The sequence below is a fragment of the Phoenix dactylifera genome, chromosome 14 (assembly GCF_051530095.1).
Source record: "Phoenix dactylifera cultivar Ajwa chromosome 14, Ajwa_hap1_PhDact_Kaust_v1.1, whole genome shotgun sequence".
In the NCBI taxonomy this organism is placed as follows: domain Eukaryota; kingdom Viridiplantae; phylum Streptophyta; class Magnoliopsida; order Arecales; family Arecaceae; genus Phoenix; species Phoenix dactylifera.
In genome coordinates this window covers 16,031,245-16,092,192 of record NC_143203.1, presented here as the reverse complement: position 1 = coordinate 16,092,192, position 60,948 = coordinate 16,031,245, and the positions used below count along the sequence as shown (strand labels likewise).

Sequence of the window (60,948 nt, the reverse complement as noted above, 5' to 3'; positions counted from 1 at the left end):
TACAATCACTGATAGCACCTCTAATCTCCTACTAACTTGAGACTTTATTAGTAGTCGTCCCAAGCGATTACTTTGCTCCCACTTATGGTATTTATCAATGACTTCTTGCATATCTTTATCCATGGGAACGGGTGGTTCGTCTCCACGGAGCGCAAGATCAATGTCTATGTACCCTAAGGTAAATTCAATAGCATCTTTCTAGTCAAAAAAATTGTGACCATCAAGCATTGGAATATATTCAGCACTTTCAAGAAACGATTTTGAACCACCTGTAGTAATCAAAATAAAACTTTATTGCTATGATATAAATCAAAGTAAATTCTAACCTACCTATGGGCAAAGGTTGCAACAAGCATAAATTTAATTTACTTTAGTAATAGGATAAGTACTAACAAATAAAAATTATCCACACATGTAGATAAGAGGTCAACTTTAATGTTAACTTTCTTTTCTATTCTAATTAATTCACAAATTTAACAATTTACCTGTGGGGTAAAATTATTAAAATTTATAATTTAATTAAAACATAGATACCAAATCCTTATGAAGTTCAACTAGATGTGATTTTCAAATTTAATTAGGATGTTGTGGCTAATCCAAAAGAAATCTGAAAAAATCACTACTGCATGATATCTAAACACTTTAACGTTCAAGAGAAATTGAACAGACATGAAGTATAAAAATAATTGTTGTGGCTAAGCGGTCATCTCGATGGACATAAGCTGCTGTGTGCCTAAAAGCCAGTTCTTGGATTCAAGTCCCAAGTAGGCGCCCCTTGTCTCATTTTTTTTTATAATAAATACAGCAATAGATTTTAATAAGAAACAAAACAAGGATGATAATGGGTATTCTACAGATTCAATGAGTATTCTATCAACGTAGATCTTTAATACATACAACTTTTTACAAACAAACAAGCAATTAAAAAATCTATAGAAACTATGAACAGATTTGAAATTTTCATAACTTTTGTAAACATCAAACAGCGACATAGAGGATAGGCTCTGATACCACATGAAAGAAATGTTAGCCATACACTATATGTATAAATCCATAGAAACAGTGGAAACGATTTATTTACCTCCTGCCATGATGTCTGACTGATTTCAAATCTGCCCACAAGAAGATAAGGTAGTGAAAGAAAAAGCTTTTTGACTAAGAGAGGGACTTCTAGTATTTTTGCCCTTTTCTGGATTGAGATGTCCAATAGAAATACACAAGCTCTTGTATATATAGGCAAGACTAGTGACCCTTCACTTTCTTGAATAATCCTTACATATTCCATCCATCAAGAAATATGAAATGTTTCTGTACAGAATTAAATATATACTTAAATCCACATTAACTCCATAAAGAAATATTTACCAAATCAATAATAGCCTAATAAGAATTTCTTAAATGGCTAAAATGAAATGTGATAATATAGATCACTTTAAAGAAATTATCTTTATGAAAATAAATAATTTCTTACATATTAAACATCCCAAACTAGTTGGACAATTTTAAGAACAAGTTGTACCTATCTCTAATCCATATCTCCAATCCATCGAACTCTTTTTAAAATTTAAAAATAAGAAAAATCTCTCTTTTATTTCTCAATCCCTTGAATTATTATTAATATTTTTTAAATGTACATTGCATATATTTGGTTGCTAGTATTCTTTAATATAAGGTGCAAGATTCTGTACCCTATACAATATAAAAAAGTTAGGAAAATCAGTAATATTTTCCGTAAATTGAACTTAAATGGTTATTTTCCTCTCCCATCATATAAGTTCTTTCCTTTTTATTTTCTAATGATTTCTCCCAACAGTTTTAATGTTGACATAGCTCCCTGTTGAATAAAATCGAGAAATCACTTGCATGATTATTTGAGATATTGGAAAAAAAAATAAATATTATTATTATGCCTTTAAATCTTAAAATAAAATATTATGCCTCTAAATCCTAAAATAGAAACAAATAAGATATTGGAGTAATAAATTAAGCCACAAGCATATCAATATCTAATATGAGGTGGCTGGTTACCCTTTTTATTTTTGAGTTGTTCATATATTCTTATGTGAATAGTTTTTTACTTAATTAATTTTCTCCTAGAATATAATATTGGTACTTCCCTTCTTTCGAAATATCTTTGGGTTGCATGCATTAATTTCATTTTTTAAAAAAACTTGAACATGATTATATTAGGGATTATAGTATTTGCTGAATTTTCTTGTTTGGAATGATTCAGTGGTAAGGTATTTAAATTCTGGAACACACTAATTAACGAATATGCCTACCATTTTTTTACAATTAATTCATTGGCTATATTTTTATTATTGTTTTACTAGCTATAACTTCTATTATTATTCACTTTCTTTAATTATCTTGCTAGTATAATCTGTCAGCTCTATGTTTTTTTTTTTATTTCACTATTTAACAAACCTTGAAAAACCCAACATGAGAATTTCTACTATTTCTTTACTAGAAGGAACAAGACTTTGAGAGGAGGTGGCATAAATCACAGAGTTTTGCGATGGGCCCAATGAATGGAGATATAGTAAATGGAGGTTGTGAATTGGCAAGCTTACACCAACCAAAATTCAATGCAAGTTTGCTAATCTGATTTTTCTAAATATTGTTAATTATTTTTGATTTTTTTGATTTTTTATTTTTAGTCAATCACAATGCTAGTGGTGGATCTAGTGAATGAATATATAGCAAATGAAGGTTTATCATATTATAGGAACTGTGCAACCTCTTCTTTTAGTGCAACTAGTTTTGCACAAGGGTAGACAATGGCTGGCCCATTCAAAGGAACAAGCTCTTAATCATTACAAGTTGAAGTGGAAATTGGCTCAAACATTGGGGACTGACCTGATGATGCCACCACCAACGGGTTCATTTAGAAAACCTGTCCTAGTTGTCAATGATATTGAAGTTCGAAATTAAACTCCTTGTAACTTGGCCTAGACTATTTGAACCATTTTTTTTCTTTATATGTAAGCATCTCTTATACAAAATTGAACACTAGTTTTGTGGTGTCTATTTCATTCAAGCCCATCAAATTTCAATTTGACCAATTATAGACCAACATATAAATTATAGTCTATAAAACATTAAAAATAAAATTGAGAGTATATGCAACTCATTTAAAAATATATAAAAGAAAGGAGAAGAAGAGGAGGAGAAGAAAAGGAAGAAATTTGGGAAGGTGAGAGGAAAAGAAGGGAAGAAGGAGGAGGGGAAAAAAAAAGGATGATCAGATGTGTCCAAATCTAGATGTGCTTGAAGGAAAAGAGGAGAAGAGGACTTGTCCCAACGTAGTTATGTGAGAGGCAAAGAAGGGGAGGAGAAGAGGAATACAGAAGAGGAGGACAAGAAAATACCTACGACAGCTCGAGATCCTATTCAAAAAGATTGGTCAGAATATATTATTTGAATTTTTTAGCCCTGTATAAGTATCCAAGATCTATCCTATGCATAACCAATGTAGGAATAAACATCTTGCATAGACCTTTACCCGCTCTTCCTGTTTAGGCTCTGGCATCCTTATCAAGCTAAGAATCTAAGGGCTCGTTTGGTTCGCGGGAAGCATTTTCCTTCCTAGGAATATGATTCCTGGGAAACAAATTCCTAGGAAGAGGATGCCTAGGAAAGTACTTTTGGCATGTTTGGTTGACCATGGGAAAGTGACAAATTTCCAAGGTGCTTATGTTTGGTTGGCCATCCACTTTCCTAGGAAAGTTATATATAATTCCTATTATGCCCTTAATAAAAATTAGGTTTTTAATGCCTCTTTAATGCTTCTTTAATGCTGAAGGGACTTTTTGGAAAAAAGTAAAAATGGAGTGATTCCCGCCTCATGGGAAAGTAACTTTCCCATGTTTCTCATGGGAAAGACTTTCCCATGAAATGTGGGAACCACATTCCCATGGGAATACAACTTTCCCTTCTCTCTCCTTTGAAAACTCCAACCAAACAAGAGGCATCTTATTACTTTCCCGTTGACCACACTTTCCCCCCTCCTTTTCCTGCGAACCAAACGAGCCCTAAATTCAATCATAAATACCATGATCAGTTTGTGGTCAATTTAAATGAGCTCGTGTTGCAGTATCTTCTATTCCACATGAGCTATAGGTCGAATCCGCTATGAAACTAATTATAAAACCCATTACCTCACCCAAGAAGACTAGCCTGAAGGTATTATCTGAGTTCCTTGTCCCCATACAAGTATTCAAGATCTATTCAGTACATAACTAATGTGGGGCTAAATACATGCTCGTACGAATCTTCACATACTCTCCCATTTTAAGCCTTTACATACTTTTTTATTTTAAGCCTTCGCATCCTTGCTAGGATAAGGATCCAAATTCATGCAAATTCATTCATGAGTACCACAAATCTAATCACAAATACTACGATCAACTCGTTGTCAGCCAAAATGGACCCGTGTTGCAATATTCTTTAGTCTACATGAGTTATGGATCGGATTTGCTCTAATGCCATTTTGTAACAGCCCAAGACGTCACCCAACAAGATTAACCAAAATGTATTTTTTTGGATTTCTTAGCTTTATATAAACACCCAAAATCTATCTAGTACGTAATTGATGTAGGAGTAAACGCATACTCACACAGGCCTTCACAATACATAAGTAAAAGAATTCACTGCAGCTCACCATAATCTTCCATAGAGATTATTAAGAAAGCATACCCTCAAAGTGGAAATAAGAGATACATCACAAGGTCGCAATCCAAGAAGTAAAAGGTAAATAAAATTTATTTCTCTTTTCAAAAAAAGTGAGCCATTTTAATGGTTTCCATTTTTTTAATACATTAGATTAGGGTTTTCTTTTTTTTTTTTTGCTAAAGATTAGGGTTTTCTTTAGAACAAGAAAAAAACTATTCTGCCAAACACTTTTTTTCTTCTTGATTTTCGTGTTTTAGCCCTTACAAAATTGAAAAATGCAATGATGCCTCTAAATTTTCCTCAGTTAATAAGCATAAATAGGTTAGGAAGACAAAATTAGAGCAATTATTATGTACTATTCTTTTTTGAAATGCCCTTTTTATCTTTTTAAGAAAGTGATTTGATCTGGATGCTCAAATGAGCCTTAGGTGGAGAAAGAGTGGAAGTAAGTTAAATGACCATTCAAACATAATTTAAATGTTTAATCTAACTTGTTATTTTACTTATATATCTCCATCATGTTGTGCATAATTCACAATTTTATGTTTAAAAGGAGAATAACAAAAGTGCTTATATATGAAGTAGAGGATGAGATCATGACCATCCTCTCCACAAGCATCACATGTGGAAAAATTAATTATTCTTAGAGCCAAAGTCTTAGAACTAGTCACATATGGCAACACTAAAGCCTTAATTTTTTCAAGTTTTCCTAACTAGTGTATTTTCAAAATTTAAAAATCAACACAAATTTGCATGAATACCCTTCTTAAAAACTCAAATTTGCGTGAACACTCTCTTAAACTTTATATTTATTTCTGTATCCTCATAAAATACTATTTTTGCACAAATATCCATAATATAATAGTTCTTCTAACACCATTAATAAAAATCATATTTATTTTAATTAAAAATAAAATAAAATTTTGAAATTACTTTTTTGTCCTCCATTACGATCGTCTTAAAATGTTTCTTATTGCACATCTACCCACTAGGAATATTTTAGTCATTTTAATTTGGAACTATTAATTTTTTATTGGTGTTAGATGGTATGGGTACATATGCAAAAATAAGGATAAAAAAGAGTAGAATTGTAAAATAAGTATTTTATGAGGGTATATATGTAAATATTAATTTTGGGAGGGTATTTATGTAAAATTTGATATTTAGGAGGATATTCATGTAAAAATAGCCTATTCTTTAAAATTTTTCTAACTAATGTATTTTCAAAATTTAAAAATCAACACATTTCCACGTGTCAATTATTTCTTTATGTTTTCTTTTTTTGAGTAGGTTGCTGTGCTTTTGGTCAAATCTCATTTCCACCGCCCCCCTTATTTTTTTATAATAATATTATGTTAAATAAATGGCATAAGTCTCTCGTGCTTGACGGCCGAGAAGCCTAACCCTAACCCAGAACCCAAAACCTAAAACCTGCACCGTATAAAACTAGGGTTTTTCCGGCCTCTCCTTTTATCCCGCCGTTTTCCTCCGTCTCTCTCTCTCTCTCTCTCTCTCCCTTTTTAGGTCCTTCTCCTTCGTTCGATCATGGCGGAACAGGTATTATCTCTCTCCCTTTCTCTCCATGGCTTCTCTTTTCTCTTCTGTTTTCTGGCCTGGTTGGTCGAAGCGCTACGGCTCGATCCATAGGCCTCTATAGCGGGTTGATTTCTCACGGAAATGGTTAAACATAAGCAATTGTAGTCTTTTTATAGGGGATTTGTGCATCAAATTTAAGATCTTAGAGGGAATGAAGTGGCTTTCTGAATCGGATATTGGCTCCCCAAGAGTGGGGTAGAAATGGGCTCCAATTCGTCATAAAGGAAGTAGGTCACCTTTAAGATTTCTTGAGTGTGGGGATGCGCCTGGTGTAGCTTTTAGATATAGTTTGGATTGAATAGCCCGTCTCTGAAGTTGTTTTCATTCAGGAAAATAATCCTAGTTCTTGCTTGCATGCGTGTTTAGAAGCTCTTTGTAGTTTTTCATCAAGATTGTTGATTTGGGGCTACGTGCAAAGAATAATTAGCAATCTCAATCTAGACAGTAGATGATATTTGATTGATTCAGTGTAAAGGAGAGGTGATAATACATTTCTGACAAGCATCCAATGTTAGAATTTAACAAAGAAAATGGTACATCTTGGTTGGAAATCTTTGATGTTGAATCTAGACAAGGGAAAGAAACGGATTTTTCAGTTGGTATAAAATTTGAATTTTTGACCATAATAGCTTCTTTAGACCGATGCTTTGAAAGAACGCCACCTATACATATGTCTTAATGTTTTGCTTCATCTTTGAGTATGGAAGATGAATCCCTTTATGAACTAGTATCAGACATTACCAAGGTGGTACTCTCCATTGACTTACTACGTAATAGCTTTTTCAGTTTGCTATTTTTGGGTTGCCTTGACCTCTTGGCTCCTGCCTATCAGTTTTAGATGGTCCCAGCCACTCATCCTACCACCTACAGTCTTTCAAACGTTGGTTTTATCACAATTGATGTATAACTGTTTCCTAGAGGAAATTTTAGCTGATGTAATTTAACAACCTTACTAGCTGAGATGCTCTCCAATATTATATTAAAGTTTATAAATGTAACATCTAAATGTCTAATGCGTTGGCTGTAGTGGCTATGTGGCATGTAACAAAGTTCCCTACTAAAACCTTAAGTCTATTTGCCCCTCACCTTGTTTTTAAATCTATTTGCCCTGAGTACATTATATATTCTATCTTTCTAGAGGTAATGAAGATTTTTATTTTTTTATAGGACATCTCTTTTCTTTTCAATGGTTTAACTTTATCTACTTGCTATAGAGAAGATCATTCTTCTATTTGTTTCATATCTTATTCTTTTCATTTAATGTGTGGGCAAATCCTGCATATGGATCCAAGAAAGTAATTAGGATTTTATAATATTTTCTGATTTTTGATGCTTTGCATTCATGGATTTTAAATGCAGACTGAGAGGGCATTCCTTAAGCAGCCAAAGGTTTTCCTTAGGTAAGAAACCTTTCTTCCCTGTTGCTCACTTTTTACAATTTTATATGTAAACATGTTCCTTTGACAAGTGCTACGGATGTTGCAGCTCGAAGAAACCTAGTAAGGGGAAGAGACCTGGTAAGGGTGGGAACCGCTTCTGGAAGAGTATTGGTCTTGGATTCAAGACTCCTAGGGAAGCTATTGAAGGTCTGACTCCCTAACCTTTCTTATATAAATTTCTCAGTTTACTTGCTGAACTTGCATTTTAGTGAATGCCATTTGCATTTGGGAACTGGTAAGTGCCAAACTCTTTGTTTTATATCTCAGTATAAGATATTTTTCAATTTTTTCTTTTAACTGGAAGATCTCATCTGCAACAAATTTTGATGGTAAAGATACAAAATTGAAGTATAGTCCTGCATAAGGAAATGAAAATGAGGTTTTATACCACAAGGAACAAACTGAGAATGTGCACAGAGTGGTACTTTTGTTTCACCTTTAAGCCTGTCACATATCTCAACCATTATTCTTTCTTTTTTTTTTAAAAAAAAAAAGTTTAAGATTCACAAGGTGCTACATCATGGAGAACCTTCTCATATTATTCTTGGTTTAAAGGTTAAGCTAGCATTTTCCTTTTCTCAGTTATCCCAATTTACTGTTTATGCTCACAATTTTTCAGTGGTTTGATTATCTTTCTGTTTTGGTTTCTTTTGAAAATCTTTGAAGAGATGAGACAAGTTGATCCAATGGACGTTAATGGACCTTAATGCCAAGTGATGCTTGACTATTTGCCAGTTATTAGTTGTCATCTCCAACCACACCAAGCAAGGATGTTTCTGCATTTGCTTGATACCAATATCATTGCAAAGCAGCATACTACATAAATACAACCTTAGATCAATCCAGATAGGCTACATATGCATCTAGCTGGTCCTTGGATATTAAGTAGCACTTGTTATCTACAGTTAATAAGCAAGATCCTCACCTCTCTATAAACTATAAACGTAACTATCGATTTTTCTATCCTAACATGCATCCACCTTAGCAAGTTTTGTTCTTTTCCTGATAGTGGCCATAACCTTTTCTGTATGGTGATCTGACGTAAACTAGAGAACATATAACTTTAGGTTTTGATCATGTACTATGTAATATCTTATTACACTATAGCATGACACGTGCAATGCATGTGGTTTTAAAAGAAATGATAAAAAAATAAATAATAAATGTGAGCTATGATGGTTTGAACCCTTGACATTATTGTTAAGAACCACATGCTCCGTGCTACCACAACAGGTGAGAGGTGATGCTGGGAAACATATGAATATATAACAGGGTATTTTGGGAACTGAAATTTGGAGACACACAAATGGAGCCACATGAGCAAAGGCATTGCGGGAGTTTCCTTGTAATAGTAGGATAGATAAGGGTAAATATGCGTCTTTTTCATTTTATTTTGTTTTCTTAACATTTTACCTTACGTACAACATCTATCTTTTAGTCATTCAGTATTTATCTGCGGAAGTATGCAGTGATGCAGGACGGCTACAGGGAAGAGAGGAAAGGAAGAAGAATAAGAGAAGTGGAGGAGGAAGGAGTGGAGAAAGAAGAAAAAGAGAAACGAGGCTTTTCATTCAATCATTCATTAACTCTAATCAAGTGCATGGATCGTATATATAGGGTCACAAAATAACAAAAAGACTCCTATAAAGAAAACAATCCCATAAAAGCCCTAAAATGACAATATGCAAACAAGCCTAATCAACATAAAATAAAATAACATAAAATCAAATCAATCTAGCCACAACGAAAGTGGCTGGACTATCCTCCTGCGACGATTGTGGCCCCGCGTAACAGGCGGTTCGGTACTGGTGTCCGCACCAACTTCCCCCGGGTGGGAAGAAGTCAACCTCGATGAACGTGGCTCGGTGTAGCTTTGGTAATACTCCAATAGGTCCGGATCAATATGCTGGAATTCCTCCCGTGTGATCCAAGTCGAATCGGATTCCGGTCGGCCTCTCCAATGAACCAAGAAGCGCTGAATGCTCCCATCATTGGATAAAATGGTTTGCTCGTCTAAAATGGCATCAATGAGTTCTTTTTGTGCTGGTGGGAGAGGCAAAGGAAGTGGAGATCGTATGGAATCAGGGATAGGAGAATCAGCGGGCTCAAGAGAGGGCTCAGCAAAAGGGTCATCAGGGATGAATGGTGGACCCTTGTAAGCAACCAGATCTTCAATATTAAAAGTAGAGCTGATACCAAAATTAGATGGGAGGTCAATAACATATGCATTCGTGCCTACCCGTTGCAATAGCTGAAATGCCCCCGCACTACAAGCCTGTAGTTTCTTAACGGTTCCATGCGGAAATCGCTTAGGCCGAATACATACCATAACATAATCCCTTAGTTGGAATATCTTATCTCGCCTATAGGAATCAGTTTGTAGTTTATATTGAGCATATACTTGCATGGATGCGCTTTTGGATTTCTTGATGTAACTCATGAATGTGTTGTGTTGTGCAAATGCATGTGCAGACTCGAAAATCCTAACATATGGTGACATGGGTAAAAGATCTAAAGGTTTTCTAGCTTTGTAACCATGCACGATCTCAAATGGACTCATGCCTATGGACCTATTGACTGAATTATTGTATGCAAACTGTGCTACAGGAAGAACTGAATCCCAATTACGATTATGTTTGCCCACAAGGCACCGTAAGAGGTTACCAACACTTTGGTTCACTACTTCTGTTTGGTTGTCAGTTTGTGGATGATGAGCAGTGAAAAATTTGAGTTTCGTACCAACTGAGTACGACAAAGTTTTCTAGAAGTAACTCATGAAACATACATCCTGGTCGGACACGATGGTTTTTGGAAGGCAATAGAGTTTGATAATCTCATCAAAGAAGAGTTTGGCCACTTTGGAGGCATCTGAGGTTTTCGAACAAGGGATAAAGTGGGCCATTTTGGAAAAACTGTCCACGACTACAAGAATGGAATCATGTTTCCTGACGATACGGGGAAGACCAAGCACGAAGTCCAAACTAATGTCATGCCAAGGACGATCTGGGACCGGTAAAGGGGTATATAGGCCAGTGTTCTATTTTCGGTGTTTGGCTAATTGGCAAGTTCGACATTGGCTAATGATTTTAGCAACGTTCCTTTTTAGGCTAGGCCAGAGGAATTGATGTTCCACCTCTTTGATGGTCTTATCCCGTCCGAAATGCCTGAAAAGCCACCTGCATGAACTTCCCACACCAAGAAATTTCTTACTGATGTCCGTGGGATACAGAGCTTTGCTGCTTTAAACAAATAACCATCTTGAAAATGAAACCTATCGATCGAGGATCCTCGTCCATCAGCGAGGGTTTATAGAGTTTCCCAAAATCAGGGCAACGTAAGTAGTCCTCTATAAGCTGTCAAAGCCCGTAACAATCACAGACATGGTCAAGAGTAGGGTCACTCAATGGCTCAGTGCGTCAGCAACTGTGTTGGAGGCACCTGAGATGTGTTTGAGGACAAAAGTATATTCCTGGAGAAACTTAACCCATTTGGCATGCCTAGAGTTCAGTTTCTTTTGATACCAAAGTTGATGCAGGACGGCTACAGAGGAGAGAGGAAAGGAAGAAGAAGAAAAGTGGAGGAGGAAGGAGGAGAAAGAAGAAGAAGAGAAAGGAGGCTTTTCATTCAATCATTCATTAACCCTAATCAAGTGCATGGACTCATATATATATATATAGGGTCATAAAATAACAAAAAGATCCCTACAAAGAAAACAATCCTATAAAAGCCCTAAAATGACAATATGCAAATAAGCCTAATCAACATAAAATAAAATAATATAAAATCAAATCAATCCAGCTACAACGAAAGTGGCTGGACCATCCTCCTGCGACGACCGTGGCCCCGCGTAACAGGCGGTCCGGTACTGGTGTCCGCACCATGCAGTTTCCATTTTTTTGTTATCATGAGAATAAAGGTGTGTTTTTATTTTGTTTTATTGGTTATATAAATCATCGTTGGAGCCTATGGTACCAAATTACCAATCACCTGTTTGGCTTCTAATGAGGAAGCGTTATCTTACCCATGGAGTCATGCTGTTTCTATATGAGTTGTTAGCTTTTCCCTCTACTTGGTTTTCCATATTTTTTATTTTTATTTTTCTATTCATTATATTTCTTAAATAAGGAGCAAGAAAGGTTGGGTAGAGCTACTAGTCTGGCGATGGCATTTTAACAGATGTATGATAAAAGATGAGGTAGAGTTTTCATGTCTGATCTATGTTCTATAGGTTACATGGCAGCTTCACAAATTAGAAACAGATGCTATATTAGTCCAGAAACATCAGAAATGCTGACTTAGGTGCCTTTTCTGGTCAATAACTTTTTTCTTGGATCTTTGGGCTAGATAGGCCCACAAAAGGATTGCCTACGATCTCCAAGTGTTGACCACTCTTACTATTGTGTAATAAGCTGTGCGGTACACCAATTTATCTTTGCCTATGGAACATCATGCACAATACAGATCCTTAATCTAACATATATATATATATATATTTTTGTGTAGGAACATACATTGACAAGAAATGCCCATTCACTGGCAATGTTTCTATTAGGGGCCGCATTTTAGCTGGCACATGCCATAGTGCCAAGATGAACAGAACTATCATCGTCCGTAGAAATTACCTCCACTATGTGAAGAAGTATCAGAGGTAGGCCAACTTGTGGTGGGTTTGTTGTGTTTTCCCTGCTACTTAGTTCACGGTATTATAATTAAATGACTATTTTGTCTTCCAGGTATGAGAAGAGGCATTCAAATATCGCAGCACATGTATCCCCATGCTTCCGTGTGAAGGAAGGAGACCATGTTATCATTGGCCAGTGCAGGTAAGCCCTATGATCTACCGATCATAATGCTTTTACGGTTTTAAATGAGCTCACTGCATTTACTTTAGTTCAGCTACACTAGTACAGGAATCTATTTTGTTCTACTAATCTGTCATAGGGCTGGTTTAGTGAAAATGTCTATAACATGGCTCTTATAAAGTTCACCTTTACACATATGTCAACTGTTTCGAATGTCATGCAAATAACTTTTTTTGTTCAGGCCATTGTCCAAGACTGTGAGGTTCAATGTTCTAAAAGTCATTCCGGCTGGATCAAAAGGTGGTGGGAAGAAGGCGTTCACCGCAATCTGAAGTTTTTAGCATTGTGTTCTTACATATTGCAGTTGGATGAAGTAGGTCCAGGTTTGAATTGAGCTCTTTGAATGAATTAAATGCTACTTGAACAGAGTTAGCCCGTTTATTGCTTTTAGAAACTCTCAACTAGTGCTGTTTAAACAGAACTCAACACTTTTCTCTCGCAAAAAAATTATCTTTTTGGATTTCGACTAAATACCAGATTTACGTATGAAATTACATGGGCAAGCCTTTCTAGGACTGTTGCATGGTTTAAAATGCTGACTGCTTGCAGACTACCAGTACGAGGCAATACTGTTCAATATTGCATGGTGACAGTGTTGGGACATTGTTTGGCCTTGGAGGCCATAGTGAGTGTATCAAATAGCCATGTTGGCCATCCTGCTCAGCTATCTTATGATCAATTCTGGTTAGGGTTATCATCCTGCTCATCGGTTGTGATATCAACATTGCTCATATGGTATTCTCTTTGAAAGTTTCGTCCATCGTTATTTTTCTTTGGCATTCTATCTCATTATGTTCTGCTGAACATGCCAAAAAAATGTTTTCTGAGAAATTATTTTGTGGTTAATAATCTTGCTGGCATGTTAGATCGGTCAAATTGATCACAAGAACTAGGTTGTTATAGGACGAGGATTGTATAGCCTTAATCGAAAGACTTAAGAATTTCTAACAATATGAGAATATTGCAAAGAAAAAATAGATAAGAAAGTAATAACTCTCATGTAGAAAACAACAAAGATTTGATTGCATGAAAGTTTACTTAGTGGTTCCCAAACAACTATTCTCTAGGGTGGAATGGTTGTTGGAGATCAAAAACTAGACAAAGTTCAGGGTTCTCCTAGTGGTCCGCTCGAGATTATGAAGCTATAGGTTGTTGCTTGTCTTTCCTTTTAAATTGATAACCGTAGAACCAAACCAACTTGGAGCTCTCCTATGCCCATGTTTTCAATAGCTGATTTCTATTTCTATGTTTTCACAGACTCTCATGTGCTAATCGCATGCTCAAAACTGGTGCTTGATGGGTTTTTTTTCGCTTGCATTCAAGTTAATGGGTTTGGTTGGGTCCACTAGAGGAACCAAGAATGAAACAAGGAGAATGGCGTAGGGTTCTTAAAACTAACCAAAAGAAAACTCATATATTGGCAGGATAATTAGAATGGCATGGCTTCTAAGTTCTTAAAAAAATGAGCTAGAACAACCTTCACATATCGCTAAAAACAATTTCCTCTTGCCGACTCCTATGGATCGCATATTAAACTGATAAGATTAGATACTGCAATTGATCTTAGCCAAAAGGCTTAGAAAGGTATGCCAAGATATTCTTCTTTATGTTGAATTCATGTGACATGCTAATATTAAGACAGAGTCGCAAGCTTGATGTGATCTAAGAAGATTATCAAATATGATGCGGATCATTTGTGATCTAAGAAGATTATCAAATATGATGCGGATCATTTTGGACACTACGGACTCAAAACAAGATTCACCATATTGGAAAATTGAAATGCGTGCTAAATTTTGAAGGCTATAACTTGTCCAAACGATGCCCGATTGAGGTGCTCTTTTTTGTTGTCGAGCCCTATGACATTGCTCCACCTCTCAAGAGTTTGGTGTATTAAGCAATCAAGACTAAATTCTATTATTTGAATCCTATAATAGATTAGTTAAAATATTTTTTTTCGAAAAAGACTTTGATTAGACATATCTTCTGATTCGAAAGAATTAGGAGTGATTGAAAATAAAATCAATGTATGGGGCAAGATCTGCCTCCTATAGAATTTTAGATTTTCATAATTATTTTTACTAGTCTTGTCTGTTTAGAGAAAGTTACATCTTTTTTCAACTAAAATAGGAATTCAGTTTGAATTATGTAACGATGAAACTCACTAGCATAGATAGAGACTATATGTTTGTTATTCATTAATGAAAGAAAAAAAGAACCTAAAGTTTACTTTCCTAATTTTTTTCTACTTTTTCTAAATTTTTTAAAGAAATTCTAGTTAAGTGAGTTAAGATATTTACTTCTTTCACCGTGATCAGATTATCCAATAAAGAATTCAACATCTTTTCGCTTGATTCCTTTCTTATATACTGTAGACAATCAAACTCTATGGATATTTTATTATATTTGTTAATGTTTTTCGAGAACAATTATATTATGTTATGTTGATCCTTTCCGTTGGGCACATCTAACTTATGAACCTCTAAGCTCAGGATTTATGACTATTCCAACAAAGTTCTATAGAACACCATTTGAATCTTCAAAAACCACATAAACTTAATTTAGACAAAACATCTATTTCATGTAGGCGAGTAAAATCGAACATTCTCTAGGATCCTAAGATTGGGGTTCCAAGAAAAATCTCGAGAGTTTTCTTCTTGGCAAAATGGAAATGCACTAGAGGGAAATTCCCAAAACAAGAATCATGGATAAGTTTTTTTTTAGGGAAAACAAGATCGAGAAGACAAGAATGATAAATCACAATACGAACCCAGAATTCTCTCTCTCTCTCTCTCTCTCTCTCTCTCTCTCTCTCTTTGGGACAAGATTGGACCTGAACCCAATCAAATGGCATTGGACTGCACTTCAACTCAGACTTGACGCGGACTGACAAGCCTATTCGTGCCATTATGTTATTGTATAAATGGAATCCATTCAAAGAAGATGTTTGAACTGGTGATCTCATGGCTTGAAAGGAAGAACGCTCCGCCAATTCAACAAACGCTAATTTATGGACATTTGTGGGACTTTCGGAGTGAGCTGCGATGGTAACCACCTCACCTTCACTTTTTTGAACACATGCTTTGACCAATATACCCCGTTGAATGCCGGCCATTGGAAAACTTGCTCATGGCTCTCTTTACGGGGTAAATTTCTGCTGCTCCCAAGCAGGCAAATTTGCATGGTCACAGATCCCTGCAGTGCATGGATTACACTTGTTATTCAAAGATAGATGGCTATCAAATAAAACGATCTTATATATCATATATGATGGGGCACTATCGGTAGCCATCCATCCTTTGATAGCGGTTATCAAAGTGCTACATAGCATTGCGAATCTGGATAAATTACATAACTAAAAAGTCCAAAACATGTGTTGGGACAAATGTGACTCCAATATTTTTTTAAGCCATTTAAAAAGCTATATGTAACTAGTCTACTACAAATACAGTACGCCCTCATCCAAAAAGACTAATTAGAAAATATTATTTATATTTCTAAATTTTGTAAAAGTACATAGAATCTACCAATCGTATATCTGATGTAGGTCTAAACATATTCTTGCATGGGTCCACTTATACCTTCTATTTAAACTAGAACATCTTCTCCAGATTCATATTTATTCAAGTCTTCTAATCTATATTGATTATGAGCTAAACGTGTACCAATATTTGGGTTCCTAGAAGATGACAAATTCGGTGCATGACTTTAAACTTTAAAGAGGGTTCCTATCTCTTTACGGAAAAGAAAAACAACAATTTGTCTCATCAAATCCAAGGACTAATTCAAACGAAGCATTAACCAGCGTGCAAGTTGACCGTAGCATCGGGAGTGCCACCCAGGTGGACTCCACCAAAGTCTCCATCCATGTCCCCTTCTCCACTCCATCCCGGCAAGCACGTTTTGGAAGGACAAATGTTTGGCCCCTTTGGAAACAACTCTACGACAGTGAGGTCTCCTTCCAACAATTTGAAAAAACACATCCCAGAAAGACTCCATTTACCGCAAGAGATATAATATTATATCATAATAATATTTACATGGGTCAATATGCTTCTCTCTCTCCCTCCCTCCCCCTCCTCCTCCTCTCCTCTCTTACAAAAGCAAAAGGTAACCTCTCCCAAGTAACTTTTCCTCATGAAAAGAATCCATGGGTCCTGCTGTCAGTGGAGGCTGGCCTTGGCATCATTTGGCTGGAAATAGTCTCCAAGAAAAAGCCATCCGTCACCTCCAAGTTAGCCCTTGGGTTGCTCAACCCTTGAAGAAAAACACCATCATTCCTTTCATGATTGCCTACCGTAAACATACTACCATCGTATATTTGCTGTTGCTGTTGCTGTTGCTGGCCCTGCGGTTGGTGCTGCAAAGCTTGCCCTTGGAATTGATGCTGGAGGTGTCCAAAAGGCATCACGGTGGCTGCCTGACGAATAGGATCGTTGAAACCAAGCCCAAAACTTGTCATCGGTCCGTTGCCGGGTTGATAGTTTGAGGAATACGTTGCTGAGGGGATGCCGGTGAATTGCTGCACCATTGCCCGGAAATTGGTGGTGTCGGTGTTGAGAAGGGTGGTGGGAGCCCTTCTGGAGGCCCTGGATCGCCGGCGGGCAGACTTCCCCACCCGGCCCTCGATGGCCGGGTGCGAAGCCGGGCTGCTGCTCGATCCGGTGATAGCCGGGCTCGATGTCGTGGTGACCACCGTCGAGTCGGCTCCGACCGACACGCCGCCGGAAACGGCCGGCGTGGCCGCCGGGTGCGGTCCGAGGCCGTGCTGGTAGAGCTGAGCCCACTCGGCCAGGCTTGAGCTCGTGTCGCTGACGTCCATGGATGGGTGGAATGGTGGAGGGGGAGAAGAAGCAGAGGCCGGCCGGGTATATATATAGAGAGAGGATGACCATGGGCTGCTGTCAAAGATGATGATCCTAGATGAAATCTTGGCCGTCGGGCTTTTAGAGGGTTCGGATCAAGGGGCTGCGGGGATGCCGCGTGGGATTTTGAGATTCCCCATGCGTGGGCTTGGCGTGACCTTCTCGTAGGAGCTTAGGTTCGAGGAAGCTTCGTTGATCAATTTCTGTGACGTGGCGGTTTCTGAGTGGTTATGTCATGGGTTGGTGACTGACCTGTGTGAATGGGGATGTGGTGTTGGCTTGGCTTAACTAATAGTCTAAATTCTAACCCTCTCTCTCTATCCAACTTCTTTAATGGTACAAAATGTTATTCCATGCTGCTGATCTACACTTCAACAGCATCAGAGATGGAAGCATTTTTTTTGACTTGGATTCAACAATTAGATATCAGTCATGATTTACTTTCTACCTTTTTAAGAGAAAATGGCCACTTAGCCATGTTTTATTTAACTTTGCTTTAATTTCACATATACTTGTATTTTGTTTCTATACACAAAAGAAAGACTACTGAAAATTCTATTGTTAGCAAAACAAGGAATTGAGGGTTAAATTTTTGTTCGGCAGATCTCCATCATCAAATCACCGCCAACCGGAGGATCGGAAGTTGAGTTGCCTGAGTTTTCATTTGGTGAATCATGGAGGGTTGGACTTCGGAGCTCAAGTCTTATATGTGTGAGTAGAAGATAGAGTTCAATTTCTGTTTGGCTAGGATGACAAGCAGAGGAAAAAATTGTAGGATGGATTAAAGAGGTTGATAGGCCTCCAATCTCTAGGATTTTTGAGATTACCACAATTTACCTTTCAAATAAATTGTGATATTCTGGGCATAAGGTGTAGTTGGAAAATCCAATTCATCTGATGAAGCAAAGGTTCTCTTATCCACATATTTGATTTTTTTTTTTCTCCAAAGAAAAACCTCATACGAGATGTTGTAAACCATAGGACGTCTAAAGATCCTTGCTAAGATTACAGTATATCATGAGAAAAACAAATGAGTTTATCTAACAAAGAGGCTAAGAGATATGTAGGATTTCCACGTCTTTTTTATTAGCGTAAATGAAGCATGGTAGATATAATTCATTTGTGACTAATAAGTTTTTCTTTTTACTCGGTGTTTTTTCTTCTCTACTTCATTTGATATGATATAACTCAAAGTACTTACCCCCTTTGGAACCAAATATAACTGGCAATATAGGAATCTTTATATCCCTTTCATTATACCAGTTTATGCAAAATCTTCTATGAATTTTGTTATGCTAATGTGAATTTTGTTATACTGAAGGATCTTCTTATCCTCGTATATATTGAAGTAGATGCCTATCATATAAATCATTATCAACAATTTCAAACTATCGAACAATTTGTTAAGTATGTCTTAAGTTTACAAGTTTTGAAAGATTGAGTCTACATCACTTTTAGAAAGTTAACTTTGGATATCAGTTCAAGTCCACATCGACTTAAAACACCAGTTTATATTAGCCTAACCCGATTATTCTAGGAATACCCGTTCGAGTCTAAATCGAGTTACTCTCTCTCTATATATCTCTTGTAACCTCAAGAAAAGAGTGCAATTGATTGTCTAAGAGATCGGGTTATTAGGGGCTAGACTTTGTGAAATAATTTTGTGCTCTGTAGTCTCTATTTCTTTTTTTTTATTTTATGGTGAAGCTTTTGTATTGTCTCTGCCCGTGGATGTAGGTTAATAAACTGAAGCACAAAAGTATTGCATGATCTTGTTCTTCTCTTGTTCTTCTCTTTTTTTCTTCTTGTTTCTTTATTCTCTCTACCTATTGCAACATAATTAATATAAATTGAAGCCAACCTCTTTTTTATCCTAAACTTACCTTCTCCCTTCTTCACTTCTCTCTTGTTATGCAATAATATAAACCATCAAAAATTACTTTTTCAATAGATTCTTTCTCCTTTAAAATTCACTTTTCATGGAAAAACATTGAGGAAGCACCATGAAATGTCCTTCTTCATGTTTCATAACTTATGCATACATAGGCTACACACACTTGTTTTGAATTGGGATAGAAACTAAGATGCATTTCAATGAGCTAAATGATTCTCTTCTTAATTATTGGGATGGCTTGTTATCTAGTTTTTTTGGTTCTTCTTACAAATTATAGTGAATGCATGCAATAAGAAAAACCCAAGAAGTCACCAGAAATATATGACAAGTTAGGGGGCATTGAGTTGATGGCACATACATTTGTGACTCTCACTTCATACAACACAGTAAATGCATTTTAAGTATTGCACAAATGCCCTGGAATTTGTATTTTCAGCAAAAAAAAGTTTACCTTTAAATGGCCATTTTGTATGGAAGGAACAGCCTTATGCAAGATTTATTTAAATTGATTGCAAAATGTTGATGTGAGAAAATAATGCCAAATGTTTTCTTATCGTGATTCATTCTTTTTATGAGAACATCTCAACTATTATTTTACCAGAGAAGATAAAATACAGACACGTTTAAATCTGGAAGGGAAAAGGAAGTCCACTTGGTAGTGGATTTCTGAGAGTATGGTCAAAATCCAATACTACAGGTAAGTTGCATCTTTACTTTCTTTTTGCCCCTTTTGAAGAATACATAACTACATGCATGTCAATAGACCATGAATCTTTTTTACAAGCTACAAAATGTTATACTGCTACTGTTGAAATGATGACAGTGGCATTCTCTCATCATAATCTCCTTGGTTATTAACACTTTCTGAATTAAATAGTTTGTAATTATGATAATTCTCACTATATTTGTCAAAAGTTATTTGTTTCACAGCATGAAGATAATCACAACATATCCTCCTAAGACTAGCACTGCAAAGCTACTTGATAACTCAAGTACCACTACACATTCATCTTATCATTTGGTGTCAATAGAGTTGAGCTACCTAAGATACCTGCCCCACCCTATGCTGATTTTGGCATGCATTATTCTCAAGAAACAATAAGGGAATGAACCTCAAGGCTTGAGCTTCTTTATTCCACATCAATGTTTGAAAAGCATGTCCAACATTATATCATCCTTAATGTTAAAAAGACAGATCAGCTTTGGCAGCAACATCCAAAATCATAAAATATTTAAGGCTTGGTCACTAATACAACCTGATGATTCATGAGGACCAATTGCATCAAGTAAAGTCTACTTTGAATTTATACTGTAGCAGTTTTAGCATGATTAGTTCCCAAACAATGCAGTACCTCATGGAACAAGGAAGATCGCCATAAAATAGGGTTGTAATTGATTTGATCAATATAAGGCATTTTCTTAATTGCAAGGATTCCTAAAAGGATAACTTGAATATATTTTGGAGGTTGGCTTGTATGTTAAGTCATGTTTGAAAATCTAAACGAGTCAATCACCGTCTACCTCTCCTTATCCTTTTCTTCTTCTTTTTCTTTTCCCCCTCAAGTTCGGCTACCAACCGAAAGAGTTCTTCAACATGCTTCTATACTTGTGATGTAACTCGATGAAAAACAAGCTAAAAGATAGATGATCTCTCTCTCTCTCTCTCCAAAATATATTAATTTATTAAATAAGTAATTTGCTTGGTGTGTATTATCTAAATCATCTAGTGTATAGCGATAAAAAGTATATTCTAAAAATAAGAAAAAAAGAGGATGCTATAAATTTTTTTAATCACAGGACTGAACTATTAACTCTATTAGTAAAAAAAAATCTTTAATTTTTAGATTTTTTTTTGAAATAAACACTAAAAAAATGGCAAACTAAAAAAATTATTGCATATTTCTTCTTCCGGAGCCGGCCTCATATAACTTTTGTTCCTTTTTTCTCTGGTGAATAATAGGAGGGGAGAGAGAAAACCTCACCCGCATAGCAGTCTTTACTGAGCCCTCCTTCTACCAAATAATGTTTGATATAGGTAGAATTTTTTTTTGCTCTTAGTGCCAGTTGGACCGAATAGCGCTCCATGCATTTCGAATCTAAACCGCGCTGATGAAAATAAATTTTTTTTTTAACTGTGCTATCACCTTGATGGCTAACTTTTGTTCCTCAAAAAGTATACATGCATGTCCAAATTTGCATGGATCCTTCGCTAAGAAGAGTCAACAGCCTTTTCCCACTGCAACAAGCTTAGCCCATCCCGTCCCTTTCCAGTGGAAGGTCCGGTCAAAGTCCGCAACCTAATCAGCTTGATACCTGACCTAAACGCGCACATGCTCCAAAGTTCCAAACCGAATCTCCTCCACATATTTCAAGTGCACGTATACCCAATTCCACACTCGAACACGCCACCATTCTATTCATCCCACGGCCGACCCACGATAATGCTTTAATTTGCGTGCATCGCTCGAAAAATGATGCCAACCGATTCGTCTTATCCATGGAAGCGGTTTAACTAACTTGGTGCCGAGGGGCAGGGAGAGGGGAAGGGGCGGTTCGCGGAAGACGGCGCTGCTTGAGTCTCCCGCACGGCGCCGGCCGTGGGGCCCGCCGCACCGAAACCCGACGAGGCGATGACGTCGGGGATGATGGGAGAAGGAGGGATAAGAGTCAAAGCTATGACCGAGAATTTATTATTATATCTAAAAATATATTTTAATATGTAGTATTCGAGGCTAAGGCAGAGAGGATTATTAAAATATTTAAAAGGCATGGCTTTAGTTAGGGGGTTTTGGTTGGGGTGGATCCCACTCGGTTCTTGACCTTTCCACCCGTGTGCTTGATTAGCGGGCAGGAGGAGCAACCGGATAGCTAAGGTTGTCATACTCGTAGACCTAGTCTGGAAGTATGATAGCATCCGGAATAAGAGAGTTATCCCTCGGTTACTTGGATACCTATTTGGAGAATAGGATAAGAAGTGGGATAGCAGAGTTAGCGGCGGCAGCTGAGGCAGTCGCCTAAGGCCCCATCCCCAAAAAAACTTATCACAGGAAAGACTTCAAAGACAAAATGAAAAAAAAAAAAGGCTCTTCTGTAAGTTTGCCTTAGGTCGGCTCACTGTAGAAAAGACCTCAAAGACAAAATGGCCTTAGGCCCCCAAATACATTGGGCTGCTCCTGAGTTAGCTCTCCTGACCGGAAATAAATGAGAAACATGATATTTTGATCCTGAAATTGTTGATCTCTTAAGAGTTTGGTCAGCCCCGGGATAAGTGGTATTTACTCTAGAATTTTAGTTTGTAGTTATGTGATAAAATGATGGCAGGAATTTAGCTATAAAGCAGAATTGGGTATTGGCTCAACCAAGTTTGCATCGGTTGAGAACCAAATTTGCAGGAATTCAGTTCTAAGAACCGATTTTAAGCATGTGAATCTTGAAGTAGTTTTGAGAACTGATCATAAGCACGCGAGTATCGAGTTGGTTCCAAGAACCGGCTGCAGTTGAGCCAACTGGAAGACTATTTTTTATGTTAGCCAACTTTTCGACATCTACGCTGTGGCACTTCAATATGATGAAGATGGCATAATTGTTCGAGGTTGTTTTCTTATGATTATCAAGTATAGAAGAACGAGTTCATGTTCGTAGGTGGGGGATCATCGACATCTTAATGCAATTACCCTATATTTGCATGGAGTCTTCCATAGAAGCATCCATTAACTCTTTGTATCCTAGTTCTCTAGCATGACGAAGTATTCAATCCTGCATAACCTTGTATGTATTCAAATACCTCTTCATATTATAATCAACTTCATTGGAAGTTTCTCTTATGTTATTGTTATCTTTATTTCTTTTATTCCTTGTGTATTTCTCATGCTGCTAGAAATTGTGAAAATCTTGTTATTGAGGCAAGATCAAATCTACCGAGAGGCCAACGGAGCAGCATATTGAGTAGCCTCTTATATAGCTGATTATTCTGAAAAAACCCTTTAGCTGGGAGAGAAGATTATTTAGTGCATTTCAAAATTTGTTATTTTTTTATTTTTTTTAAATATATTGATACCTATTATGTACGATACATCGATCTGAGAGAAAAAAAAAAGAAAGCAAGACCAAATCCTATCTCGTGATTGAACCCATACTCCTTTATCGATCGCTCTAGGACGAACGACTCCTGGAATCCTATAGGATCGAGGGTTATCCTAGGATTTTGTCATTTTTGAAATGATAAAAGATTGTTTAATTAATAAAAAGTATTCACAAAGCAGAGTGCAATTTTTTCTTTTCATCCCAAGCCAAACATATTCATCTTGCCGTCAGCTATAGTATAATGCGGCATTTCTTTAATTTTATCCCGTTTCCAAACTCCAAACACTAAAAAGCCATAAAAAAAAGGATGGAATCACTAATCCACGATATTTTGGTCAAACCAGCGATAAATGAGAATCAGCAACTCCCTAGTCTCTAGAAACGCAGTTATCCCTACTTCAACTTTATTCCGACTAATCTTGTATCATGTCGATACCGGCTATACCAACCCAGAATAAGTCTCGGAAGTCTTAAACATGCACGCACACCTTCTCCGTATCTCTACCAACTTGTGGTCATGGTCAAAAACTATTTTGGGGCTTTGTGACACCCCTATCTATAAACTATTTTGATCAATCTGGGTTGGTCTGTGTGGATGAAGATCGGTTTCAATTATATCAGACAAAAAAATTGGTTGTCATCCAAGCAATTCCCAAGATTGTTGTTGCCAATTCACAAATAACACTATGGAACACCAATTCTGCACAGAAGAAAAATTTCTTTTGCTATGTGGCATGAGGGGATTGATGTGTGATTTGTTAGAATTAGTGAGATATAAAGGTGTGGTGGAATCCAGAGTTGCCAAGATAGCATTAGGTTAGCTTGAGAAACTTTTTTGTGTGCACTAATGGGTGTCCCAAAAAAATTTCCTTTCTAAAGCACTTATAATGCAGACATCCATGATTGATGTTGTTTGCTGCAAAATCCAGAAGGCATGATTACAGAATAGCTGGGTGCAATTTAGAAGTTGTTGAAGAAATGTTGGTGCTCAACCACAACAAAGATATTGTTGTGTTGAGCTGTTTTGTATTCAATTTAGATTTTTTTTTTTCAGAAAAAAACATAAAATAGGTATTTGGATCTAGTTTGCTGGTGATGCCCGTTCACCTCAGGACGGTAGCTATTGCTAACTTTGAACCTTTCTCATCCTGTTGAGGCAGGATTGTTCAAGTTTGAGTGCATATCTTCAGTCTTTTGAAGTAAGACATGTTTTTAGGGAATCTAATAGAGTTGCGGATTGAATGGTATCATATGTTACTGCTCATATGGGATTAACACTGAGGATGTTTGATTTTCCTTCTCAATTATTGTTAGATATTTTATTTTCTGATTCCCATGGATACATTTACTTTAGATTAGTCTAATGAATTCTGGTTTAAACATCAGCAAGATCTAAGACCTGCGCTATGATCTTTCTTTCAGGGACTTTCTTAACTTATGTTAGGCCGCCAACTCCAGGCTTAAATGCATAAGATAATAGATGCCTCTAATTATGAGTAGCTAGAATGTCATCTCCCATTCATTCAGGGTGAAAATCTAATGGCTAACTACAAGCTTGCTCTACACCATGTGTCAACCATTGCGGCAATATAAAGTATAGGTATCTTCAATTTATTATTGGACATCAGCATGATGTGTTGCTACTCATTGCAACTTGCTTATTTCTATATGGTGCTGAGGACTAACCTGTGATTCCAGGAATAAAATATAATACTGGTTGATAAAATCAATCTGATGGTTTTAACTTTAGGATGGAGGTGATACTTCAAAGGCAAATACTTAAAACTAATTTTGAAATTGCATAAGAGTTTATTTTTTAAAAGCTCGTTAGTTTATATAAATAGAATAATATCTAAAGAGCAAGAAAAAATGCTCATGAAATATATGAATTATAATGGTACCTCCACAAAAGTGCATGCAGACTTATGCCACAATATTAGCCTATAGAAAGAGCTACAACTGCACGGGCCTAAGATCAGCTCCTTTTCCTTTCCGAAGGTAGTTTATGTCCATTGTAAAAATATTGCTAAGTTAAAGCAAAAGATGCAGTGGAATTCTATGCATTTTATGATCAGTTAATCGCATATAATGATATTGCTAAGTTAATTGCATATAACGATATTTATTATCATAATTCACCTTCAACATTTCAATTAGTTATCCCTTTTTCCTATTTTTTTTTTTCCTAAAGCATGTTTCCCAGATCCTGTGGCCTGTTTCTCAACGGCTAGGTACTCCCAGAAGCAAGTATTCAGAAATCTTTTATGACTCAAATTGGATCATTGTAGGCTGGATCACTAGTGGTGTCATGAAAGTGGAGAAAAATGGGAGTCTGAGCTATACAAGCGTACCAATCAGCCTTTATTTCTTGACTCAGTAATTCTCTTCTACCACATAATTTAGTGGTAGGTTTTATACTTCATATGTTATTAATTTGACTCTTTCAGCCTTCTTAATATATTGCCATGGAGCACCTGCAGACTTCTTCAAAATGGCCCATTCTACGTGCCACTTTTGATAAAGTAAATCCTTGGTCTTTGATTCCCAACAGAATTGTTCATTTAATAGAGTAGCATGATCCTTGGTCTTTATTAACAAAGCAATATGATTCTCAACAGTATTGTTTTATTCCTTTCTTTTACATTCACACAACTATGTATAATATATTTCACATCACATAAGGGAGGACCTATGTATATTTTGGCCATTGCCACAAGATGGTGTTGGTGCATCCTTGCAACAACACTTGCTTCTCAGGTTACAGTATTTAAACTAACTTAATGAGCCCATTCATGAACTTCTAAGCAAAGATATTGCTCATATCAACTATATTACGACATGATTTTTGTTTTCACAAATTTAAAGAACAATCGAACAATCAAAGGCACCATTCCTTTTCTAATTAATCAATTCTTTTGGATTCTGAAATTAGTTAATTAATTTAAAAATAATCTAATGCATGCAGGGATACCATGTCGGTTTGGTAGGCTCCTCTTTTAACTCAAGTTGCCATGGCCAGAAATCAAGAACTAGTTCATAACATGTAGAGGGTTGAAATCAGGTTGACAGTTGGTCATAAAAGTCCGCTTAGTCCTTCCAACAAATCTTGGCTTAAACTTTTGTTCCATAGCTGATGCCAATTTGCTTGGATGATAACAGTAATGGCTATAGGAATATTAGTCTATATTTTATAGAGTTTATAACATTTTCATAATGAGCATGAACATGAACATAGGGTGACTTAACCATATTTCTTTCTATACTTCAGCATAGGATGATTTTGTGATGGAGACCAAGATCAGAAGGCAGCATGACTTAAGGATTTCTCTTGGGTTTAGTTTTAGTTTTCAGTTTGCTGTATTTTTCCTTTTTTTTATTTAAGTTAAACTTTTATGGGTCTTATTGAATGTATGCTGAGATTAAATTATCTCAAAGCCCACTGGATAATTAGATGAAGTGGTGAGATGGCATGAATTAATAATATAAGCCATATCAGTTGAAATAGGTCAGTGGTAGTACAATTACTGTAATGATTACTGTTCATGATAGAAACCATGAACAGTAAGTGATGCATTACGAGGGGTATTTTTGGGAGTTAGAAAATGGGTTCTTAGGGTCTTTTGTTTCTTTAAATATGTGAGTCATGTAGGGGACTTTTATGCATCAATTGAAAACAACAAGTTGACACATAGCATCCACCAAAGTTTGAAGATACTGCTGCCTGAAATGAAACATATGCTGATAATTTTTATATCCTTCAGGATGATATCATGGTGGACGAAACTAATTGATGGAAGGAGGGCTGATTCAACGCAAATCATGATTTATTTGACTGAAGAACAATCATTTTTTTTTTTTTTGATGGGATCACATGTCAGCTGCAGTTCAAGTTCTATTTGGAGCATCTTGTGACATCCAATGTGGGGCATTCATGACCAACTTAATCATCAGTTGGTTTGTCAATGAAACTCGAGGCAATTAGTTCTTGCACAGAAGAAGTGAATGATGGAGACAAATATCACAAGGTAGCCTGTCTTAGGGATTCATTTTGGATTTGCTTTTAGTTTTCAATTTGCTATTTTTTTCTTCCGTTTTTTGTTTAATTTAGCTTTAATGGGTCCCAATAAGTGTATAGAAGATAAGATGATTCATCGAGGCCAAGCTCCTATTATCAATTAGAAAGAGATGAAGATATTGGTAGAGGAGAGCATTTCCTGCTCTATTACAAGACTGTCCTACATCACTTCCAGGATAATTGTTCATCTAATAGTACCATCCAACTCAGTTATGAATATTTCGTAGTTATTTTGATAGCTTTTCGCTACTTAAGCATGCTTCAATATTAAATGCCTTTTGTTAGATAGATTATTGGTAGCATCATACGAAGCTCAATGATATTTCTTAAAAAATGATATTATTTACCTTTTTATGCTTCAAGGAAGTTTATCTGAGGAAAAGAATATGATATTCTCTTATATAGAATAAGAATTGTCGACCCCTATGATAGATCTTATATTATTTTGGAACTGTTAGCTTATCACATACAGTATGTATTTCTCTGAAAATTTGGGCTGTATATAAAGTGGTGTTATCCATATTTTGTATCTTACAGATGACTATATATTTGTATACTTATTTCATATGATATGTGAGGGGCCATGGCCTTCTGCAAGTGCACATTTTTGGGTTACTGCAACATTCCAATGCTTGCCTTTTTAAGTTGCATGGCATGAGAATTACAAGACAATTTCCTTGTCCCATTACAATAGCTTCAAATCCTTCTTGTGTAAGATGGGATCACACCCATGGCTATTCTTAACTAGGCATTGTGATTGCAGCAATTATGTGATGACCCATGTTGCTGCACAGATTATTTGACTTTAACACCTTTAATTCAACTTTTGCTTCACATTCTTTACCATCAATCCTCTTTGACACCTTGATTCTGACTTTCGCATAATAGATTCACCTAATCCTCTCTATTATGGTCACAAAAATGCTATCCAAGTACCAAATAACCAGGTTTGCTAGTATATCACAAATCAAGACCTTCATGAGGACTCATTCTACCTCCCACTATAGAGAACAATTTAGCAAGCATTTCTTTATGCTTTTGAGTTGGAGAGAAGTTTTAGAAATTTGATTTGCGCGATTATAACTATATTTCGCATGACCAATATGTATAGTGATTTTCATGTCATAATGTGATGGGATGTGTATGTTTGGCTCTTGCCCCCATCTTGCACCATTTCCATCATTTCAACAATCCAGAAGCTGCTTCTCTAATTACAGCTCTTGAACCACTTTAAGAGTTCATATGCAAAACCCTTGCATATAAATAGTATTCATACTCATGACACAATTCTGTTTCAAATATTTTTTTTCTTCATATTTGAAAAGAATATTGGAACAAAGCAGGTTCTAATGGAACAAAGATCTACTTGCAGTACTGCCGAATGCATGCAGGAATACCATGTCATTGCAATGGTCATGATCTTGAGGCAAGTTTACACATCAAATGATTCTCCTGATTTTTTCCTCACTGTATCTCCGTTTCACATATATTTCACATTCAGACAGTAAACAGAGGGAGTCTGGGAACATATATATTTCATCACTGAGGGTTTTAATTTTTTGGAACTGTTCTCTTTCTTGTTAATGGACAAACCTAGATTTTTCTATAATGATTGATGGAGGAAATATTGGACACCTCAATCTTGGACCAAACCGATCTCGACTACCTCAGTACAAATTGAGGTAGGCAACTTGGGCCTTAGACGAGGAGCAATTCGACCGAGGAGCCAATCGATCGAAGTGAACAACTTTGCCACCGACCAAAGGACCAATCAACACATGCCGACAAGAACAGACAGTCTGGGCAATTGGCCATAATGGCAGCTTTATATTCGATGCGCAACGGTATTATATGCCACCCAAATCCTAGCCGTACTACCGGCCGTTACCTGGAGACTGGTGCACACCACGCCGACCCAGATAATGATAAAATCGACTCTCTTATATAAAAGGGTGATTTGGAAAATCTCAAGTATGCAAGAATAACACAATATGATACTTTCCTTTCACATTATTGCCACTCTATTCTGACTTAGGCATCAGAGGATTCTCTGCCGGAAACTCTTCGACAAGTAGACTTCTTGTGGGCCAATCCAAAGGAGACCAGCTTTTCTAGACCTTGGTTAGCTAGTTCAGGTCGGTCCCCACTAACCTCAAAGTTAGCCGAGCTGCGCTTCGACCTTGGTCCAGGATTCAGCAGTAACATATTGGTGCTAGAGAAAGGGTCCCACCCCTGCTATATCGATATTGATCGAAGGGAGAAACCACCAACATGAGGTCACTAAGAGCCCGTGGTGCATCGCATGCTTCGCAACACCGTGCTTCGACCATCCAAGGGTCATTGCAGAGCCTGGAACCTGCTCCACTGAAACAACCCTCCGCGCTTGTGGGCAATGAGCACTTTAACCTGATCATTGAATAGGTATAGGCGCTGATGGCAGTGGTATAGGGCTTGCAGCAAGTGGCGGCATGACCAAAACCGGTCCACACAGAATCCAGTCAGCCTAGGCACCACTTTCAATCTCCGGCACACTACATGCACTTGGTTAACCACCGCTCTCGAGGTTGAGACTCGAAGCAGCCTCACTAGAGTCAACAAACTCAGCAGAGGAGTCTTGGTCGGGATGGGAAACAACGCACTCCAAACCCCCATTCTAGCAAAGACCCCATTTCGAGCAGCTCGCCTCCTCGCCATGCGGAGCCTCCACCCTAGTGGGATGTCGACCTCGATAGGAGAATTGAGGAGATGGGCTAACAGATTCAGCCCCCAAGGGACAGGCTCCAAGGGTGAGTAACAAGCTCAACTTCTCTTCGAAGCCCTCCATTACCAGGCAGATCATGGAGGAACTGATCTCACCTCGATTCAAAATTGTCAGGTAGAGATGTACGACGACACCTCAGATCCTTTAGATTACCTAGATAGCTTCAATGCTCTTATGATGCTGCACAGTGCCACCGATGCCGCACTTTGTAAGGCCTTCCCCACAACCCTTCGCAAGGTGGCTTGGCCTAGTTCCTAGGGTGTCGGCCCAAATCTGTCCACTTGTTGAGCAGCTTGCCCGCCTCTTCATGGCACACTTCACCTTCAACCGAAGAAGACGCTATGGTTCGAACACACTGCTCGCCATTAAGTAAAAGGAGAAAGAGTCCCTTAGGGACTATGTCAGCTGCTTCAATGCAGCGACTCTGGATGTTCGCGACCTAGATCAGTCGGTCGCAATGTCGGCAATGAAGAGCGGCTTATGGTCATCGCGCTTCCTTTTCTCCTTAGAGAAGCACTTTCCAGCCAACTTCGTCGAAATGTTAGTGCGAGTAGACAAGTATACTATTGTAGAGGAAGCTATGGCATCTCATCACAAGTTTGCTAGCAATAGACCTCCCCGAGGAGACAAGAGGAGGCGTGAGGAGCGAAAACAGTCGAGGAGTTTTTCACCTCGGCGTGAAAGGGGCTCAAGATGAGTCAAAAGCTCCTCTCTGATGTTCGAAAAGTACACCCCTCTCACTATCCCGAGGATCTAGATTTTCATGGAGATCGAGGGTTGACGCTACCTATGCCCTTCGTAGCAAATGAAGGCCTCGACGTTCAAGAGGGACAAAAAGAAGTATTGCCGCTTCCACCGAGACCACGACCATGACACTGAGGAGTGTCTCCAGCTCAAGGATGAGATTGAGGCACTCACCTGATGTGAACGGTTGGACTGATACGTCCACGCTCGGCGTGACTGAAAAGCGCATGCTTCAATCTTTAATCCACCGCCCCTAGAACCGATTGACAATAGTCCTATTGCTGGAGTCATCAACACAATCGATGGCAGCCCCGTTGGGGTCCCAAGCACCTTGGAAAATTGAGCTCGCCAAGAAATTGAAGGCGACAGAGCAGCCGTAGATCCTACACGTAGATGGGTCATCAAGCTTGGGGGCAGCGGGGCTAGACTCTCACTCACCAACCCGAAGGGAGTGATCACAGAGTACACTCTTCGGTTTGAATTCGTGCCCTCAAATAACGAGGCCAAATACGAAGCATTAATAACCGACCTCAAGCTTTTCAAGGAGCTCGAGGTTCAATAACTAAAGATTTTTAGCGACTTACAATTGGTAGTCTGCCAAGTGTGAGGAGAATTTGAGGCTTGGAAGCCATCGATGATCAAATATCTACAAAAGGTAAAAGACATCACCTCAACCTTTTGTAACTTCGACATATATCAAATTTCTCAGATGGAGAATGCAAGGGATGACCTATTATCAAAATTGGCAACCTCAGAGATTGCCGAGCTGACCAAAGCAACCTATCTCAAAATTCTGGAGACACCGAGCATCAACAAGCCTGAGGTCGTGATGAACACCGCCATCGAGCCAAGCTGGATAGTCCCTCTCGTCGTCTTCTTGAAGGACGAAAAAGTGCTTGTAGATCGAGCTGGGGCCTGCTGAATAAAGTGACAAGCCTTCCACTACATCCTCCTCGACGATAAGTTATATCGGAGATCGTTTTAGTTTCTGCTCCTCAGGTGCCTCTATCCATCCAAAGTAAATTATGCGCTTCAAGATGTACACGAGGGCATTTGAGGCAACCACCTAGGGGGTAGATCTCTGGCCTACAAGGTCCTGCGGTAGGGATACTACTAACTGACCCCGCAAAAGAATGCAACCGAGTTCATCAAGAGGTGTAATCGATGTCAATGCTATTCAAACATCCAACGGTGACCAACAGTGCCACTGAAGCCAAATAGCGCCTCTTGCCTATTCGTGCAATGGGGGATCGACATCCTCGGATCTTTTTTGATGGCAACTGGGCCGCACAAGTTTCTTTTTGTAGCAGTCAACTACTTCACCAAATAGGCAAAAGCCAAACTAGTGGCTTGGATTATCAAGGCAAAAGCTCAAGACTTCATCTGGTCAGCCATTAGTTACAGGTTCAAACTCCCCTGGGTCATCATGACAGATAACAGAGTGAGTTTGACAATGCCCGATTCAAAGAGTTCTGCACCAAGGTCGGAATCGACCACCGATTTACTTCAGTGGCACACCCCTAGTCTAACGGAGAGGCCGAAGTGACCAATCAGACAATACCGCAGGAACTAAAGGCGGGACTAGATTGAGCAAAAAGAATGTGGGCCAAAGATCTCCCCAATATCTTGTGGGCATACCGAACAACGTCTCAGTTCTCTACCGGGGAGACACCTTTCAACCTTGCCGTTGGAATGGAGGCAGTAATCTCATTGGAGATCATACTTCCATCGCTTCGGGTGGAAAGCTTCGATGACTCGACAAATTTAGATCAGCTTTAGGCAAACCGCAACCTGCAGGAAAAAATCAGAGAAGCTTAAATCTGCATGGAGGCGTACCAGCAGAAAGCAACTAGATATTTTGAGTCAAGGGTCAAAGGCAAACTCTTCCGACCTGGCGACCTCGTCTTGAGAAAGATTGAAGCATCCCAACCAGAAGAGCTTGAAAAGCTGAGCCCAAATTTGGAAGGCCCATACGGAATAGCCGAAGTTGTACGACTTGCCGGGAGAGTATAGATGGAGCAGTTCGATAGCACTCTGATCCTATAGAGTTGGAACTTTGACAACCTTTGCGTCTATTATTAGTAAGGCTCATTGTAGTCTGAGCTTATTTTCAATAAAAAACATCTTGTTGTGTTTGCCTTTCAGGTCGAATAATTGTAACAACTGTACTCGACTCGGGACACCTCGAAAATACCTAGGCCTCGACCTAAGACTTCTGAGATCAACGATAGTCCGGCAATGCAACCGACTAAAAGGAGACACCTTAGGCTGACCTGGGACCTTCTCAAGCCGAGCTCACTCGAAATCCCTTTGAAGCAAGACTCTAGAGATGGATGACTAACAAAGGAGACACCCCAAGCCGACCAGGGACCTTTTCAAGCCGAGCTCACTTGGAATCCCTCTAGAGCAAGACTTCGGAATTGACCAAGAAAGGAGACACCCCAAGCCGATTTGGGACCTCCTTAAGTTGAACTCACTTGGAATCCCTCTGGAGTAAGACTCCAGAGATGACGAACAAAGGAGACATTTCCTCAAGCCGATCTCACCCGAAATTTGTCTAAAGCAAGACTCTAGAGATGCTCGACAAAGGAGATACCCCTGGCCGACCTGGGACCTCCTCAAGTTGAGCTCACTCAAAATTTCTTTGAAGCAAGACTTCAGATATGACAAACAAAGAAGACAACCCGAGTTGACCTGAGACCTCCTCAAGCCAAGCTCACTCAGAATTTCTCTAGAACTGAAGTTTGGAGAAGGTCAGCAAGAAAGACATCTCGAGCTGACATGGGACCTCCTCAAGTTGAGCTCACTCAAAATTCTTTGGGAGCCAAACTTCAACAAGATCGACCAAGAAGCTGAGCTCCAGACCGAACCTTCCTGGACAAAATTAAATGTAAGGGGAAGAGTTCGGTGTGCAACCCAAACTCAAACAAAAAAATGAACAACAACAAGTAAAGGCCAAAGTCAGGTACTTTGAAAAATTCCTTTACTTTCATTGTTCTTTGGTATATACGTTGACCTCGGCAAAAGGTAAACAAAAAGAGCTACAAGAAAAGGTCGAAGCTTGGGGCAACGACCTAGACTCAAGCAAAGAAAACAAACAACAAGAACAAAAGCTGAAGTCAGATATTTTGAAAAATTATTTATTTTCATTAGTTTTGAACTTTTACACTGACCTTAGCAGAGGCCTAATAAAAAGAAAATACATCAAGGACATTGTATGACAAATTACCATAAAGGACATTGCATAGTATTATACAACAGAGCATAATAAAATATAACATATATTAATACATAAATATATGATATAGTATAATATTACTGTAATATAATATAATATTATTATAATATAGCAATATAATATTATATACTATAGCATAATAATTTAATATAATATTAAATTATTTAACATAACATATCACTGCATTATTATATAATGTAATATAATATGATATTTATAGTACAATACAATAACAAAGGTACAAAACATTATATTTATTAGCATAAATTAATTTTTCATAATATAACCTAATATTAAATTATTTAACATAACATATTAATATATTATGATATAATGTAATATAATATTATATTTATAGTATAATATGATAATAAAGGTATAAAATATTATAATTATTAGCATAAATTAATTTTTCACTTTTCCACAAATTTTCAGAATTATAAAAAAATATTTTGTGTAATTGTTATATTTTATTATGGATATTTTGATTAAAAAAAGTTTTCCTACATATCCTTAAAATGTTTTTTCGGAAAGCTCCAAAATGGAGTTTTTCCCAAAAAGCTATTTTTAGCTTTCTGAAAAAGCTAAAACTGCTTTCCAAAATTTTTACCACACATCTATTTCATCTAAAAATACTTTTGGATGGCCAAAAAATATTTAAAAGTACTTTTGGAGGACCAAAAGGGTCAAAAAAATATTTTTTTGGCCCTCTAAAAACTCTCCCAAATGGAGCCTTAGTGGCAAATATATGGTATAATAGTCAACTAGAATAAGGCCTTGGTAGCTGACAATGGTGAGAATTCGGCAGTGGAACCTCCTACGATCATGCTGCATTCTTAAAGCAATCTAGCAATCCAAAGGAAGGCCAGTTAATGCCAACTTGGATTATCAAGCATTGGATGTCGACATGCTTAATTTACCGAGTGCAACTCAAGGTGTAATTGAAAATACAAGCAGCTTCTGGTCTCTCTTTCACCATGATTGTGATATTCCAGACAGGTCTGGTTCTTTAATGTTACATAAAGTCTTTCCACAAACCAATTTGGTATTGTGTCGACCAAATTGCAAACAATTAGCATGATAGTCAAATGAAATGATATAGCATTGAGAGAAACGGGTAACAAAGATTAGTGAATTACATATGGACTATTGGTTTCTCTCACTGCACAGTATTGCACCCCAAACCAAATATGCTAAAACTTGATTTCAACTATCAACACTAACAAGTAACGCAGACACTTCAGGAACCGTTAACAGGAAAAATTGAATAAGCAGTAAGAATTACACATCTCATTAAAAGTGATAAGACCAAATCGCATCCAAGTTGAGGGATCATATGGTGTTGTACAATACATTTTATGTTAATTTCAAGGATAATCCGATGCTTGTATTACCAGAGAAGGCTGGCAACTCAAAAATTGTGCTGGCAATTACTCCGCCTAGAATGCAATCTCACATGGTGCATGAAACGTTCTTCCACGGCATATAGCTTCAAGGTTCTCTCCAGCATATGAGCATAGAGGTGAGATTTCCACACCTGAGAAAGATATCTATCAAATTGCAGGACTGCGTTTTTACTAAATTTGCATAGGAAGCAAAGTCTCACACAATAGTAGAATACGCTTGTTTCAAAGCCTAAAGGCATCCACCACAACATTATTATTATCACAGAATAACAACTATAGTCAATGGGAAGATTACCAGTTAAATATAGTGGCACTGAATGTGTTAAGAAGCCACCTGCAGCAACCACCCAGCGGCTGTGGAGGCGGAGAAGCATAAGCCGAGCACTATCAGGAGTGTCATAACTTGCCCCATTAGCATTTTTAACTGGTGCAAATTCCTCCTCCCGGACGACCTGTTTTCAAAAGCAATACAGGATGAGAAAAGATCGCAACTTACATCATTGTTCTTTCATTTCCCACCACTAAACTGTCTTCCCCAGATATTCATCAAAGCAGCAATAACAAGTCATAATGCATATAGCCATACTAATTCCCAATGAAAATAAAATTACTCTCAACAGAAGAATGCAAACAGAATGTATAGAAAGCTAACCTCAAATAGTGCCGTTGATGGAGCATATGCAAATGCATCAAATATAAACTGTTCAAGTTTCAAACCTATGGTACATCCATGAATAGAAGGAATCTTTTTTTCAGCTAGGTGGTAACTGCATTCACAAGGCACTCCATATATATCAGATGCATATTACATGAAAAAATGCAGTAATATCAGTTCATCCACATCGTCATATCAACAAGTGACCAGACAAGGGGTTAAGCATTTCAGAAACATATGATATCAGAAAGAATTAGTGACCAAAATGGACATTATACCCTCTGAGAATAGTGTCTACGAACATGTGTCCAACAGTTATCAGTTATACTTGGGGCGCATACAGTATTTGGTAGAAGTAAAAAAGGTGCAATAGCATTACAAATTGGTGCTGGCATTTAAAAAGGGGGGAAATGCCAGAATGTAATTGCTGACAAGTCAATCTGTTAGTTTCTCCAAAGTTAGCACACATGACCCCTCACATCCATATCAAGAACAGATAGTTATTACAATCTACACTACAAATCAAGACAAATAAGGTTCCTATTTCTCCGCATCTAAGCAAATAAAACCTTCATATTGGCAGATAAAAGAAAAGAAAATACAACATGGTTGAACACTGTCAACAAGACCGAAAATGATAGCACATGCCAAAAAAGCTGTTCTTGTAAATAATTAGCCAGAGATTTAAGTTTATATAAAGCTTTACCATGTAAGGCAGATGATTAAAGTAGCATTAAACTACAGATGTTTATACTGAAGATCGATGGACACTGTCACACCTATAACTTCGTTATGACATGATAAATTATGTGAAATAGTATAGTTCCCACTCTACAAGTGTGAGATTGAAAAGGTAAAAGGAAAGAGACATCCAAACTGATCTAAACCATTACCAACCTGTAATTCATATTAAAATCACGAGCACCGACGACATATATCTGCAAAAGTAACATAGCTTATAAAGTGAAAAAATCACCCCATGCCTAAACAAGGGCATTGTTGGACAACTGCAAGTCATGCTAATTTATATGTTGGACCTTGTGTATAACAAATCTGGTATTCTTCTGCCTCTATGTGATTGCCTCCACATATTTCTACCTGAGTGAGAATGCACACAGATATTATACACTTAATAGCATTATTTTTAAGATCAATATTATTGTATTGCCTCTGACAATGTCATACAGAGTAAGTTTAGGAGATATCCCTATCGGACCTCACGCGAGTTCCAAAATCCCAACATATCAGATCAATTTTGGTCATGCTTTCCATGAAACTAGTTACCATTCGGCGGTGTCTTTTGGCTGATGAAATCTTATATGAACTATGGATGCCACAGCTAATGGTGGCTTTATTATACAGAGCTCAAAACGATCTCTTCTGTTGTCAAGAGTACGTCTGGTCTCAGTAAATATCTTTGAGGTCTTCCTCTAGCTTGTTTACAGATAATATAAAAAAGCTAGGAATCTAAGAATACCTTCTGCAAGTGGATTAAAGGGCAAACCTGATCAGTATGACAATTCATAAAGCACATAAAGGTTAGTGCACTATCAAAGAATGATAATTTTGTATCCCTAACTGTGACATTTTGAACCAAGGTTTTAAATACCGGTCGGATGGTGGGGCACCCCACCATTCTAAGTATCGAGATCGGATGACTTAGGAAATGGACTAGGATGGTACAGAATATCTACTATCCAAGTACTGGGACGCAGGGCATCCGTTCCATGCAAGGTCCGCCGTACTGGTCCGGATCGGCGTACCGGTGGCCGGCCAGACCGTACGGTACCGGTCCGGACCGGTACCGCGAGCCAAACTTTTTTTTTTTAAAATGTTGTCTCTGTTGGATCTTAAATTAAGTAAAAATTGATGTTTTTTTATTGCTTTTTTCATGATTTTTGATGTTTTTATATTTAAATTTAGGGTTGAAATTTGAAACATATATGATGCATGATTGCATGTTATGTTTTTCTCCCGTTCCAAATGATAAAATCATACACATAAAATATCTTCAAATTAAGATACAATCATTTACATACATTTAAAGTACTCTAGGATATTTAAAATCGGGAAGAGTGCCGATGGCTCTCGTAGATATCTGGATCATAAGTATAATCAGGAGGAGGCAAATCAACCCAATCAGAAGGAACGCGCGCCACGTTATAAGAACTGTCGGATCTCTCGCTCACGCTTTGGCTCTGAGAGGTGTCCTCTGATTGTGTAGGGGCCCATCCAAATATGGCGGAAGCAAAATCCAATGCACCATATCCATATTCGTCAGGCTGAGGCTGTGGATAATAGAATCCCTATCCGTATGTTGTCGGATCTGCAGTCGTATCATGTCTTCCTGAACGACCTCGAGGAGCCCGTCTTCTATATCCAATAATATCCTTACGAAATCTATCAGGTGGTCGACCGTGGTCCGTATCCTGTGTAGCACCCATAAATTGGGACTCACCGGTGAAATAAAGACCACCCTCCGGCTGTCTCATGAGTACCATACTGTCCTCCGCTCCCTCCATGGCTAGAAGATCCATCACCACCAGAACCTTCATCACTGCTAGTCCAAGTCTCTTCCTCGACACTCTCCATTGGGATTCTTTATTTTTCTTTTCTGGCCCTCTCTGTCTGGCTCCCCTGTGCCTGCGGTTGATCAGCTCTGGGAGTGCGTGGAATATTGCGCTCAGCCCATTGCTCTGGATCGACCCCAGCTTCGGTGGCTATGAAGGTAGCTGGTCGTGGAGGCGATCCTGGCTCGTCAAACTCGGGCTCCTGCTGCTGGCCTACAAGCCAGCCGAGTAGTGGATCATCGTCATCAGCGGTGAAGGACCCGTAAATCGGATCTGTATACTTGAGCTCCACTTCCTCCTGGATGCACTTTAGCCTCAACCGCAAATTGTAATGCACATAAACAAGGTCGTTGAGGAGCTTTTGCGTCAAACGATTTCTTTGTTTGCTGTGGACAAGGGCGAAGGTGGACCAATTGCGCTCACATCCACTAGAAGAGACTGACTGGGAGAAGATCCAGATAGCTATCCGCCTTACATTTCTTGCGGATCCGCCAAAATGCACCCACCATTCAGCTGCAAAAATATTTATGAAAATTACATATATGATAGTTCCATAATAGTAACTAAGTAACACCAGGTGAATATTTTCCTGATGTGTCATGTACCTGGATTCATATTGTGTTTGCTGACGACAGCCGCTCGTTGGCCAAAACTGTAGCTGCCCTCTCTAAATAATTTGCTCTGTGAAAAATAAGCATAAGAAAACCATGTTAATAATTGAAGATGCCGATATACTTACACATACTGGTAATTACTAAATCATAATTACCTCTTCAAGACATAGGGCCGCTTTTTCTGGATCTGCCTCCATCTTGTAAATCACATTACGCAAAGCATCCAGAAGTGTTTCATCCATACCAATTCCATCTATGTTGTACTGAAACCGGGGGTTTAGGTAGTATGCTGCACATATACGAGACTATCTTAGCATAATTATATAATTATATCCATCACTATAATTGTCACTATAATTATATCTTAGCTTACCTGCTAGATGTAATTCCGTACCCATTTGCATTCCCCACCATTGCTCAATGATGTTGATGTATGACCGGCCATGTGCTGGATCTGCCTCCATAATCTGATCCTTTGCCTTGACCATCATGTGATACAAAAACCCCATCTGGGGGTAGATCTCGCTATCTACGGCCCGCAGCACTTCATATAATGGTTTGATAGCTTTGACTATTGTAGTAGCCCACTGCCAGAATGGCTGTCTCGTCACCAAGTCTTCTATCTTGCTCCCTTCAGTGCCGGCATAAGAATATCTACTATCATACCACTCGGAACTGGCAAACATCTGACGTAGGGCTCCTCTCTTCTCGAGTATGCTATCAAGTGCGATGAAGTTGGTAGCAAACCGTGTGACTCCTGGTCTCAGAATCTCTCCCCCTGCATACTTTCTCATCAATGAAAGGACCCAGTTATGGTTATAAATATACCTGGTAATGCGTTGGGCTGTCTCCACCGTTTGTTGCACCCTACGGATCTTTCCAATGTCCATCAACATAAGATCGATACAATGTGCAGCACATGGGGTCCAGAAAATATGTGGCCACCGCTCCATCAAGACCTGCCCGGCAGCCTTATATTGCGGCCCATTATCAGTGACGACCTGCACGACATTCTCCTCTCCTACCAGATCAATCACATCCTCCATAAGTTTCAGCATGTACGAGGTGTTGTGCACATAAGCCGAAGCATCAATCGATTTGTGGAAGAAGGTCTTAGCATCACAGTATGTCAGAAAGTTGATGATGCTCCGCCTGGTCGGACCGGTCCAACCATCGCACATGATGGTTAGTCCATATATGGGCCACTTGCTCTTGTAGGAGTCAATCCAATTCTCCAGCTCCTCCTTATTGTTGTCAAGAAGCTCACCGTATATGTCCTTCGGGCTTGGAGGAGCTACACCGGGACCGGCAGCTTGTATGGCGGCAATGGCAGACCTGTAGTATGTATTGTCTGCCACATTCGCTAGGATGTGGCTGAAGTGAAACCAGGATCCAATAGCTCGCCACATAGTTTTCTTCTTATCCTTCATCCACATTGTGTCTACCCTCTGCTGCCTTGAATCTCTACTGGAGAAAGCATGCGGATCTACATCATGAATTGTCGCACCTTGTGGAATTCCTCTAGATGACTTCTTTCGGCTACCAAAACTACCCAGCATAGATGCAATTCGGCCACGTTCTTTGCTGACTGAAGTTGCCCTCAAGAACTCTGGATCTTGTCTAGTGCTCCCAGAACCGCCGCCCGACTCGTATGCAGAGGGCCCAAATCGAGCCTTATGCCTGGCCACCTCCTCCTGCTGCCACTGATTATCCAGACTTGCATGCATGGCCGCCTGAATATCTGCCTCCTCCTCATCTAGATCCTCGACTTCCTCTGGCTCCCTAGAGTGATAAGAAGGTGGCTCTGCCGCTTGGCGATCGACCTCCGCCCTCTTCTTGGAAGCCATCTCCTTCGCTTCTTTGGCCTCAGCGAGATTCTGCCTCATCAGCACACGAATCTCGCTAGGACAATTTGGGCACGTAGCAACCTCACCAGAATTTCCGGCTAAATGTTGCTTCAACCTGGTTACCCCTCCTCCCTTGAAAACCTTGTCGCAAAACTTGCATTGAAACTGGTGTTGTTGCCCCTCACTTCCAAGTCTTTGCCCATAAGACCAGCCAATATTACGCTTTGCAGGGTTCGTTTTTATTGATAGCTCCATTTCTATCATAAAAGGACAAGTTATCAAAAAAATTTTAAGCTAATAAAGTAAATTTTTGCATTATGTTATTATTTAAGTAATTTATAAACTATTTTTTTAAATAAATTATTAACAAAATTAATGAAATAACATAGGACAAAAAAACCGCACCTTAAATAGTCTCCGCTAGATTTTTTGGGCAGGACCTCCTCCTCAATTTATGGGCTATCTTTCAAATCTTTCCATCTCTGATTACTCTTCAGAGGCTCATTCCTAGATTTTAGTTATTCTGGAGTTATTAACAGAGCCTCTCGTTCGGTTTTTATAACCAAACGAGCGAAGCTGTCAACTCAAAAAATTTATTTTTTTTATGGGAATGAGTGGCCGGAGGCCACTTCCTTTCCCATCAAAAAAAAAGCTGTGGCCTCGGCCACAGCTTTTTTTATTTATTTATTTGACAGAAGTGGCCCACGGGCCACTTCTTTCCTTAAAACCACGCGCCACGCGGTGGTTAAAAAACCACGCGCCACGCGGTGGTTTAAAAACCACAGCGCGTGGCGCTGTGGTTCCCCCTAAAAAAAAAAATTGCAGGTTTTTTTTTTTTGACGGCCACTTCTTTCCTTAAAACCACGCGCGGGCGCGTGGTTTTAAAAAACCACAGCGCGTGGCGCTGTGGTTCCCAAAAAAAAAAACGGCTTTTTTTTTGGACAGAAGTGGCCCGTGGGCCGCTTCTTTCCTTAAAACCACACGCCCGCGCATGGTTTTAAAAACCACCTCGCGCCGTGGTTCGCCCCCCCCCCAAAAAAAAGCCGTACCGGCCGGTTCGCACCGGTACGAGGCCAGTACCAAGCGGTACCGGCCGGTACGGGCTCCGTACCGGCCAGTTCGCAGATGAAAACCGGAAAATACCGGTGTTCATCTGTTTCCGGTACCGGTCAAGGACCGGACCGGTACGTACCAGCCCGTACCGGCCGGTACGGCTTTCCTTGGTTCCATGAAAAACCGCAATAGCCTTGTCCCACCGAATTTAAAATCTTGTTTTGAAGAGTTCATCTAGAAATAACCTAAGGGACCTCTATTCTATAAGCTTTTCTAATTTAATCCAAAGTCCACCTGCAAAAGAAATAGACCACAAGATACATTCTTTATTGCAATTTGCTTTCCTAAATTAAACCTACATTGAGACTGAGGGCCGAAAATAAGGGTTCACATGCCCAAATACAAGTTTATTTTCAACCAAATGATGAGAACAATATTCGAAGATAATGTTCTTTGCAAGAATAGAGGAATTTCATGGAATTTTGTACTGGCCTACGTGTTTAGTGGTTACCCCTAATAATGTTATTATTTGTTTCTCAATAGACTATTTTATGTTCCAAGTATGGTCAAATTGATGTCGTGCACCCAGCATACTATTTGAAAGCGCTTAATTATTGGTCATGATTGCAAGTACTTTGGACTATGAATTTCACATAAAACTATATGCATTATTTAAGCCATTTACTTCTCCAATATCTAGAGAACCATATTCCAGCTGCTAATGGCATGAGTGGAAAAATATATAAAGATCTATTAATTATTCCATCAAACATAGGTTTGTCTTTTTGCAAATATTATTGAGTGATGGTGAACTACTATGGGTAATATGCCTACGTGCAATAGACATATATACCAATAACAGGTAAATAATCCTTCTTTCTTTCTTCTCTTTTTTTTTTTTTTGCTGCAAGGGTGGGGGCAGAGTGATAATTGGGTCAAAGAGTTTGGCAAGTTTAAGGGGGAACATCAACTTACACTGAATGACAATTGAGGATATGAAGGGGCACAAACATCGTGAAGGCTATGACACTAGACAAGAATAAGAGAAGGCTTGCAAAAATGATTGCAACTCATAATTTTTCCGAAATCTTACATGCCCAATTTTTGTCTTTTGGTCTTGAAGTTTGTTCCTTTTCTTTGAGCATTGCTGGTTTCCTCCTGTAGCTACCTAGCACTATATATAGCTATATTGTGTCTTGGAGTCTATTTTGCTATTTTTTAGCCTAGTGAGTATTTGTAAACTGGTCAATTTCGTGTTCCATGCTTCTCAAGCTTCATTTTCAACTTTACTGCTTGTTAGCAAGTCTATCACCCTAATTTCATTACTATATGTTCTCATAGTGATTCTGTCATAACTATCTTTATTTTGTTGATTTTTATGAGCACATTAACACCAACAATTTTGGATGATCCTTTCACCATACAAGCCTATTTCATGCAAGGAAATATGTGCCTAAACACGGACTTCACAAGTACTACCCTGTAATGGTGAAGCACTTTGTTAGGAGGACAGAGCCATGTTCTTAGGTTAAAACCATGAGATGAGATGAGAATGCAGTGCTTCCAGTTAATTGTTTTACAAGTAAATTGTACAAAAACTAGGAAGATCGAAGTAGACATGATTCATCTATAAGAATTAGACCATAGAAGATAAGTGTGAGACGGATCTGAGGAAGGTTCTTATGATGAAGGCAGCAGCTATGAATCAGGACAAATGGCAAGATGATTCTTAAAGCTAACTTAGTTTTACATTTATTAAACCAACAAAGGTCGAAGCTTCACTAGAATCACTAAAACCTCCGAGGATTTTTTCTGCCACGCTGAATCTATCATTAACGGAGAAGCTGGGTACTTCATGTCCAAAATATCGCTATAATATGAACATCATCTCATTTCATACATATCTTGCTATATAAGACACTATGCAGTATTTTGAAGGGAACATTGATGTTAAAATATGGTTAATATCCATATCTAAAAAAAAGGAGATACATACAATGAAGTCTTTAACAAGGTTCACAAACTCGGTACCAAACCCAGTACCGATATCATGCTGATATAGTATCTATACTCCGATATGGGGGTTGGTTCGGCGTACTGAGACTTGGCATACCGAGTCTTGGTTCAGAACAGGTACGGCATGGTATGCCCGACATAGGGCGGTATATAGCAGTATGGTGAGCTTGGTCCTTTGTGTGCAACACCTAACTTTGATGTAGATTAGCTGTTATACAAAATGATATATCGAGGCAGAAAACTTTAAATAAATTTGGTATAAGAGGATATGTTGGGCTTCTCTTTACAATACCACAATTATGCAGCATTTGGTTTGGGAATAAATTACGCACAAGAATAGGACTTATGCCTGTCAAACAGCTTTAAAAGAAAGGCATACCCAAGGAATAAGAATTATGGTCAAACGTGCTTCTGCCAAGCATAAATATTCCACAGAAAAGCTGTCATAAGCTATTCCTAGCATAGGGTTCTCACTTATATCTGCCACCTCTTCTTGATGGACAAAAACACCCTCACCCTAGAGTTGTTCCAAAGATTGTTGCCAAAAGGGAGAAAACAGCGGCGGCGGGGGGGGGGGGGGGGGGGGGGGGGGGGGGTGGTTGTAGAATAATTATTACAATAAGCACAATTGTTCCTATTCCGTTTTTTCTTATTCCCAAACCAGATACAACCATAGTGTTAGGACTTTGCTTCTAATGCCATGCATAGTGTGCTCGACTTGTCATATTGGTTTTAGCTTTACTCTAACCATTTTTCCATTATTAGCCAGACCCCTTATATCCAACTGGCTAGTGATCTAATATGTTGATAGAGGTCTCATATCATGACTCATATAATTGATCTGGTTTCTCCTTTTATTCCACACCTTATTTGCCACCTTGTATTTGTAGGTGAATCTGCAGTTACATTCATAGATACTCTTAATTATTAACCATTGTTGAATTGGGTGATACTAGCTCATTGTTAACTAAATATGACATTATACATTGGCTAAACCAATTATCATGTACATGTTCACAACACAAAATCCAATTTATTTTAGTCTGAAGAATATAAATCTTAGCACATACATAAATTGGACAAATAGTGCATCATAAGCCAGAAATAAAATATATTCAAATATATGACTAATGTAAACTAAAGGTATGGAAAGCATCCAGTTCAATCTTACAACATAATCATTTCCATAAACTTTGTAAACTAAAGGTAATTAATGCTCATTTATTCAAAGTTTCAAACTGAATCTGATTAGACAGATGAAAATGCAGGTTACAAATATAATATGAAGTACAGCATAGATGAAAATTAGAAAAATGATTAATGCGATATAAGAAAAGAGAGAGTCAATAGATTAAGGTGGAGTTAACCATGAGAAGGGAGAATACGAAGGATTACTAACATGCTGTCTTTCTCAAGGCCATTTGCAACTTGATTTAGAAAATCCAGCGTGAACATATGTAAGCATATCTAAAATACACGTGGAAGATGTAAGAGTGTAAATACAGCTTCATTCTCCAGAGTGAGAAATAAGAACAAGATGAGAGGTAACAATGAAATCCAACAATGCAGATTAAGACAAATTACAATGATTTTTCTAAGCAAATGGCTACCATTGAAGAGATGATTAGTAGATGATGCCACTAAGAAAATCTCACAAACTATGATTCTGCCCTTGCAACTTTTGTTCTAACATCTCAACTATTCAAATCTTTTAGTAATAACTTTTCATCTGGTGTAGATCATTGAAAAATTGTGATCCAACCATGATGCTTAGATTACAATTTTTTTTATGGTGCATCTAAAATAGAGTGAATTAACTAATATGATTAACTTCTCTTGGCAGTCATATTGATCAAAATGAGCTCTTCGGACATACAAGGCACAAGCTTGCTGAACTATATGATGGATATTTTCGCTTCCTTTTTGTATCCCTATTTTTTACATTAGGCATAGCTAGAAGAACCATGAATTCCAGAAGCAAGTCCTAGAACAAATATACATGTAATCATTGGCATTCTCAGGTCTAAATAGAGCAGTGATTTAATTCTCAAGATCAGCATAAAGACAGCTGAATCAAACAAACAAGTTCAAGAAATCTTCATTAGATTTAAGCATTCATACAATACTGAACACAGATAATAATAATATTATGATTTTTTAACGAACATTTGAAATATGATTCTCCTCATGAAAAGAAAACAAGTTTTTTGATGATAACTTATGAGACTGAACAATATTATCCTATGGAACAAAGGAATTGAACTCTTCAATCTAGCTAATGGAGGTGGCGATCGTAGAATGGAGGAAGCAATCCAGAAGTATACCATACTTGCCATTGCCACATCTTCAAACCCAAGGCAAAACTAGGAGCAAGCAGGGTTCAAATATATGCAGAAAGAGGTCTTCTGAAGGTAACATAAGCGATGGAAGATTGTCAAAGCTCAAGAGGTTAGCATGGCTACACCAAAAACTGTGTTTAAATAAACTTGAAAACAGATTCCTTGATATTCATGCTATGATTCACTAATAGGATGGAACACATTCTGGCCATCCATCTGACCTCTAGTATGACTCTACGGAAGGATACAAGGTAAGACTTGACTCACAAATATCTAACGGCACGTTTTTGAAGATTAAGTTAATCCACATGAAAAGAGCAACTTTATGCATATCAGTCCAAAAGGAGGTTTCACTAGTATTAGCATGATTAAATTCGGATGAAATTAATTCCAGTACGTCTTTTGAATTGTCTAAAATGGAGTTTGGATGACGGAGATATGGCCCATTTATAGAAAAGGTGCCCATGCAGATGAATCCAGATATTTATGAAATTACCATTCCATGCCATAATAATTTAAGAACGATTTTTCTTTTATTTTTACCCAAATTTTCTTGCTTCTTTCTTCTAGAAACTGATGTTAGATGAGGTAAAAGTCCAACACAACTCGGTAAATTGTTTTATACTATTTTTTTGATATTTATCTTTTTATTTTCTTTTAGGTAATTATATCCTGTAGAAGTTAGGAAAAGCCTATTGGCCTTAGAAAATATCTGTAATAAAAATCCCTTCGTTGTACTCAGTAATCAATCAATCAATTCGATTAATAAAATTTCTTTTATGATTTTTCTCAAATTCTTGTGCTGAGAGGCCGCTTGAGAGCACGTGGTGCACGGCTGTGGTTCGAAAGGAGATACCAGTCACTGACCCCTGTAACTGATAAAAATACTGTGTTATGATTCATTTATATTTTGTTACACAAATTTCACAATCATGAGATTTATAAAAAATTAGCGATGTTATGTTTGACATAGCAAGTGCCTTCAGACCATAAAAGAAAGAGACAAAAAGAACATAGCAAAGAAGATGTCATGAGTAAATGTCTTGAAATACTACACTTTGTTACTGTGTTAACTTTATTGAGAGAAAGATAATTCCTATAACAGACACTATATAGTTGAGAGAGGATTTTTGATCAACTTTATGTTCAGTATGTTTTCTGATAACTAAGTAATATTTAAATTTTTCCCAGAAGAACAAATATGCAGAATCAATGAAACAGTGTTGACGCAAAACCTATTAATATTAATATTAAAACCTATTAATGTAATCAAAATTTTACCTATTAATATTGCATCTGGTTGAAACTCTGAGAAAACTCCGAAAATAATGTCACACGGAAGTGTAATGTATTGAAAATCATAAAGATAAAATTGTTTCATTAGCATGTTACAGTGACTTTAGCTAACCAATTTTTTATTTGCACTGTAACTGATAATAAACGATTCTAGATAATAGATACTAAAACTAATAAAATGAAATCCATTTGACATCTATGCTTTCAATATTTTATCCCATAAACTGATGTTTTCAATACATATGCAATCCACAACTACAAGCTTTGAGCTGAGATATTAGGTACTAAAGAGCATAGTAGTTTACATTACTCCAACAAAAGCGAAGGCGCCCGGTAGTCTGATTGATCTCAGAAGCCATTGATGGATCCATTTCACCATATTCAATCACGGTAAGAGGCCCACCTCTACCCCGCTGGACAAAGACCCCAACCTTCTCTTGTGGGTAAGCCTGAATTTAAGTCCAAATTGGAAAGTAGATTCTTAGTAAAAGAGTGATATAGAGTGTAGAGAGGTTTATTCTACAAAAACATTTGTAGAGCCAAGAAGCCAATCTAAACAAGATAATGAAAGTAGGACATATTTTGGCATACATGCAACACAACCTTTTGGCACAAAGTGATCAATCCATAGCTGCAGAAAAAATCTAACTTCAATACAAATAACAAGTCTCGCAAATCATGCACCGGCTTATTTCAAGATCAATGAACTCAGGGGCATGGTAACATATTCACATGGCTCACCTAATGAATGCACCACAAATAAGACTTTTGGGATCAAAGCCTATACATAGTATGAGTTTACAGAAACGTAGTATCAATATAAGCTTAACATAATCTTCTCATATTAGTAATTTTTCTTATTAGAAGCTCTTAGAGCATTACAGGTTTCTTCTCTCCTCTTTCTAGGTTCTTTCCCTTTCGGCTTGTTCTTCCTACCGAAGAAGATCTGCTCATCTGCTGTCTTCCAGCAAAGATCGTCGTTGAGAATGGAACAAACATCATTTCAAATCATTCGCGCGGCGGCCCCACTAACAGGGTAGCGCTCTTTTTTTTGCCTTCTAGATGAAACAACCCATGGAAAAAGAGAAAAGGGATCTGCTGTTTCGACGCCTCTGTGGATGCGGGATTGGAAAGGCTTTTTGTGGTGGCCTCTAGTGCAAAAAAGAAGGAATGCAGATGGGGCATTTCTTATTGTTTTAAAGCAAAAAAATAAATTTTTTCAGTTTTCATCCTGATGCGGAAAAGAGTAAAGAAATAAGAGTTGAAGACGGCTTAACATACCAATAAACTTTAAGCCGTATCCTGTTATAGTAGCTTCAATTGAGCACTTTGTATTGGAAATACCAATAAACTCTAAATCTAATTCTGGACCTTTTAAAACATTTTTCTAATTTAATATATGCAAGCAGTGGTGACACATGGCTATGTAGCATGGAGAATTTTGTATGGTTATTTTAGATCAATTCATTTAATGTTTGGACTTTGGATATCTTAACATAAAAGATACAGTACAAGAGCACATAAAAAATAATCTATTTTGGTGCTTGAACAGCTGCTTTAATAATTGAAATGATGGTAGGGAAGTTCAAGGTAATCTCAAATTGCAACTGCAATGCAAGGTTAATGTCAAGAGCAATATTTCAACAAGTTACACTTTTATCATTCATATTATTTTTTACCTTGCGAACAACTTTTGCTGCAGCAGTTACACCTTTATCAATAAAGTATCCCAAGAATGGTGGATCTGCGACACGGACCTGCCCTCAGGGGATAAATTAGTATACTACACAGGAAGACAGTTCACTAGAATTTTTCAGCACCATCAGATCTCACCAGAGCATTATCAACTCCATAGACATCCACGTATTTCACACCTCTCATAGCCATATCTTCCAGTAATCTTGAAGACCTTAGAGCTGAGAAACAATATTAAAAACCAAGCAAAGGAAAATAGTTATTGCAGAAAGATAGAACTGGCAATCAGATATTATTAATTAAAACTAAAAACCGTACCAGCATATAGTCCTCCATTTCCATCAGGAGCCTTTGCCACCTAGCTTTACAAAATAAGGTTGTTATGATTGGGTGAAATAATGTCCTTTAATGCCATGAGATCCAAGATAACAAAACATGAGAATCACAGAAGTCAATTACTGACAATCCTAGTGAAAGAATATCAAGGGTTTGAAACATTAAAAGTTAACTAACATTCAAAACCCATAAAATATCCAAAAATGAACAAAGAAAACAAAAAATGCAGTGAATCCAACCACACTAGTAGCAATTGGAAATTGTTATATTGATGAAATCAACATCATTTATGCAGGCCGAAATGTCAACAGCATCCAACATTACATTTTTCCAACAAGGAATATGAATCTTTTCAAATCTATATTCATATATCCAATGACCATTAATAAAAATCCATCTATTGTAGAACTCCCGGGGAAGCCAGTAATCAGATTTTTATACTGGAGGAATTCAACACAGGTTAAATTCGTTAAACTCTAGATAGTAGAATCTAGAAAAAAGTTTATATGAATATAATTTTGAGTTTATATTGATTATAATAATACATATTGAGAACATTCAAAAGGTTACAAGATATCACTTGTAGGGGTGTTTGGATCAAAGATTGAAGTGCTGATCAATGCTATAAAATATCCCTAGTGTTTTCCACTCCAAGAGCTTATGGGCATAGTATAATGGTCTACCAGTGTTGTACGCTTGTACAATATCAACAAGCCCGTATCACTGTGGATTGACTAGTATTGGTGGGCATATAAAGATTGAAGCCCGCATGAGCATCCAGTTTACAAGTTAGCATCCAACAAGAGAAAACAATGACTAGTTGTCATAGCAAAGCTAAATTATTAGAAAAGAAACAGATAATCTTAACTTGAGTTTCAAACCACAAAATCCAGACTTTAAACAAAATACAAGAACTAAAAGCTAGAACATACCTTGTATGGAGTCTCCATAATAAATCTACCATCTCTAGAAACACATGGAAGAGTACCTTGTTGAAAAAAGGTGACCTGCATCAAAAAATAATTGTCAGCCCAGAAAATCCGAATTCCAAGCTCCAAGGATATGTTAATAATTTTACCTGATCAGCTTCCAAACCAAAATACTTATGGCTCTCAAAAAACTTGCGTGTAGCTTCATCAGTAAATGGGCTAGTCATTATGTACCAGTGTATTGGCACAGTACCTGCTGAACCTGCTAGTAGCACAGGTATAAGGTTAAGCTGACATATTGATTGTGGTAAAACAAATGTTCAAGTATATATTTCTTACCATCTGTGGACTGAGCTGCAAGCCTTTGGACACACAAAATTCTCTCAGCTTGAAGCTGAAAAAGTGACTTCCCAGATGGAAGACCAATATCTAAAGCAAAAGATAAAATAACAAGCATGAGTAACTTGGCACATGTTAATTGTTATATAATTACCATATGTGGTAACAAAACTTGGAATTCTAGAAACATAATAGCCAAGGTCCTGCAAAAGTATTTGTGTGAAATTATAACAAAGATGAAGGAGCATAAGCCAACCAATGTTTTTGACATTGCATATAATATCCACTAAGTTGGTCACCGAGAGACCATCTACGAACCCCAACAAAGGGAAGTAATTCCTGATCAGAAGAAAGTGCAGAAATGATGCCAGTTAAGATTGGTGTACTGCACATCTCTACAAAACACTGCAAGACTAGATAATTGCAGGAGGCAATGAGGATCATTTCCATGAATGCACTCTCAAGTGTCAACTACAAAAATCACTCCTCTTGATTCTTTCTCTGGAAAGGTTCTGTGTTCACGTGTGAGTGAGCAAACAAGGGAGGGAAGGGGGGAGGAGGGAAGTACATCAACCAAAAGTACAAGTGTATTTGGTAATCTAAACAAAAAGAAAAAAAATGTACTGTTGAAGGGCAAACGACATTTCACCAGTTGATGAAATCGCAACCTTTCCCTAATTACTCCTTCCTATTGAAACATTCATGTCCATTGCAACTGTCAAGTACGAGATTTTGTTGTTGTTACAAAACAGGTTGCTGCTTATGGTAAATCTACAGAAGTTAAAGAACAACTTATCCCTGCTGTATCACTACTCTGCTACTGCATGGACACATTTTTAATGTTGTCATGTAAATAGTGTACAAGAAGTTCAAGAGAATTGCTGTTTACAGCCAAATATGAATTTGATGCACTAAAGTGAATTTTTCTCAAAATTAAATTTCATCATACAAAAAGTTAAGTGGTAATTATGAGATTGAAGTTACTAATTCAAAATTAATCCTAGGAGAGGATGAGGTAAAGAGTTGATTACTTATAGAAGGAAAGTAGAATGTAATTAGATCTGATAGAGGATTGGAGTTGACTAACAACAGGACATAAAAAGACATTAATCAGAAAGGAAGATTTTTCGCAACAGAAAAGACTGAGCAGCGTTGCACATGAAGCTTGGCAAGAAGCTAAGAGGAAGAAAAATAAAGGCACGGGGAAAAAGATTTGAGGAATATATGTAGAATCTGCATGAAGAAACAATTTACTTAAAATAATCCATTAAACATGCATTGCTAGCGACCTTACACAAAGTTCTGTTATAGACATCTCAGAAGTCATAATTTCTGACAATGCTATCTAATCCCAAAAGACTCGGACTTATCTATAATGGATCTAGGGCCCAAAATACGCAAAGTAGGACTCCTGGTCAACCTCATCTATAACTCACTATATCAGAAAGTTTTAAATTTCATGGATACATATCATTTCAGACTGATAAACTCAACCAAAATTAAAGCAGTCTTAAATTTCTAAGCTTTCTATAACTATCTAAAATTCATCTATGATATTTTTTTTTTTACTGCCCAAGTTTTTTCCTTCTAGGTGAAAGAGGATTAAGTAAGAAAAAAGGCTGTCACTGTTCTCTGTCAGATAGAGGATTAAGTAAGAAAAAAGGCTGTCACTGTTCTCTGTCAGATAGTTTATTCCATATATAATCATTATATTTTCTCTGGTGCAAATCATAGGTAAGTTACAAGATGCCCATGTAATGTTTGTTCTTACACGTGAAACTATCCAAACAAAATAAATTGTTTTAGATATTCATTATTTCTGTGCAATGGTACCTTTTGACCAAACTAAGACTGCAATATTGACAAAAATAACAATAAATCAGAAGAAACTAAATAGCATCAGATGGCATGGGTAGCTCAACAACTTACTCAAGCATCCCTTGGGATCTGAACTTCCAAGTCGGGTTCCCTGCATCATTTAGCATATAAAAACCATAACTGCAATATTCATTTGGTCCGGAACAATCTATATAAAACATAAAAGAATAATTATGCACTAAAATTAAATCAGTAAAGATGAAAATATATGGAACAAAGAATTTAATAACAGAAACAAACAATTACATTTACAGCGATACAAAAGTGCATATGGGTGAATATCAAACATATTACAGGTATTAAAAATTACTAACAATTTAATGCTAGTTTACGAAGCTTCTGGCCCAAGCTTTTGGAACAACCTAAATCATAAGAGAGCTGAATCTGTCAAGTTTAAGACACTATCTTGCTAGCTGTCCTGGGGCCAGTTGATCCAGATATAGCTACAGTGAGCGAGTTATTTTAGTAAAGAAGTTGTTCTACGTCAAGGGGCAATGCCTGAAATTTGTTGTCCAAAAATTTGGGTGTCTGAAGAATAAGACTGAGTAGTGCAACACAATGTATATGAAATGAGAATTAACTACCGAAAGAGTGGATACACATTTAAGTAATTTTTAATGTTACTTCTTTACTGTGTCTCCCAGTATTTGTTAAAGTGAGACATGGTTTTAGATTTGGAGACCTATGATAGGAATTGTGTTTCAGGCATGTGCATGAAAGATATGGGAATAGCATCTCTGGTTTTTGGAGTATGTGCATGCAAGACATGATACAGATTTATGAGATAAGTGCTGTAAATTTTCATGCACGTTAGAATTGAGATAACAGCACTAGAATGCAACGGTGCAGCCAAACAAAATTAATACTTTTGTGGGTCCCATGAGATATTTGGCATGGGAACCAAAGAAACTGCAGAAGTGTTGTATGAAGCGTGTGTAGAGGTCAACTGCATACCCGCACATAAAAAGAGAAAATTTACAAACTGGCCTGGTTGGAGAAGGAAAATAGAGGCACACATCAAGTTGAATGAATTAAGACTGAATCTAGTATGATTTTTGTGAAAGATGGGGATGTCAAAAAAAAAAAAAGATTATTTCCAAAAAATGCTGAACAAGGAATACTTCACAAATCTGTTTAGGTTAATTACTACCAAGGAGTTGTCATGTGTTTTGTTACCGAGAAAGTTCCATTTGGGAGTTATAGAGTGCTGACAAATTTTCACAATTCGACATGACATGCCATGGCACAATACTTGGTGGCGCTCCAAAAATGAAGCTTTCTTCTTAACTTGGCTAACGAGTTGGCACATGGCAGTCCTTTTTGGAGACAACTGAATTTTGAACAATGTTAATACAAAGCAATATCAACTAAGTGTCTAGGTTGTGAAATATCCCTGATGGGATCCAGTGCAGTAGTGTTGGTATGATCACACCCCTAGGTTGTGAATTATTAACCTACTTGTTTTTGAACTTCTTAATGTTATGGCATAAGTATAAATTTTCTTTAACTGACTCTGATATTTATGATCTTATCGTATGGAAGCAACTATGTTAGGATTTTTTGGAGTTCAAAGATTCGAACAATTGGGATATGTCAAGTAACACATCAGGTGTTCCATCATCTTACTCCGAAAAAAAAAAAAGAGCACAAATATATTTGAAGTTGATGTTGTCTCAGAGTTTTTCCATGAATGTCTGCAAAAGGAAAGGAATAGGAAAACATGAATCAGAAAATAAGGGTGGTTTCACAACCATTACAAAACCATTTCTAATGGGACAAAAAAAATAAATTACTCTCCCCTTTCTTGTCTTCTTCAATTGAGGGATGATATCAAAATTTACTTTTGTTTGGTTACAAAGGATGTGAGTAAATAAGAGTCTTGCCCCAATTGAAGGAAAGAACTTCTCAAGAGATAATCAAGGTTTTCAAAAAGAAGCTATGTTGTTCTAATTTTAGTCAAGTTTTGAAAAAAAAAATATTTTTATTTTGTTTTGCTTCTTCCCTCTCTTACTCTTCTTTCAGGTTGAGGAAGCACCTATGTGGATTGAGTTAAATTTCTAACATAATTTTTGTGCAATTTCAAGATAATTTCAAATTTTCAATAATTTCCGGTCTAAACTAAAATCAAGAACAATGTATATTGTACAATCAATTTTAACATGAACCTACTCTAGGGTTGAAGCAAAAGATATGCCATAAAGGCCATAATGCATACATTTAAATTCTGGAAATCATGAAAGAAATAAGGTCAAATTGGTTAGTATTTGTGCCAGAAAGATGTAAAATCAATGATTGAAAGAAAATCGCCATTGTACTCGTTAGTATACATAAATAGGATGCGCAAATTGATGGATCAAAAGTATAAGCCATGCTATCAAATTAGAGGAGAGGTCAATGGAATAATGATAAAAATAGTTAGAAAAAAGAGGAAGAACCTGCACATGGTATACATTGACTTGAACAATATACATACAAACAATAACAAACAATAATTTAATGTGCACAATGAAACAAAGATATGTACCAATGTTACATTAAATTTGTTTAAAGGGATGACTGTCATGGTATTGATCGGCGTCAAATATAATTATATAACAACAAGTGAATTTCCAATCAAGGCGGAGTGGTACCAAAAACAGGCACCGAGCACAAATAACTAATATTGAAAGAAGCATAAAGTACTCCTGGAAACACTATTGACACCTTGGGTTGGAGGCAAGAACAAATAATAATCACCACAGTAGAAAAGAAGGTCAACAAAACTAACAGAATACCTGTCCGCCAGACAGAAGGACAACAGCTAACTTCCCTTCCGAAATGGCTTTCAGCCCCCTCTTCCACCACCTCTCTCTTTCTTCAGGGGTTCTCTCTTCCACTGTTGAGACAGTAGCTTCTGGGACAGGCTCAATCGCAGGCAAAGGATGGCCTATGTTTTTCCAAGACGCAAATCAAAGAAAAAGGATTTAAACATGGCATTCATAAAAGAAGACCTTTGCATGAATTAATTCAAGAAAGTGAAACTACTCACCTTGTGATCCAAGAGAACATCGAATGATTCGATCAACCCTCGGAAGATCTAAGCTCTGTTATCAACGTGTTACGAGAATTAAGCATTTCACTTATTACAGGTGTGCAGTTTCCTAAAATATCTACAATATAAACTAAAATTCCGATAATAATTCTTTTCTTTGCACTAAATTCCACTATTATCAAAATACAAAAAACTTATCAAGACAGCAAAACAAGTCAAACAGAACCCGTGCGGATCCAAACAAACAAGGAGAAAAAAAAATCTCTTTTTTATCAAAAAGCTACAGCCCAAACGGGGAGAATGAATCCATACTCCTTTATGAAAATAGGAAAAACATTAGATAAAAAAGGACACTACTTGAGCAAAAAAAAAAATCCCATCAAATTTAACAGAAAAAAACCCCCCAAAACCCAATTTCTGAGATTAAATTCGTTAAACAGTACAATGGAGAAGGGAGGAGACTAGATCTAGCTGAAATAGATCGAGAACCGAGGAACGAGGGAACTTGGAGGACGGGAGGGGGACCGACCTCGATATCCTTGACGACGAGGTCGCGCTCCTCCGGTAAGATCTCGTCCCAGAGGGCGAAGGCGTCCTCCTGGCCGTAGTCCTTAAGCCTCTCTAGCAGCGCCTGCGGCGGAGGCGGCGGCGGCGTCGCCCTCCGCCCCGCCTCAGATCCCACTACCATCTCCTTCATATCTCTAATCTCTCTATGCCTCGCTCACTCGCTCGCTCGCTCTCCAACGAAACAGAGCTACGGCATATAGAAAAGCCCCCCAGCACAAGGCAAAGGGAGCCGTTTATATATATTCCCTGGTGTCCGGTGGAATTTCTTTGGTGTTGTGACCATAACCGCAGACTTTGTGACTTACAAAATCCTGACAAGTGCTTGCCACCAGATAGGACCATCTTAAATTGCGATCGGCAGAAAGTGCACTGAGTTTGGAAATTTGGAAGCCACGCGCTACTCCGAAGGCTTCATTTGAGACAACCACGTGTCCATGTCTCAGTCCTTGTATAGTTTTTTTTTTTTTTTTGAATTTTGTTAAATAAAAAAGAAAAAAAAAAAGAAGAAGAGGAAGAGCAAGAGAGAGGATGCCAGTGTTTGGTGAACCTCCGATATGCTTTCAATTCTTTGGGACCCTTGGGAGTGAAGAAAGAACCCACTCAACACGCTCATTGCAAAAAAAAGAAAAGATCACATGAAGGGTGAAAAAGGCCCACCGCAGTGAGCCGCTCATGAGGCCCTGTGAAAGCTGAACAGAAGTCGCCAAGGCTAGGGGCTACGGTCCATGGCTGGTCTGCTCCACCACCAGCTCATGCCTTCAAGACGACAACGGACAACGGGATAAGACGTGGGAAAGTCGCCGACTCGCCGTCCCAATCGCATCGCAGCCAGAGCCAGGAACAGGGTTACAGGCGAACAGAGAAGTCAGAAGACTAGGCTCTTCTTCCTTCCTCCTTCGTCGTCCTTGGTCCCAAATCCTAGTAGCTCCCTTCGCCGTTCCCAAATCCCACTTCGGCAGTCCGGCGTCTTCTCGTCTGGGTCGCAGGACCCAGGAGCCAGGAGCCTTCCGCCAAAATCACATTTCCCATCTCTTTCCCAAGTCCTCGGCCGCTCCCAATCCCATCTGCTGATCCGCGGTGGTTGCTCGCTGTCGACGGCTTAATATCCAGGATTCCAGCCCACGACCCTAAAACTTGGGGCCCAGTGTAGATCGTTTCTCGTTAGGCCTGAGAACAAGACGAATCCACCGAAGTCGAGGCCACTCGTCCCCGGATCTGATTTCCACTTGCAAGATATGCCATTTTTCCTTCTTGTCTCGTTCTCTAAACTCTTTTTGTGATAACCATTCCTCCATGCAATGGCCAGGCCGAGGCTTGGCTTGGCTTTACTTGATCTCACGTCGTGAGCCTTTTCGTGGTCCAACAACTGTTTGACAAATTGTGTGAACGAGTTTGATTTTTTCACTTGGATTAAAAATCTGGATTGGTATTGCTGGGTTATAAATTTTATAGATCAATGATACCGCAAGATGCCTTGCCTCTGGTCCCCGCATTCCCTAGTCATCGGGTTAACATTTCTCATGTGACACCGAGATGATTCAATTGTTTATACTTAATTGAATTTGACCTCTTAGTTCACTCTTTCGTTAAATTTTAATACATAGATTATTCTCTGTTTAATGGCTAACTTATCGTACTGCAAATTTTCTAGTATTAGTGTTCTCTGAGAGTAACTCGGACGTACATGCACACATATGTATATAATGGCTACATCAAAGTAGTGTCTTTGTGTATCCAATTCGAATTCAGGTCAATTTTTTTGGAACCTAATAGGATTGCAAATTTGATATCTTTGAGACATGTTTAAAATTTCTAGTTGGATACTGCTGTAGTTGAAATCCAGCCTAATCTCGATGCTGACTAAGCTAGATGGTTGTGGAAGATCAATAGTTATCCGTTTAGGTCGGCAAGTTAGGCCCGAGTTTTCTGTGCTGGATAAAACCTATGACAGCAAAAATATGGAAGTCCACTTGTCAGAGAGTGTCCAACGAGGAATCCTCCAATACCTAAATTATGCACTTATCTTAGAAAATAACATAACTTTAGAGATAGTAGAATGGCAGCATGGTAATAAAATTCTAGAGAACTTACCTAAGGGTCCCCCAAGGTGTGCTTTATATAGTTGAAGATCGACATCCGTTGCCGAGCAAATTAGATGTATGCATTGGCCATTTTGGTAACAGCTATCTCGCCCGAGCATCATGCTCATGCATCTCAATTGTGGATTCTTGCACGTTGCACATGTAAGAAAATCGCATGCAATCGTGGTCCAAGTTGTCGACAACTAGAGAAGAGTTTGGATGGCTTTGTATGCATTTTTTTTGGCTAGCCATATTGTCACGCTTCTGACCCATGATCGCGAGCTGGGTGTCTTGTCAACCGCCGCATACTCGTAGAGAACTCTCTCCCACTAGCATGCAAAGCATCTCAACATGATATTATAAATAATATTTTAATTAAAATAAATATTTTAATAAATCTTGAGTACAAAAATTTGATTAGTAATTTTGCAACTCAAAAAGCTAGACGAATTATTTTTAAATAAATTTTTAAAGTATATTGCACTTATTAAAAAATTTTATTATTATTTTTTAAAAAAGCCCTCCGTTTGTGAGTTCGTCTTAGGCTTCCAAATGCATTGGGCCACTTCTGAGAGGGTATTCATGAGTTTAGCGGTGGATGGTTGAGATTGCAGGTGAGAGGTCCAGATTGGTAATTGAGTTTTTTGAGGGAAAGATGGTTTGGTCCTGTTTGTGTCCAAGGAACAGGTTAATGTTAGATGGGCAATGGTCCTAGATGCTATTGCTCTGGTTAAATTGCCGCAAACTATGCATATGTCCGCATTGATTTCTGCCATGTTTAACAACTAGAGGCTTAAAATTTAGGAGACATTTCATCCATAGGAGGCTTTTTCAACCTGAGTGTGATTCACAAGAGATAGTAGCATGATGCTCGCTGCTTCTATTGCATATACATGTTGCCCTTGTATCATAGGAGATAGTAAGAGAGTGAAGATTCAGATGATATTGAGGGCAATAAGGAGGTGGCTTTAATTACTAGAAAATTCAGAAGATTCATGAGAAGGAGAAAGATATAGAATAAGAAAAACACCATTGGCTAAGAGAGAGCTAAGCAAGAAAAAAAAAAAAAGAAGAAGCAACTGTTGATGTGCTATGAGTATAAATTTGAAAAAAAACAGTAGTTCGTGGTTTCTATTGCTGAATTTTTCTTTTCATTAACTAAAATTTTTTGAAGGTCCTCTGTGACTCATAAGTCCCTATTTCGTAACTGCATGGAGTTGCACTTTCCTATCTCAATTTTCACATGACAATACAAACAATGATCATTCAGTAATTTAAATGTCAACTATTTTCTTTTTAATGGTACCATGCATATTAGATGTTTCTCTTTATGAGAAGATTCTAGAGGCGCTCATTTTTGTAAAAGAGTTCATCCACTAGCCATTTGAGATGTACCTTTTTTAATAGTGAATTGCACATGCCACATCTCAATATTACAAGTTCACTGATAATGGCTACATTGTGGTCTCAAGAATTAGTAAAGAGGGGAATAATGGGTAAGAATAGTCAAAGAACTATATTTCATATATTTCTTCCTGAGAAGCACAAAAAGTTAGATTATTGAATATACTATATATTCTACACACTATAGACAATAAGGTTTGTACATCATAATATGGTTGGATCTTGTCTAATTATTCTCTTGAGAATGACCTAGTACACTTTGACATAATTAATGGAACCAAACTTCACTTTCTCAGTTCATTATTCTCAAAGTAAGATGAAGCATATATCACATCTAGGACTCAGCTAACTAATAAAATTTTAAGTGATTTTAAATATTTTGGATGCTTCTAAATTTTTTTTAGTGGGATCGCCTCAATATTTAAGAACAACTAAAAGAATTGTAGTCAAAGGCAACTACTTAGTAAAACAAAAGGAAAAACTTTTGACAAGTTACCTAAAATTATAAGAAGATAAGAAAAAAATATTGACCATGATTTAGCTATTATTTAATAACAATATAGTTGTAATATCCTCATGAATTTAATCTTTTCTTGATGAATAAAAATTTCTCAAAAAGGGTGAGAAAGATCTCTAAGAATGGTTGTAATAGCCCGTTTTA

At 37.7% G+C, this 60,948-nt stretch overlaps 3 protein-coding genes, 1 long non-coding RNA gene and 1 other non-coding gene across 10 annotated transcripts; 2 read left to right on the top strand and 3 right to left on the bottom strand.

Moving 5' to 3' along the window:
• The first annotated feature begins 6,058 nt into the window (after nucleotides 1–6,058).
• On the top strand, nucleotides 6,059–13,042 carry LOC103714972 (small ribosomal subunit protein uS17-like). Its single transcript, XM_039132573.3, has 6 exons — nucleotides 6,059–6,231; nucleotides 7,630–7,670; nucleotides 7,756–7,856; nucleotides 12,213–12,357; nucleotides 12,443–12,532; nucleotides 12,753–13,042. Exons 1-6 carry the CDS (start codon nucleotides 6,220–6,222, stop codon nucleotides 12,841–12,843), a joined length of 480 nt encoding a protein of 159 aa, XP_038988501.1. The 5' UTR covers nucleotides 6,059–6,219; the 3' UTR covers nucleotides 12,844–13,042.
• A 912-nt stretch (nucleotides 13,043–13,954) lies between these two features.
• Nucleotides 13,955–14,159, bottom strand: LOC113463249 (U2 spliceosomal RNA). Its single transcript, XR_003387154.2, has one exon. It is a non-coding gene; the product is annotated as a U2 spliceosomal RNA (small nuclear RNA).
• Nucleotides 14,160–16,274: 2,115 nt separating this feature from the next.
• Nucleotides 16,275–22,405, bottom strand: LOC103714971 (uncharacterized). The gene has a single exon (XM_088710390.2). The coding sequence runs from the start codon at nucleotides 17,391–17,393 to the stop codon at nucleotides 16,707–16,709; it is 687 nt and encodes a 228-aa protein (XP_088566516.1). The 5' UTR covers nucleotides 17,394–22,405; the 3' UTR covers nucleotides 16,275–16,706.
• Nucleotides 22,406–23,544: 1,139 nt separating this feature from the next.
• Nucleotides 23,545–29,027, top strand: LOC149751368 (uncharacterized). The gene is made up of 3 exons (XR_016398302.1): nucleotides 23,545–25,935; nucleotides 27,175–27,438; nucleotides 28,861–29,027. It is a non-coding gene; the product is annotated as an uncharacterized LOC149751368 (long non-coding RNA).
• Nucleotides 29,028–35,494: 6,467 nt separating this feature from the next.
• On the bottom strand, nucleotides 35,495–57,358 carry LOC103714970 (UDP-N-acetylglucosamine diphosphorylase 2-like). Of its 6 annotated transcripts, none has more exons than XM_008802460.5 (15): nucleotides 56,765–57,358; nucleotides 56,233–56,287; nucleotides 55,979–56,130; nucleotides 53,256–53,295; nucleotides 51,327–51,416; nucleotides 51,137–51,249; nucleotides 50,991–51,065; nucleotides 50,041–50,080; nucleotides 49,861–49,943; nucleotides 49,707–49,784; nucleotides 48,333–48,476; nucleotides 45,792–45,859; nucleotides 36,290–36,404; nucleotides 35,933–36,089; nucleotides 35,495–35,768 (listed from the first exon to the last, which is right to left on the bottom strand). In XM_008802460.5, exons 1-15 carry the CDS (start codon nucleotides 56,930–56,932, stop codon nucleotides 35,671–35,673), a joined length of 1,476 nt encoding a protein of 491 aa, XP_008800682.2. In that variant the 5' UTR covers nucleotides 56,933–57,358; the 3' UTR covers nucleotides 35,495–35,670. The 6 variants fall into 6 exon arrangements, 5 of the variants coding, with proteins under 5 accessions (XP_008800682.2, XP_008800681.2, XP_026663451.2 ...); XM_008802459.5 differs by having other exon boundaries at nucleotides 51,137–51,252; nucleotides 56,765–57,115; XM_026807650.3 differs by lacking the exon at nucleotides 36,290–36,404 and having other exon boundaries at nucleotides 51,137–51,252; nucleotides 56,765–57,064.
• Nucleotides 57,359–60,948: the final 3,590 nt, after the last annotated feature.

Coding starts and splice junctions, on each gene's coding strand:
- LOC103714972 (XM_039132573.3), top strand. Junction 7,671..7,755: donor CAGCCAAAGGTTTTCCTTAG/GTAAGAAACCTT, acceptor CGGATGTTGCAG/CTCGAAGAAACCTAGTAAGG. Junction 12,358..12,442: donor TATGTGAAGAAGTATCAGAG/GTAGGCCAACTT, acceptor TTTGTCTTCCAG/GTATGAGAAGAGGCATTCAA.
- LOC103714971 (XM_088710390.2), bottom strand. CDS start 17,393: ATGGACGTCAGCGACACGAGCTCAAGCCTGGCCGAGTGGGCTCAGCTC.
- LOC103714970 (XM_008802459.5), bottom strand. CDS start 56,932: ATGAAGGAGATGGTAGTGGGATCTGAGGCGGGGCGGAGGGCGACGCCG. Junction 53,296..55,978: donor TCCTTCTGTCTGGCGGACAG/GTATTCTGTTAG, acceptor TAAATGATGCAG/GGAACCCGACTTGGAAGTTC. Junction 36,405..45,791: donor GGCCTTGAGAAAGACAGCAT/GTTAGTAATCCT, acceptor TTGTGAATGCAG/TTACCACCTAGCTGAAAAAA.